The following is a 72,089-nucleotide window of genomic DNA, read 5'->3' as shown; positions in this document are numbered from 1 at the left end:
CTGGAAATTCAGGTTGCATAGTTATAGTTGGGTCTTGTACAACAAAACCAATTCTCCAAAAGATTGGACTTCTTTCAATACAGAAAATATACTGGAAAGTCTGGGATAATGTTTGCTTTGACACAATGTCATCTAACCTCCCTGCAAACAAATCAGAATGAATGGAAGGATGTCTGGATGTGCCCTGAGTCTAACAGGACTCAGACAAAGACTTGTGCACCCAGTCCTCTAAAGAGAATGCAATCCCCTCCAGAGCTGGCAGAACACCACCTCCTTGGGCAGATGAACCACTGTCCAACAGGCTTCAAATGAGTTTCAATTTATTGACCCTCATCCAGTCCTTTACTGCATACCCATACACTGGACTGGCACTTCTTCTGCTTCATCTGGAAAAGACAGAGTTGGGTGTCATCAGCCTATATTGATGACATTCAGCTCCATATCCTCTTATGATCTTAGTAGCTTTGTGCAAATAGTGAAGAACATGTGGGACAGAATAGATCCCTGAGGGATCCCATAACATAAATGCCACGGGCAGAAGTACAGTCTCCCAATATCCACCTGGCATTGTCCTTCAAATGGGAGTGGAACCACCAAAAAATGGTGTCTCCAATCTCCAATCCAGAGTGCACATCCAGAGGAAATCCCATGGTGAATGGTATCAAATGCTGCTGTGAGCTCCAGTAGAGTCAACAAATTTGCACTTCCCTTGTCTCTTTTCAGTACAGGATATCTATCACAGTGACCAAGACAGTTTCTGTTCCAAATCTGGACTGGTAACCAGAGTGAAATGTACCTAGGTTGGGTTTCCTTTGGTTGAAAGAATACTGGAGAGTTGTGGTTTATAAAACTGCTGTTTTATTTACAAATATACAAGCACAGCATAACGGAGATTAAAAACACTCCTTCAGTCCAGCAAGTAACTTGCATCAGGTTCTCAAAGACAGCAAATGCTTTGGCTTCAGATAATTCAGCACTTTAAATTCAAACTAGGAAGGAGCAGAACTGCCCAAAAAATGCAGTCAAATATCATTAAGAAACTATTTTTTTTATCTAACCTCTATCAGATGACACTTAAGAGTCTAAAGTTGATACAAAATTCTAATGATAGACCCCTATTCGCAGCAACCCAGGCAGCCCAAACTCATAACACCAATATCACTTTTAACGTTTGCTGCTTACATGCGTAGTAACTTAGGGCAGAATCTAGTGGAAAGTTCTCCAACTCAAGTCCTACTGAAATGAAGGGGATTATGTTTGTTGTATTTTGATGGCAAAGAATATATCAGAACGTTTGGCTGTAAGTGTAAGGAGTAGAATAGTGGCATTTCCAAAACATCTGGAAGCTGAGGGACACGTTTCTGATTTAAAAAAGACTCATAGCTGAAAAAAGTTTTCCTTTTTTTCTCTTTCAAAGGTGCCCACTCTCAAGTTTCAGCATGAATCTCTGGTCTGGATCTGCTTCCTGACTGGACGAATACCAGCCCTAGAGAGGTGACTCATCCAGGAATTCCACAGACAGCCTCCTTTGATGGGAGGGAGTCCTGCTGCATCTCTGAATGAAGAGTAATTGAATTATCCAATCACACATGCCATGCAGAGATGTAACAGAAGCAAATGCCCCTAATGGGGGCTGAGTGAAATGCCTGAGCTGTGAGTCATGCAGAGGTTTAGCAGACAACTTCCTTCACTCTGGATAGGTATTTTGGGTTTATAGTGGTCTTAATACTTTAACAAATTTATATTCTTATGGCACAGTAGCAATTTTTGCATAGCAGCACATAGTTTGGGAATACCTGGTCTAAAAAAGAATGACTGACAGTACTTGATAACAAGAGAAACTCTATGTGTGTGTTTTATTATTTGGGCTGAAACATTTAATTGACAGGTAGGGTTATGATCCATTGGAGGTATCTCTTTGACAGGTTACAGTGGGAGGGGTTGGTCTGGATGATATCTGTGGGTACCCTCCAAGCATGTAATCCCGTATCTGGAAGTTGGAAGAAACCTATTGTATTGATCAAACCAGTTCCTTTCATAAGTTAATAGTTCTGGCCAAGCCAGTATCTTTGTGAGTTAATGGGCCTATTGATTGGCAATCTACATGTCAAAGTCTTGGCCAAGGGAAGATGTGTTGCTATAGGAATGAGGGTAGCACCCCCCTCACCTGATTGGGTCAGGAGGTAGATTTTGGGTTAGTCTGAGGTGGAACTGGAAGCTGGGAAGACACAGAGAGGCTTGCTCACTGCTGAATCCAAAGCTATGGCTTTAGGGAAGCCTCTCCTAGAAACCTAATGGGGAAGCAAGATCTGTTGGGGTATTAATGATGAGAATCCATCTGACACTTATATATGTGCAAATAAAACCATACATCCTAAAGACACCACAGTCTCAGCTGACCTTCATTCCGGGGAAAATAAATTGTTTTTACACAGATGCACATTTATGCAGGTATAACTAATACAGTAATTGTATTAGTTTTAGCCAATCACTCTACTAATCTCTTTAACAGGATTACTTACATCCTTAATTATTTTTCTACTAATTATTATTTTCATTTTCAGTCATGAAACGTAAAGCAGTTCTTCTTATTATTTTATTAAATTTATATCCCGTGCTTCCTTCCAGAAGGAGCCCATGGTGGCAAACAAATCACTAAAAACACTCTAAAACAGCTTAAAAACAAAATACTTTAAAACATCTTATAACAAAACATCTTTAAAAATCTTAAAACAACACATCTTAAAAAATCTTTTAAAAACATCTTTAAAAACATCTTTAAAAACATCTCAAAAGCAGTTCCAGCACAGAAGCAGACTGGGATAAGGTCTCTACTTAAAAGGCTTGATGAAAGAGGAAGGTCTTCAGTAGGTGCTGAAAAGACAACAGAGATGATGCCTGTCTAATATTTAAGGGGAGGGAATTCCAAAGGGTAGGTGCCACAACACTAAAGGTCCACTTCCTGTGTTGTGCAGAAAGAACTTCCTGATAAGATGGTATCTGCAGGAGGCTTTCACATGAATCCAGCCTGGAGGTTACCTCATGAACGAATGAACAACAGTGGTCAGGCTATCCCGATCCAGAAACAGCTGCAACTGTTTTGCCAGCTGAAGCTGGTAAAAGGCATTCTTAGGCACCGAGGTCACCTGGGCTTCTAGCAACAAAGCTGGATCCAGGAGCATCCCCCTCCATTGCCTCCATTGGCTTTACCATGCAAGCATTAGGCAAAATGCTCATTTGCATCACAAATTCCTTTTCCTCTGCCTCTTTTTGTGTATTAAATAATGATGATTGCAAGAGATGCTCAAAGGCAATTTAATGTCCACCATCAAGAGCACCAATCCACGATGGAAGATCCGAGGACACAAGCAGATTTACGTACATGAAGCTGGCTGATGTCAATGCAGACGTTCAATTGGACATACATGTGCATCCACACTGCGGTGCTCCCTTCGACACTTATGTATTTGGCTGGATGAAACTTTTGATGTTAGAGATAATGCAAATCTCTGTCCAGGGTTACCTGTTATGTGCAACGTGAGCTGAATCAGGGCCAAAGTTTCTTAGCAGAGCAAAGAATCCTAATTCTAGATTGCTCCAAATCTCCAAGATCTATCTGTCTGTCTGTCTGTCTGTCTGTCCGTCCGTCCGTCTATCTAACCATCCATCCATGGGAGAACTCCTATGCTTTCTCCTCACAAATCCAGCGGTTTGCCGCAGAGCAAGACATTGAGCTAACAATGTCTAATCCAACCACAGCACAGTCAAAAAGTTTATGTTGGATATTAAATCTGAAAGGAAGAGAGAAGTAAAAATTAGCAACCTCATTACATTTACAACAGACATATATATATATATAATGAGGTAACCATAAAGACTGCCAGCTGCAGAATGGAGAACTACTTTTTACATGGAAGATATCTAAAAGGACTGGAACAGATATTTGTGCAGATGTGAAACTGGGCAAAATTTCAAATTTTCATTTTAGGTGTGGAACGTTATTCAAATGTTCCTATTGAAACTGAACTTTGAGGGATATAACACACACACACACACACACACAATTTTTAAAGTTTTTGTTTATGCATTTAAGGCAATAAAATGAAATACCCATTTGCTCAGTTCAGTCACTTTTATCCATGGTTGTTAAAGTCCCTAGAGCCAAATTTGTCTCCGTAACTCAAAATTACCTTCTGGAGCTTCAAAAGTCTACAGGACCTGTTTGATCAGAATGAGTTAAAAAAAAAAAAGGCAGGAGAATGGCAGGAACAGCTCAAAGGAAAATGCTTGACCACACAGCACAGGGCTACAGAACATGTGGTGGAAGAAGGAGAAAAAGGCAACAGGGTAGACAAAAGCATTGTGCGCATTATGTGAGTTCTCTGAGCCAAACACACCTCATGACTCTTGTATTGTGGTCTGCCCAGAGGGTGATACCCCTGATACCATTACCTCCCTGATTTGGCAATCCCAGGCAAGCAGTAATGGCAGGAGGCTCATTGACTTTATGGTGGGCAAACTTGGATGTCTAATGAAGTGCACTCAGCTGGAGATATTTAAGGAGAAGTTGGAGGGCCACCTCCTCAGGGGGCAGGGGTGGGGACCCTTTTTCAATCAGAGGAGCACACTTCCTTGTGAACAGCCAACTGGGGGCTGCATGCCAGGGGTGGGTGGGGGCAGGAGCAAAAGTGGGTAGAGCAAGGGATATGATTCATGCCTTTGTTCAGCAGGTTACATGCCGGACATGCCAACACCAAAGGTTTTTTACACATGCATCCACGCACCCTCTGCTTCTCAGCTCAGGCAAGCAAGAGGCATTATCACAGTCCAAAGACACACTCGAGCCAGGAAAAGCACTCGAGGAGGGTGCAGAGCAGGGCTTATGAGGGGTGTAGCCTGTGGAGAGGAGGCATGGTCTGGGGTACTCCTGAGGACCAGACAGAGGCTTCTAGGGCCATATTCAGCTCCCTGACCTGAGGGTCCCTACCTCTGCTGCTGTTGCACCCTGAACTCCAGTTCCTGTACCTGAGCAGCTGAATGCAATGACTCCAAAGGTCCCCTCTGGCTCAATGATCTGCACCCATGTGTAGACAGTGTAGCTGATGCATGTGCACAGCTGATACGGGGTCACATTGTCAGCGTCAGCTGCTGCTGAGTGCCTCTCTGCATCTGCTTCCTTTCATATTCCCCTGTACAGGCCTTACTGAGCCAAGGGAGGCAGGGCGGGTGATGGCAGAGCAAGAAGGGAATGGGGAATGTGAGGTTACTCTTTCATGTGACTTCTTCATGGTCCCACTTAGATGCCAGAATTTTGGAAATTCAGTCAAAAGCTGGTGACTCTAATAGTACATCCTGTAGTACCTGCACACTCTTGTGCTGGCACAAAAATGGTTACCCCCTGTATGGATGTGGGCAGTGGCCCATTGCAGCTGCACTGGGCATGATATCAGTTGCAGGAATTGGATGTGTTCAGTAGATGTCCCAAACGTCTCTCCCAAATGTCTGTGCAGATATACTGCTGCTACGATTACTAGTCCTGAGAATGACCACGATCCTTTCTCCGTTGTGTACCGCTCCAAACTTGTGGAAGTGATCCCCGGAGGCATCCTGCTGAGCACCCACCAACTCAACCCACCCTGTCAGGAGGACTCTGTTGGGTGTGCTGCAACTGTGCTGCACATGAATGAATGAACAAATAAATAAAAGTAATCCTTACAACATCTATGTAAGGAGGGTGATGTTCTTGATGGGAAGAGGGGGCTGAGCGAAAGCAGCTTGCTCCTCCATCACTTTGTGAAAATAATAAATGACCAGAATGATAATTAACATACAAGTCAGGTTCAAACTTTGTGTTGTCAATCCATCTCCATGATCCTTTGGGATCTCTCTGGGTCAAGCCAATGAAATATTCAGCAGATTTTGTCATGTTCAATAGGAACATCTGCATAGGATGCATTTGAAGAAGACAAAAAGAGAAACACAATGAAATCCAAGAGCTCTGCTATGGACATGCAATGCAGCTGCAGTACGTCTGTCTACTCAGAAGTAAGGCCCATTGAATTCAGTGAAATTTACTCCCGAGTAAATGTGTCTAGGACTGTAGCCCTAAGGCTCCTCTGCCATATTAGTGACTTTTCAACAGGGCAAACAAGGATATCATAGCAACTGATAGCATACTTGCACTTAGGCTGCTTAGCTGACCAGTATTAATAAGAAAGTAGAGAACAACGTTGGGATAAGCAAGCAGCGCTGGTTCCAGTCATGCCGGGGCCCTTGGGCATCAGCTTGCCCTGGGCCCCGGCATGTGTGTGGGTTCGTGTGCACAGCCCCCCCACACCCCTACCTACCTGTCTCCTGTCTTTTACTATTGCCATTAACCAAGATGGCGACTGCAGTTTCCCTAAGGGGATGAAGCCTCCACTGCCATCTTTGTTGATGACACACATGCATGCTACGCGCGCGCATCTCTGCCATCAACTAAGATGGCGGCAGGGGCTTCAATACTTTAGGGAAACTGTGGCTGCCATCTTCATTAAGGGCAATACTAAAAGGCAAGAGACAGGTAAGTAAGGGGCATGGGGGGGCCTGCGGATCGCTGCGGATCGCAGAAGGGGAGCGGAGGGGCCGCTGAGGGCCCCCCTGTTACTCTGTAGCTCCAGGGGCCCTTGGGCTAGTGCCCCACATGGCCGCCCTTTAGAACTGGCCCTGTAAGCAAGCTTGCATGCTTTTAATAGGGAGATGTCCCTTCTAGCCAGAATTTGGAGACACCTCTATGCCTGTTTACTGTGATGTAACTTCCTATTAATAGGTGTTATTTCCCTTCTTCTCTTCCTCTTCTTTGTTGAGATGTTGTTCTCTTATTAGCATAATTCTCCATTAAGCCACAGGAGAGAGAAGCCTCTACAGGCTTCCTGGCAGACGATCCCAATCATGGACTAAATCTACTACCTACTTCTATCTTTTCTCTGCAAGCTAGAGCCTATGTTTCCTGAACATATGAAAGGTTGTGAATAAAATCCTTAATACTTTTTACCAAAGAAGACTGTCTCTGTGGTTTTTATTCAGCTAGTCTGTATGAGGGGAAGGTGGGCTGGTTAATTCTCATTCTTTATATATATATATATATATATATATTTGGGAATATACATAGAAAAAGTGTTAATTCTCATTCTGCTTTGCAAAATATATACTCTGCTAAGAAACAGAACTACTGAACTGTTTCTATTTAATTTTAAACCAAATGGAACACTCTTGTCATAAGCCCATTTCTTTTAGTACCATTTTCCAACTAAAAGTCCAGGAGCGGTTGGTGAGGATAGAGGGGCAGCACTGCACACCTGACCTCCTGGAAGCAGTGTCGCTGCTGCTTATTGGGAAGCAGATGGGGAGAGCTGATGCACTGGCTCAGTGCCAACCTCCTGCAATCTCCCCCATCCCCTCTGTTATTGTATTCCCCCCTCATGCTAATCAGTCATGTTCATGAGAGAATCAGGGATTTATCAAAGCAGGAGTTAGCTAGGCATACTTTCCTCGCTTGAATAAGTAGGGGTGCAGCAAATTTTTGTGCATAAAATGTTTAAGGGGGACTTTAGAGAGGAAGTTGCACAGATTTTCCCTGGCTTTCCTTTTTTTTGGCAGTCTGTTCAGCAGTGCTTTGTTTGTACCATAAACCTCATGATAAGCACATCAGAGATATGAAGAACCTGAAAGTTATGAGCAAGTCAGTCAAGCAAACAGTGCCTCATAGCCTTGCTACTCAGGCAAGACAGTTCTAACAGTTGACCACATGGAAATCTGACATTGCTTCTAGACAACCTGTTCATTGAGCAGGAGTGGCTGGTGAGGAGGTGAATAGCGTGCACCTGGCCTCCTGGCCAGTGGAATTGTTGCCTCTTACCAGGAGGGAGAGGAGCCAACAAACAGGGAGATCAGTGCCCTGGAGGTGCATTGGTGGGGGCACTGGATTGGCCGCAGCAATGTGTCTGCAGTGCAGTACTGGCCTCCCGCAGCAGTGACTTCTCCTCACAGACGTCTCTTGTTACTGAGCATTCATCCTGATTCGTGGGGTAGGGGAATGGGTTTGTTGTATAAGAGTGCCAGATCAACTGTAACTGCACAGCCTGAAAAGAAAGAGGACTTTTTGCAGTAAGGGAAGGGATGGGAAAATGCCCTGGAAAGTATGGGATAACAATTGCTCGATGCAACGTTGTATAACCTCCTCGCAAACAAATCAGAATGAATGCTCAGTAAACAGCTGTTATATTGCCTTCCCGCAATCTTTGCATGAACAAATGAGGATGACTGCTCATTAAACAGGCCCTCTGGAAGCGGCCATCTTCAACACGCAATTTAGTGCAAATCTTATTTTAATATTTGCCAGATATTCACCAGATATTGGATATCTGTGATTGACATTTGATGATATTTTATCTCAGTATTTTATTTTTGACAGTTGACCTGCATGGTATTTCAAATCTGATTGGTTTAGGATTAGTATCTGAAAGCATTTGATGATTGGCAGGTTGTTCTGTCTGAAGCCTGCCTAAATCAAAACCATTGAGAGATGCCAACATCTAAAGCACTCAAACTGCGAGATAAGATTTCACATTCAAAACACACATTTCAAATTTTACATTCAAAGTCTGAATGTACAAAGCCACAAAATTAAATGCTAAGGGCACGTCCTCCATTCAGGATCAGGACCCTAGTGAAGGGAGGGTAAGAAGGATTTTAACCCTTTGCCTTCCATTATGGTCCCATTCTGGACCTGCTCTTTCCTTAACCCCCCCCCCAACTATTCATGCAATTGCCAGTTATGCAAGTGGTATCATGTCTTGTCTGGCCCTGAAAAGCTAGCAGCGGTACACTGCTATGTGAAAGCAGGCAAATAATGGAAATAGTGGTTTATTTTTCAGAGTATGGAGCTTATTTTTTGTTTGTTTTGCAAACCACTCTTGTCTCCTCACCAGTTCTGTCTTGCTGTTGACAACTGCGAGATGGGAATTTGACTGAGCACAGTCCTTCTTGCTCTCATCCCATGTTTTTTCCAGGGCAGAAAAGAAGTAGCATTTGCCATCATAAGGTACCCATCTTGTGGAGCAGACTGTGGGAGAAACTGGAGGCAATTGGATTTAACACACACAGAGCAGAAATTCCCATGTCTCCCAGTGCTGCTTTTCCCATGTCCCCCACTGCTGTTTTTATAGCAGACTTACCTGTTATTCCTTTGCTGGGGACTTCTTGGAACAAGATCTGTGAAACTGAATTCAAAAGACCTTTAAGAATCTGTGAGCTTCACGCACTTATTATCTAACTGCGAGTAGGACAAAAATGTTTCAAAGAGGTACATTTCAAACTTCAGGGAACTCTATCCACATAGGCCACAGAGCCCTTACATGTTACAGAGGATAATGGGGCATGTTTTAGGATGAACACTCAGGTCACTGCTGGCCATATCTACTGGTCTTCACCATTGCCCCACATGAAATGAAACGGTTCTGTAGAATCAACAGACTATACAAGAAGGTCAGTAATGACAGACAAACTGTCTTTTAGGGACTCTTGAGCTGTGTACACATCAGGGGATTAATGTGCACATGAATCAGGTCCTCACACAGGACTAATTTTTCCATGTGCACTTTTCTACTTTTTGGTCCACACATGACTACTTTCAACTGAAATCCATCTCAATTTTCCTCCTCATTTTAATGTATTACCTGCCCTTCACTTTGAGGGCTCAGAGCAGGTTACAACAATTTAAAACACATCCTTAAAAACAATGTAAAACAATTTACATTCAGTAGTGTGTGGTGCTTGATGTGATGTATTTGGGATGTGTGCTGTTGCCCCCTCCCCTCAATTACTACTTCCCCTCCTCCTGGATGTTCTGGAAACCTGAGGCCCACTGGGGGCATGCACAGGTATTTGCTTACCTGTGTGCCTGCAGCTTTTTTTTAAAAAAAATGTGTTCATGGAATAATGCAGTAACAAACTTTCATCAAAGCCAACATGTCAAGCATGTTTCACATGGGCCAAAGCTGACACTGAAAATCAGAGCAAAGGAAAATCCAAGGGGTGGAGTCCAACTATAGCCCATAATACAAAGTTCTAATATTTAACTCTCCATGGGTCATGCTACTATACTGGCTAGTTTTTTTCAGGATCACTTAAGTAGTCTGGGCTCCTGCTGGGAGGAAGGGCGGGATGTAAATCAAATAATAAATAAATAATTGTCAGGTGATTGTGATCATGAAAAATCTACCCTCAGTCAGGAAAAGTCTTGAGCGAGCAGCCTTTTTTTTGGGGGGGGGGGGCTCTTCCAGATGAGGCTTTTATTGTGCGCTCGCCCTACCTTATTTACTGAATTTTTCAGAGGGTCCTATTCTTAAGTTGCTCCTCTTCTTAAAACGAGCTGTCGTTCTTTAAATAGAGGCTGTCATTGTTTGTCATGTCACAAATGAAAAAGAACTGAATTTCCCCAAAATACCTGGGGGGGACGTTAACCCCATTTGCCCCACCCTGGCTACAGGGCTGTTACCTGAAGCATCATTCCCCCTCCCTTACACACATATTGGCCTATGTGTTAAGTCTAAGATCTTCTTCAGAGGCCTTTCTCACAGTGCTCCTGCCTTCTGAGGTTTGGGGGCTGCTGGCAACCATTTACGGCATGCTGCCCCCCAGGGAGTTTTGCTCAACACCTAACCTTGTGTCCGTCTAGCACTGTGTAGATGTGTTTTCTTTTCTCACTCTTACATTTAAAATATTAGTTAAATTGTTACAGCTCACGTCAGACTGTGTGTACTATCAGTAATGTAGTGGGAAATTCAGAAGTGCAGGGTCCTTTCATGATAGTCACAGCCACACACTCTCTCCCTTTTTTTTTCTTTTGCTGCTGGGCTGAGAATGAGATCCTTGCTAATGCCTTCTCCCACAACAACCGATGTCCCTAGGAGCCAATCAGCATGAAAGGGGAGAGTGTTAGCTACTGAAAAGAGTCTTCTCAGTGGTTGACTCGCCTCCTTTCACTCTGGCTCCAAACAGCAGAAAAGGACAAGGAGGCAAGTTAGACAACTCCTGTCAGTGGCTAGCATATTCCCCTTTCATGTTGAGTGTTTCGTAGGACACTGGAGATAGAGGGACCCTGCTCCCAAAAGAGTAAAGGGTCTAAGAGCCCCTGAGACCTTGGATGATTACACCCCTGTATACTATATACTATATATTTAAAGCACATGACATACCACAAAGAATCCTGGGAACTGTAGCTTACCGCTCACAGACCTACAGTTCCCAGCACCCTTAAGAAATGACAGTTCTCAGGATTCTTTGGAGGAAGTCACTTGCTTTAAATGTGCTTTTAAATATAGCCTCAATTGCTGCTGCTGTGTTTTAGTATGTTCCTGTTGTTTTTATTCATTAGTTATTTTACCATTCTAGTTTTGAATTGTTTTATTGAAGTGATTGGAAGCTTGCTCTGGGAGCATTTTTTAAAAAAAATATTTTTTACTGATGATTGTTGTTGTTATGTGCCTTCAAGTCAATTACAACTTATGGTGACCCTATGAATCAGTGACCTCCAAGAGCATCTGTCATGAACCACCCTGTTCAGATCTTATAAGTTCAGGTCTGTGGCTTCCTTGATGGAATCAATCCATTGCTTGTTTGGCCTTCCTCTTTTTCTACTCCCTGCTGTTTTTCCCAGCATTATTATCTTTTCCAGTGAATCATGTCTTCTCATGATGTGTCCAAAGTATGATAACCTCAATTTCATCATTTTAGCTTCTAGTGACAGTTCTGGTTTAATTTGTTCTAACACCCAATTATTTGTCTTTTTCGCAGTCCATGGTATGCGCAAAGCTCTCCTCCAACACCACATTTCAAATTAGTTGATTTTTCTCTTATCCACTTTTTTCACTGTCCAACTTTCACATCCATACATAGAGATCGGGAATACCATGGTCTGAATGATCCTGACTTTGGTGTTCAGTGATACATCTTTGCATTTGAGGACCTTTTCTAGTTCTCTCATAGCTACCCTCCTCAGTCCTAGCCTTCTTCTGATTTCTTTTTTTTTTTTTTTTTTCAATAATTTTTATTCAGATTTTCATAAAACATACAAGACAAAATCATAAAACATTCAAAGACAAAAAACAAAATCAAAAATAGTTAAACAAAAAGAAAAAAAGAAAAAAAAAACAAAAATAAAAAATAAAGAGTAAAATATTGACTTCCCATTTGTCAAAGATCAAATCAGTTATAAGTCTATAATATATAACAATCCTGTCTCTTAAGTCATATTATAAAATCACTTTCCTCCAGTAGTTATCTTACTTAATCATCAAATCTCATAAACATTACTTTATTCTTTCCACAAAAAGTCAAAGAGAGGTTTCAATTCTTTAAGAAATATATCTATCAATTTTTTTTTCCAGATAAGCATATCGATTAATCCATCTCATTACTAATTATGATAATCTTATTGTCATAACCATAGTCAAAATAAACATTTCAATTAATCCATCACATCAGAATCTGTTAGGTTCAATAATTTCAGTAGCCATTGTTCTATTATCTCTATTAGTTCCATTTTCCATCTTCCATCTTCAGTAGTCTTGTTAAGTCCAGTAATTTCAATATCCAATCTTCCATTATCAGTATTCCATAATAATCTTGCTGTCAAAGCCATAGTCATATAGTAAGAGTCTGATGGGGATTACCTCTATCCCAAATATTTTCTTGCCATCCATTCTGAATAGGTTGCTGAAATACTGCTGTAAAATCATATCTCTGTTCTTTTTTTCAAAATACACTGGGTCATCTCTTAAAAGTTTTTCCATTGTCACATGGCTGCAGTTAATTCCATAGATTTTCTCTATATTGGGCTCCATCACATCATTCCAGTCCAGAAGATTATCCATGCCATTGATAACTTTATCTCTAGAATCTTCATTCATTTCTTCAGAGATAACATTGAGTTCCAAACAATAGATTTTATTTCTAAAGTCCATAGACTCCAAATCTTGTTCCTGTTCCACGTTGGTTCCAATCTCCGGGATCTCCTCTCTCACAGGGACCCCTATTCCAGTCTCCAGGGTCACCTCTCTCACAGGGACCCCTGTTCCAATCTCCGGGGTCTCCTCTCTCACAGGGACCCCTTCCAGGGTCACCTCTCTCACAGGGACCCTTATATCTTTAATCTCCTGCTTCATTTTACTCAATTCAATTTTCATTATCTCAATCTCATCCATTATTTTCTGAAACATAGTTATTTCCAGATTTTCAGCCACTTTCTTAATTGCCATTTTAAAAGAAAAATATAGGAAAACCACTTCTTATTTCAGCAACAATTGGGTTAATACTCCAAACTTGGTGACATCACAGTATAAACAGAGCAGACAGCCTTATCTCTCCAATAGTTAAGTAAACAAAATGCAGTTCCCAGGATCGAAACAATTAATGGCAATCGTCAAGAAACAGATTCGTCAAAATAAAATAGACCAAAAAGAGAGTAGTCTCAAAACAGTATAATATTTTTCAAAATAAAAATCTGGAATAGAAATCCCTCTTCTGTGTATATCTTTAGAATGCAAATCCAGGACAGCTTTTTGCAACAAAAACAGAGATAAGCTATTAATTAGTGCGTAGCAGAGAGAAGTTATGGCTCCCCAGTGAGATGTCAAAAACTGATCAATCTGGCAAATCTCTTTTAAACAGCAACAATTTAAGTCAAGTAAAAGAAAAATATAGAAAGAAGGGTGCTTGCCTGTTAGTGCGTTCTCTCTTAGAAGATAAGGTGAACGTTCGCTTTATCAGATAGAGCTTGCTGTTAAAAATCCGTCCCACCTTCGTCGGCTGGACCTCGTCCCATAAATTAATGAGATCTGGTCGTCCCAACAAAAATAGGCTTTGAGGTTAATCTCTTCGTTTCTCCCTACCCGGGAGAAGTTTAATCAGTCAAAAAAAAAAGAAAAAACTGACTGATATATCTGAATAAGCTTCTTTTGAGGCAGGAGCCCGTCTCAAAAGCAGGCACAGGCTAAGTCACCCTTCCCGGAAGTCCCCTTCTTCTGATTTCTTGACCATTGTTTCCATTTTGGTTAATGACTGTGCCGAGGTATTGATAATCCTTGACAAGTTCAATGTCCTCATTGTCAACTGTAAAGTTACACAAATCTTCTATTGTCATTACTTTAGTCTTTTTGACGTTCAACTGTAGTCCTGCTTTTGCGCTTTCCTCTTTAACTTTCATCAGTATTTGTTTCAAATCATTAGTGGTTTCTGCTAGTAGTATGGTATCATCTGCATATCTTAAATTATTGATATTTCTCCCTCCAATTTGCACACCTCCTTCATCTTGGTCCAATCCCGCTTTCCGTATGATATGTTCTGCGTACAGATTAAACAAATAGGGTGATAAAATACACCCCTGTCTCACACCCTTTCCAATTAGGAACCATCAGTTTCTCCATATTCTGTCCTTACAATAGCCTCTTGTCCAGAGTATAGGTTGCGCAGCAGGACAATCAGATGCTGTGGCACCCCCATTTCTTTTAAAGCATTCCATAGTTTTTCATGATCTACACAGTCAAAGGCTTTGCTGTAATCTATAAAGCACAGGGTGATTTTCTTCTGAAATTCGTTGGTCTGTTCCATTATCCAACGTCTGTTTGCCATATGATCTCTGGTGCCTCTTCCCGTTCTAAATCCAGCTTGGACGTCTGGCATTTCTCACTCCATATATGGTAAGAGCCTTTGTTGTAGAATCTTGAGTATTACTTTACTTGCATGGGATATGAAGGCAATAGGTCAATAATTCCTGCCCACTGACACCACTTCATGAGACACCGTTGAATTCTCACATATCTGCAACAGCCTGTCCTGTGGTTGCTTTGGAAACATCTGACATTTGCTTGTGGCTTTTGACATCATCAGTGTATTCAACAAACTTTATTGCAACGTATAGCCATAGGCCTTGTGCACAAATATTTACAGACATTGTTGAATTCATATCATAATAGGGATCATAAAAGTATATGCCGATGTAGAGGAGTCTTTGACAAAGGCCTGTCTCAATTTTTGCGCGGCCAACGCAAAGTTAGCGACTGCAAGGGTCACTGATTTAAAATTATCGGATAAAAGCATGCAGGCCTTCTCTCTATCAGAGCAGGGCGCTAAAAAATCTAAAAAAAAAGTCATTTTTTTTTTCCTGGGTTCATCGTAGAGTGGGCAATAAAAAAGGTAATGAACTAACTCCTCTATTGCTTTGCAGCCATATATGCATTGGCATTGAGCAGCTGGAGTGCCCCTATAACGGCCTTCCAAATAGGCTGTAGGCATGGTTTGGAAGCGCAGGGCTGTGAAAGCTCTTCTAATGATGGCTTTATCGACTACATGAAGATAATCAGACAAAAAATGATTAAGTTTAAAATAGGGATACCAGGGTGAAAACGGAGCTGTCACTATGGTCATCCGGTCTTGGCTTCCATCACTATGAAAAATCCAGTTCCGGAGGGCGGCTCTGCTTAGCTCTATCAGTTTGGCCTGAGATAGATCATATTTTGAGAATAATGCCTGGCACTCAGTTGCCCATCCACCGGACTGCATTTGATCATGCCAGCACTGTTTGACCAGGGCTGCATCATTCATATTATAGATTCTAAGCCAGTAACGTATACAGGTTAGATCAGTGCGTGCAGTCATTGAGGGTAGACCTAACTCTGCTCTAAGATGGGCGGACGGGGTCCCTGTTGGGAGGCCTAACATTTGTCTCATAAATGCATTTTGCGTGGGCTCTAAGATGCCCTCCTAGAATGCCCTCCCTTGTCCTTAACATGGCTGCAACCGTATCTACTCAGAAGTAAGTCCTATTTAGTTCAGATCTTGTAAGTTCAGGTCTGTGGCTTCCTTTATGGAATCAATCCATCTCTTGTTTGGCCTTCCTCTTTTTGTACTCCCTTCTGTTTTTCCCAGCATTATTGTCTTTTCTAGTGAATCGTGTCTTCTCATTATGTGTCCAAAGTATGATAACCTCAGTTTCATCATTTTAGCTTCTAGTGATAGTTCTGGTTTAATTTGTTCGGACACCCAATTATTTGTCTGTTTTGCCTAGAATGTCCTCCCTTGTCCTTAACATGGCTGCAACCGTATCTACTCAGAAGTAAGTCCTATTGAGTTCTATGGGGCTTAGTTCCTTAATAAGCATGTTTACAGTTGCTGCCTTCAGGGGCATCTATCTGTGCTCCCATCTAACATCTCTGCAACACTAAACTCCTTTCTTCCAATAATGGCCAAGTCTGAGGGCACGTAAACCCTTCTTGCCAGAAGCAAGTAAACTAGAAGGCATCAGAACTGCACCTCCCAAGAAATGTCCCTAATGTCCTAGTAAGAGTTCTACCTAGAAGTTGAAGGGTTACGCTGACCCTTTGGTATGTGTTGCTGTGGTTGGTATGGTATTGCATTTAGGGAAGCATCACTGTCTTTTTTCATTTTCTGTTTGCATTTCATGTACCTTTGACCCTCCTCCCTTACATCCATAGAAGCAACAACAGTGGTTCCATGTGGTCAACTAAACCCCTAAAACCCATTGATGATGTGCCTTGTTGATTGCATGAGGGTTTGTTTTTTGCCCACTAATGGTAAAAGAGAATTCACATATTTGAAAGTGTGGCTGCAGTTGTTGTTCCCAAGCTGCTGCCTGTGAAGGTAGACCAAACCATGGGTGTTTTTTCTCTGTCAATTATTACTCACTGGAATTGGATTGGCTGTCCAAGTGAGTTTATAGCACCCCACAGAGTAGACAGAAAGGGTAGAGAATCTTCTTTCTCTTACACATTTCTCAGACCTCTTTCTGAAGTGAAGGGTCAAATCTGTAAAGAAGTTTGGAGCAGCCACATTAAAAGATAAGGGCAGGGCATTCCAGGCAGGGGGTTGTCAACCCTGCTTGGATATGGATGTCTTTGCAGAGGATCCCTAGTCAAGCATTACTAACAGCACAATCCAAACTATCTACTCAGAAGTAAGTCCTGTTGAGTTCTATGGGGCTTAGTTCCTTAATAAGCATGTTTATAATTGCTGCCTTCAGGAGCATCCATCTGTGCTCCCATCTAACATCTCTGCAACACTAGGCTCCTTTCTTCCAATAATGGCCTGGCCTGAGGGCACGTAAACCCTTCTTGCCAGAAGCAAGGAAGCTAGATTAAATGTTCCCTAAAGGTGTTGAACTGTGACTTGGGAGACCAGGGTTCAAATCCCCACACAGCCATGAAGCTCACTGGGTGACCTTGGGCCAGTCACTGCCTCTCAGACTCAGAGGAAGGCAATAGTAAACCACCTCTGTCTGAATACTGCTTACCATGAAGACCCTATCTGGGATCAACTTGAAGGCAGTCCATTTCCATTTTGCATCACCCTAAGCTTGTGAGAAAGAATGACCTTATTTTACACCCTATTTTAGGTAAGATTTCTATTTTAATCTCCAGAGAATTTTTTTTGAATGGCATGCTCCAAGCAACTGGGGTTGATACAATGTATCATGCTTAATGATATCACTAGGGCCCGCCCTGTGATGTCACTAGGGCCCGCCCCGTGACATCACTAGGGCCCACCCCATGGCGTCACTAGGGCCCACCCCCATTTTCTCAGGTTTTTGGATGGCTCCGACCTGGCAACCCTAGTTAGGGCTGTAATCCTAGGTCTGAGCTGGTCAATTAAAGATTCATAAGCACTGAGGCTAATTAAAGGGTTTGTTATTATTAGCTGGCGTAAATCTGAGAATGACTTTATTTCTAATAGGCAGTGAGCCTTTGTTCCTATCGCTGTTGACCATTTCAGGCGTTTGTACCTATGTAAGGGGTTGACATCATCAGTGTTTCAAGAAGCAGGACATTTGCAATCATGGCTTCGTTGAGCAACGTGGGCCAAAGACAGTAATAGCTCTGTACTCTTGAGAAAACAGCTTCCTGCCCACTCTTCATTTGCTGTGTCTCCACACAAGGCCGGAGAACAGGGAAAGCTCAGGATATTTTTCTGCCTGAGGCAATGGACAAGGTGCCCACCCCCCACTCTAATTTTATTTAAAATATTTCTATCCCGCCCTTCTACCCTACAACAGGGCACTCAGGGCGGCTACAATAACATTGCACACATATATAATAAAATACACAATAAAACATTAAGAATTACAGTCAATTAAATGTATAAAATACTATTAAAAATTCCATGTGCAGAAGCTGGCTAGGCTGGCAGCTGTATCTTAGTTCAGTGCTGGCAATGAGACAATGTCCTCCACCACAACCAAAGGCAGCAGGCTGGATTAGGGGGCTCAGGGCCAAGTCCAAAAAACTAAAGCAGGGCCAGGCCCAAGATCTATCTTCTTAACACTTGGGCACCGCTCACCACCACCTCTGCACCCAGAGGAAGCTGCCTCATTCTGTCACATGGTAAGGCTGCCTCTGCGTGAGAATGTGGTTTTCTCTTCAGAGAATAAGAGAAGCGGCCCTCTGCAGAGAGTCAAAGGAAGTTAAAACGGAAGAACATGAGAGATAATGGGTTTCCTTTCCTCAGAAAATCCTGTCATTTCTTTACACAATCTGATGGCTGAAAACAGGTTCTGTTTTTTTTTTTCTGGGACAGAAAGAGCTTGTCATCATTCCTCATGTGACACTGATTCCTATTTACTACTTTCCAAACCGTTTCTGCAGAATTCTGTATTGTTTCAAAACCCTGCTTGATCACAGACGGCCACAGGACAAAACAAATATGTACAACTCCGGGAGATGATGTTTCTTTAACCCCATCAGGACTGGCCCAAGGTTTGTTTACTGGTTAGCTGAGTTAAGTCCCCATAACAGAAACATATTACATGATCAAGAGTTGAAGAGAATATTGTCTCATTTTAATTTTTAGGGTAGAAACACACTCACTGTTCTGCCAGTTCCAGTGTGTCTCCACTTCTCTCTTCTGAAAAAGGGGGCACACGATGCTAGTCAAACCTCGCCCCTTTTTATTGTAGAACCTGGTGGGAGCAGCTTGACTGTGTGGGTTTTTAAAAATTTCCTTCAAAGAGATTTCGCAGCTGATTGGCAGATCAGCCCATTCCCTTTCCAGGCGTAACTAATGGAAACGCTTTGGGTAGGCAACTAGCGTGTTCTCAACCTTAGTTGGACTTTGCTCTGCTGTAAGACTCTGATTCTGGGACTTCCCTTGTTAACTCTCAGCTGCTGTGCTTGTGTGCCACCTGAAGTTGATTGTCATATCCCAGCTGAGGAAGAAAGAGGGTGACAGTCCAATACAGGCAGCTTTTGGGGCAGCAAGTTTGTCCAGCGACTATGGTATAGTATTTAAGTTGTGCCTGACAAGGGCATGAAACGGCCCTCATCCTGCAGCCCTCAGCCAAGGGTGAACAGTCAGAATGTGAAATGGAGGTGACACTTCCTCTTCCTGATAACTAAGGAATGTCTAGAGCTGCCTGAAGGAGACCACAGATGTGCAGCATTAGTGCCTTGGATGGCTGCATTTGGGGTGGATATGGGGGGGGAAAGCATTTTGGAGGGGGTCTTGTGAGGGATCTGGAATGGAGTCTTGGATCCTCTGTTCTGCTAAAGACAGCTAGAGGAACAGCGTCTGGACTATAACTGTTCTTGTTGTTCTTGTATAATAGTGTTGTTATTGTTTCCTTGTTATTGTATCCAATATGTAATTTTATTATTGCACTTTATATTTTATATTGTATTCAATATTTTATATTGTTATATATTTGTTGTTCATTGTAACCGGCTTTGAGTATTTTTGGAATAGAAAAGCAGGGTATAAATATTTAATCTAATCTAATCAACCTTAGTTTGAGGAATTTAAAAATTGAATTGCTATGCCCCTCATTGGTTTCTTGGGCATCATCACTAACATAGATCAGAATCTCATTTTTTTCTACAAGCATTACTGAAGAGTGGACAAATCTAGAAGTCCAAATGGTGGCTCTCTCTCCACAACACGACACTAGAATGTTTTCCCCAAGGGACAACCAACAACTTGAGGAGAGAAAGTCTTCATGAGAAAAAAAATCACATGCGGGGAAAAGAGGTTAAGCCGTCCTTGATATTGGGTAATATTACAGTTTCTTATTTATTTATTAAATTTATGTCCCGCCTTTCCTTCCAGATGGAGCCCAATGTAGGGATACCCAATGTGATGCCCTCCAGATACTCCCATCAGCCTCTGCCAAGATAGCCAATGGTCAGGGATGCTGGGAGTTGCAGTCCAACAGCATCTGGAGGGCACCATGTTGGCTGTTACAGCTGAATCCTATGATTCTGATTTTGATTTGTAACATTGTTTTCAAATTGCAAGCGCTTTACGCTTATTGTCTTTAATCTGCTCAATTTTATTTTAAAAAATCCTTAATAAAGGTTTGCAGTCATTAAAAAGCCAGCACACTCTTTGTAAACTGCGCTCAGGTAAGTAAAGGCAGAAAAATGGAAATAGATTGCCTTCAAGTCGATTCTGACTTATGGCGACAGTATGAATAGGGTTTTCATGGTAAGCAGTATTTAGAGGTGGTTTACCTTACTTTCCTCTCAGGATGAGAGGCAGTGACTGGCCCAAGGTCACCCAGTGAACTTCATGGCTGTGTGGGGATTCAAACCCTGGTCTCCCAGGTCGTAGTCCAACACTCTAACCAGTATGGCACACTGGCAGAAGACTATACTAAAAATTCATATCCAGCATGATACTCACAATATAGAAGGAACAGCGAAGAGCCTATTAGCTTAATAACTAAGAGAACCACAAGTGGAACGACGCAATCCCACTTCATACTGCTCGGCAGGCTAGCCAGAGGAGATTTAGGATGAAAGCTCTCTGAATGGCATGTACGTTGAAATCTTCAGGCTTATCTCCATGTCCGGGTTACATCTGAAATATAAAAATTGGAGTGCAACAGAGGAGTGGACAGTGTGCACTGAAATGAGATGAATATACTTCCTCTAAAGAAGTCAATTATTCACCACAATGCAAATGATAACTATTGACTATTGTTTGCCCTAAAAGGATTAAATAGTCTTTGTCTGTGATAAAGGATTTAATAACTTCAACAAAAATAAAGCAGCAAAGTTAACTGGCTGCTCTACAGAGATAAAAACACCAAGATCCTGCCTGCAAATTTACAATGTAATAAGAAGATGAAAAAAGGAAATGAAGGTGAGAAATTTGGGGAAGGAGACCAATTTGCAGCCTATACCTCTGCACATGCTCACTCAGAAGTAATTTAAATTCAATGGGACTTACTCTCAGAGAAGTGCTTGGGATTGCAGCCTTAGTAAATAAAATGATAAAACATAATGGATGAGAGAAAAGTGAGGGTGCTTTTATGAGACCATTTCATGCTGTTCATGCCTGCAAGCTTTTCACAGCATTATCCTCATCAAAACGGCACCCCATGTAATTTTCCCATTTAATCCAGATTTACTGTTTCCATGGAAAATCTGATAAAAGTATAAAAACCCTGAGGAAATGGTGTGCGAAATCCATATTCAACTGCGGGGCGCAGGAAGGGAATGTGGGATGGTACTTTGCTGAGGATGATGTGTGGATGCTGCAGAAAGACTGCAGGTAATTGTTTCACTTTCCCATGCATTTGAATTGCATTCATTACATTTCCTCATTCATATTTATTTTACCATTGATTTCAATTGAAAACCCAGCCAGTCTACTGCTGCTGCCTGTAACTTCCATATTTTCCATCCAGAGTACATATTTTCAGGCTTTCTACAACTCCTGTCAGTGACAAATCTGTTATATCTAGACAGATTGGAAAAAAGCTCCCCATTTTATGGACCTCATTTTATATCTCTCAATTTCACTGCTGCCACCCCTTCCCCCATCTTGCCACTTGGTAATAAGAAAGTGTTGTGTGATCACTTGGAATAAAAACTGGCCATGATGGCAGTCATCTCCCATTCCATGGAACGAGAGGAGATTTAATGTGCAAGACGGCTGGGCTGGCCCTTTCTTGAGGAGGAATGAGGCAACTGCCTCAAGTGGCAGGGTCCCAAGATTGCCTGCCTCGCCGCCACCTACTACTGCCACCCACCTGGTGAGACACCTGGTACTGTGTAGGTCTCCCCAGAGCACTCGTCCCTTCCCCATGCTTCACTCTGAGGAAAAAGAGTGAAGCATTCTGGGCAAGGCAGTCTGGGGAATGCTGCATTGCCTCCGCTTTGACATGGTAGCGAGAAATTCTTTTTAAAAAGTAGTTCTGAGTACGTTTTAGGGAAAATTTCCACCTGTGGCAAAGCAGTGGTGGCACAGACACTATTCCATGCCACCCTGTCTAGAATGCCTTGATCTGAGGAAGGACACCCCCCCTCTTCAGACAGGAAGTGGGGAGATCACTTCCATGGCCGCTGCATTAGCAGAGGCAGAATGGTTTTAAAGACAGGGAGGAGGAATGGGGGTAGTGGTGGGACTGCTCACATCAGGCAGCACACTGCCTTGTGCCAGGCCTGCAAGACGCGAGCTGCCCACACCAACACATTTCCCACACACTGGCGTTCCATGAGCAGAAGTAATCCCTGCTGGGAGGAAAACAACTTGGGAGGAGCTGTTCTGGGAAGAAAATCACAGCTGGAGGGGGGGGTAAAGGTCCGTCTCTCTCCTCCCTCTGTGCTGCACTGTAAATTTCTCTCCCTCTCCCCCCGTCACACTTTTTAGGAATTTGGCAGGACTAAACTTTTCTGGATGCACTCTCAGGAGTAAAAAAGCATACAGGTGCAGTCCAGTCTACACATGCCTAGTGAGAACTGTCCTGCTGAATTCAATGGATCTTACTCCAAGGATCGCACCCTTAGCTTCTCAAGGTATAATTGCAAGCGTGTGCATAATATGACTTATGACCACTCTCTCCAACCTGGTGCCTTCCCAGATGTTTTGCACTGCAACTCACATCGGACCCCTTGGCCATGCTGGGGCAGAAAGAAAAGAAGCTTACCCAGAGAGAAAATATGACTTTCCTTCAGTTTTCTTCCCTTGCCGTTTCTGGAGAGGTGGCTGTGCCTAATGGGGCTTAGTTACACCATTTCCGGCCTCTTGGCTTTCACAGAAATCTTGCTTTCACTTGGAGAATTATGAATTTTTAACTTTTTCCACAGCCCGCGATGACGAATTTGTGGGATGGTTATTCTCAGCAGTCGTTCCTTCATAATGCATGTCCCAACCTTCCCCTTTTACAAACCACGACTTCTGTTGTGCAACTACGTGTGTGTGTGTTGGCAGGGGAAGTACAGTGCTGTGGTGTGCTATGAATGACCTTTGCTCCACTGAGTTAGGGCCAGGAAAACTGAGAAAGATGAATTCAGAATCCAGTGTATAGGATCTAGAATGGTCCAAATGGGAAATAAGGTTAGAGGAAAAATATTTAAAATTGGAATAGTGAAGTCTGAGCCTCACAAGGAAATAAACAGAAGGTAAAATTTTATTTATTTATTTATTCCCTCCCCTTCCTCCCTTTACTTAAAAATAAAAATGGGGTAAAACCCTATAAAAATGGCATTTGTTCAAAACTGTTTATGAGCCAAACTTCCAGACCCCAAAAGGCAAGCTCAGAGTAAATGGCCTCGAGCAGCTTCAAAAACTGAAGGAGGAAATTGCTCAAAGCAAGAATTCTCTTCTCCTCAAGAAGAAAAGGCAAAAAATGCAAACTGGGCTCCAAAGGCCTCAGAAGGAACAAAACTCTGTTAGGAAAACTAGGAGCTAATCAAAAATAAAATTAAGCAAAGAAGATGAAGAAGTGAGTTGCAACACCAAAGTGCAGTCTCATTTTGACCCCTTTACATCTCTAAATTTTCCTGTTTTCTGATTTGTTGTTTTCTCTCACTCCACCCTTTCTTACTAAGACTGTGAGCACACTAGTTGCCTACAGCAAAGCGTTTCCATTGACCATGCCTGGAGGGGGAACGGGTTGATCTGCTGATCAGTTGCAAAATCACTTTGAAGCTGAATTTAAAAAAATGCACTCAAGCTGCTCCCACCAGCATTTACAGTAAAAAGGGGTGGGGGTTGACTAGTATCGTGTGCCCCCATATTTAGAAAAGGGAGGTGGAGACGCACTGGAACTGGCACAACAATAGGTGTGTCTCTACCCTAAAATTTTGTTCTGTCTTGGCAGTGCTTTTTAGGGAAGTTACTCACCCTGGTATGGAATACCATCATCTTTTTTTACTGCCTATGGCAGCCATTATGTGCTGGCACTGCGGCACTTTTATGAAGATATGAGTACCAGCACCTAACTTTTTACCAAAAAATACAAACATAAACGATATCAGTGGCAAACTGCTGTAAAACTGGACTTATTTTATTTTAATGATTTTGGGGATTATATTCCCAAACCTTATCTGAGTACAAGGGGTCTTCTTCATTCTGATGCATGATCTTCACTAAAGTCTTGCCAGCCTTCTGATCTTATGCTGCAGCCCAAGGTAGTGATAATGGATAATCGGATTTGCCATTGGATTATCCATTATTTCTGATATTTCCTATCTTTGCGGAGAGGACTTAGAAGTTACAAGTGTCTGCAGCCGTTTTCCTAATGTTTTAAAAAATCCACTTTGAAATCGATAGTGTGAGTGTTAATGTTTATTGATCTTAACTTTCTATGTCAGCTCATGAAATGCGTATTCCCTTTCACTTATGTCAATGAGTGTATTGGGCAGGCAGAGGGGGCTGTTGCAATCTGTTAAATGACACTTCTCTCCCCATGGTGGAAGCTCTTCAGGCCAGTAACATGGGCAAAGCCATCAGTAAAGCATCAGAAAAATTGGCTGACAAGGTTGGAAATCTAATGCTTCGCGTCTACGGAGATGCCAAAAAGCTCACCTTGAGTGGACACTCCTTTCCTGCATATGTCGTTATGAGCCAGTTTTCCCAGGCCTTCTCTTTCAACTCACCAATACCTCTGAATGATGTTCGTATTGATCTTCAATATGTAAGTCCAAATGGTCACTATGATTTCCTCGAGTGCATCATAAAGGGTGACAAAGAGCATTTCTGGAAAAAGTAGAAATCTAATAAATAAAATAAAAATAAATCTTTTAAAAAACGCTTTAAAAACATCTTGAAAAGCAATTCCAGCACTGACGCAAACTGGGATAAGGTCTCTACTTAAAAGGCTTGTTGAAAGAGGAAGGTTTTCAGTAGGCGCTGAAAAGATAACACAGATGGTGCCTGTCTAATAATTAAGGGGTAGGAATTCCAAAGGGTAGGTGCCACAACACTAAAGGTCTGCTTCCTATGTTGTGCAGAACAGACCTCCTGCTAAAATGGTATCTGCCGGAGGCCCTCACCTGCAGAGCGCAGTGATTGACTGGGTAAGATGATCTTGCAGATATCCTGGTCCTAAGCAGTATAGGGCTTTATACACCAAAACCAGAACCTTGAACTCAGCCTGGTAGCTAATGGGCAACCAGTGCAATTCTTTCAGCAGCAGGGTGACATGTCGGCAATACCCTGCCCCAGTGAGCAGTTGCACCGCAGCATTTTGCACCAGCTGTAGTTTACAATATAAAAACATACAATTTACAACAATTATAAAAACATACAACAATGTAAAAATTCAAAATTAAAATAAGTTAGAACAGTTTCTAATCAGAAGGAATCTAAAAATGTAAAAATATTAAAATATTAAAATCAGTTAAAACAATTTACAGTCTTTTAAAGGAACCCAAAAGAACTACAGAAAAACTTGTGAAATTTTTTAGTGGGTACAGTGTTCCACATCCTTAAGTTGCCACCAAATGTTACTTAAAGGAAATTTAGAGATGAAATTGGAAGTTCTTTCTTAGGTAAAAACCCTTAGGGATTTAAAGCATCCCACATTTGTGAGGGTAAACATGCACTGGGGGGGGGAAGCAGCATAGAGGGGGTGAGTTGCAGCTACAAAATAGTGGAGAGGGAAAGGGTTAAACACCCTCTCTGCTCTGGCTGCTTTGCCACTGAAAATCACCTTATCATCCTGAAGGTGCTTTTACCTAGAATTCATAGCTGTAGGACCTGTCAAATGCAAAATTGCTTACCAGTGGTGGGAGTCACACACAGTTGAATCAACAGGACAGAGCCCAGATATGATTGGTTCCACATTACTCATTTCCTCTGGAATTGACATCATTTGCCCACACGGTTATTATGGAGAATCCAGACAATGCTCTGCCACATTGTTGTATTTTACTATTTCCCCTGTTGTCCTCCTGTCTTTTTAAAGGACTGGTTTGTGGCAATTGTTTTGACACTGGAATGTTTAGTGCTTTCCTATAATCAACTGGAAGGGGAATTACAGAGGTGGATCCATTTGGGACTTAAAATAAGACTATATTCCCAGTATATATCTGGCAGCACCCATGCTCATCCTCATCACAAGATCCCATTATGTGAGCACTCAGAATTAAAGCCTGTTCAGCTTCTCCTTGCACCTATCCCTTTCATTATTTACTTCTTGCATTTATCCCACCTTTACTCCAAGGAGCTCAAACTGGCATATATAGCTCTTCCCATTTTATTCTCACAACAATCATGTGAGGCTGAGAGACTATAACTGGCTCAAGATCATCTGGTGAGCTTGATGGGCCAGTGGAGATTTGAACTTGAGTTTCCCTGCTCCAAGTCTGCTATTCTAACCACTGTGCCATACTGGGTCTTAGTAGTTTCATTCTTTCCTTTTTCTTTTAAAGTGGCTTCTTAGCTTATCCCTGTTCACCCAAGGTTGCCAAGACATATGTGAATTGGTCCTCAATAAGTTCTCTGTGGAGCAGGAGATGGGGTGCTTTAATTGTTGGATTCTTCATTACAGCCAGAACAATTATTCATTATATTATTATATTTTATTAATGAATACAAGTTTGCAATTTTACAAGTGTGATCATAATAAAATAAAATAAAATGTACCAATAAGCAAAGTATCTGCCTTTGACCTTTAGATGGCAGTGCAACATAGACTATTACTATCCTTGCCTGTTTGAACTAGATGTAAAAATCTTGATATCAAAAGCAGCAATCAGAGGCCGTTCCTGTGTAATGTTGTGGTTTTGATTATCAATATGTAGAACCCCAAAACCATACAATTACACATGGACACTATTAAATAATACTAATACTAATAATACATAACGATAATAACACAAAATAGTCCGTACATGCAAGATAAAAATTGCAGAGTTAAAAGCATAACAATCATCAGTAGTAATAATAAATAGCAACAACCCTAGATATCATCAGACAACATCAGCAACCATAAAACAGCAGCATTATATGGGCCATGATAACCCATCCCATCCCATCAAATGCTGAGGAAAAGAGGAAGATATTAACCTGGCACCAAAAAAGCTTTATAGCTGATGCCATGTGGGCCTCACTGGGGAAAGCATTCCAAAACCAGGCTGCCCTTATCACTTCTGTCATGCTTTTGCGACTCATTCACACCTCTCTTATCCTGCTGCCCTCCTCTGCTTTCTGCCTTGGTGTTTCCTGTGTTGTCACCCTTCAAACTTTGGGCACATGAAAGAGGACCTCAGACGCTGAATGTGAGGTCTGGGTAGGTTCACATTGGGAGAGAAGAACATGGTACATGGGGGCAACCATCTGTTTTATTATACTATTCCCCAGGAAGGGGCTGCACAGTATGACATACTGCAACTTCCTAGAAGCATTTTAAAATGGATTTCTAAATGTGCATCCACAGAGCTGCTCTAGGAAGCTTAAGATGTTTAAAAGGTTAAAAGAAGATTCAATCCTTTGACTACCTCATAAGTACTTTTTCTTTTTAGTAAAAGTGGGTGGATTTGTTTTAGCATTTCTCTTAAATGGGATGAACCAGAGCCAGTTTGGGAGGCAAATGAAACCTGCTCAGGACAGTTATATAGTGATCTGTCCATCCTTAGCAGAAACATATAAGCAGTCAGCGCAATTGCGACCAATCTGGTATTATATGGTCAGATAGTTCCCATCAGGTCTGGCCACTGCATTCTGCACAAGCTGTAGTTTTCAAACTGACATCAAAGGCAGCCCAATGTATAGAACATTGCAGTAACTTAACCTAGAGGTTACCCCACTGTAGATCACTGAAGCCAAGTTGTCTCTCTCCAGATAGGGACACAGCTGGGCCACAGGCTAAAGCTGGTAGAAGGCAATCCATGCCACGGATGTCACCTGTGCCTCAAATCATAGTAATAGTTTCAGGAGAAGCCCAAGTTATGGACCTGCTCCCTCAAGGGGAGTGTGACTCCATTTAGAACAGGCTGAGCACTACTCATCTGGTCAAAGGAACTATCCACGAACAGCATTTTGATCTTACTCTGATTGAACTTCAGTTTATTGGTCCTCATCCTGTCCATGACTGTGACCAGGTACAAGTTCAGCTCAACTACTATCTCACCTGCAGCCAAAAGAGAAATAGAGCTGCTTATCAGCACACTGGTGGCGACAAAATTGCTAATGACCAGCAGTTTCATGTAGACATTCAATAGCATGGGGAACAACCTGTATAGAACCCCATTTTGGAGAATCCACAGGCTGAGCAATATATCTAAAGTACCACCTTCTGGAGCCATCCATCTAAGTATGAGTGGAATTCAGACAGTTGCCCCAGCAAGATACTATGGTTGATGGTATCTAAAGCTGCTGAGAGATCAAGAAGAATCAACAGGGTTACACTCTCCTGTTCCTCTGCCAACAAAGGCCACTATGCTGGGTGAACAAGTCAGTTCCTGTCTCAAACTGGGCTTGAATCCCAGCTGAAACGAATCCAGAAAATCAGTTCAATCCAAGAGTGTGTCATGAGCTCTACAAGGCACTCTTGGCAGGACAGGTCGAAGGAGGAGGTCTTGGATCCAGGGGAGGGGCCCAGTAGTCTGGGCATGAGAGACAAGGATGTTGGGCAGGGATCTAATGGGCTAGTCCAAGACAATCCCTTCCCCGAGGTGTCAAATGGTGTTGAGAAAGAGGCTGAGCCACCAGTCTGTTCCCTCCCCCCTTACCCCACTGCTGAGACATCCCCAGCACAGGAGGGAGCGGTGGAGGTGGAACCAGGAGATGAGTTGGCCAAGGCATCTCCATCTCCATTGCCACGGATGCGCTGCAGGCTATGCCAGTGTGAACAGACGGAGCCGGTTAGGCAAGCCACCTGCGGGAATGCCCACTTGCTTGCCCAGCCCCAACCTGAGAGGCAAGACCTGTGCAAGTAATCATGCCTGCCTTATACTTCATAAGGGGGATTGAGGGGGCGTGTCAAGTGTTGCGACATCTTTGCTTGTGTAGCTGTGCCTAGCAGTGCCTTGCTGTGATCTGAATGTTGTGTGATTTGTAACTTGATCTATATTCCAGTTCTGTGCTAAGCTATGGATTAAAACCACTGTCAATAACTGAGCTGAGAGTCTCAAGTTTGTATCTGGTGGTGGGACGGAGTGCCTGTATCGCATCAGCAACCACTTGCTCAAGCGCTTTGCTCAGGAAGGGGATATTTGCCTTTGGTCTAAAGTTGTTAAGATCTTCCAGGTTCTAGGCTAGGACTAGTATTTATCCAACCTATCCTGTCAACACAACAATTACTGCCGCTGCATGTGCCCCATGCCCTCCACAAATCTGCTCTGGAGGATTGGGGGGGGGAACCCAGAACAGATATGGGAGGAGGAGAGGAGGGTTGTGCTATCAGCAATCATTGCGCTGATGGGCCCTGACTTAACACCACTGGTAATTATTGCGCTGATAGGACCCTGACTTAATGCTACATTGTTGGACACAACCCTGGTTTCTTCAAGAAGTGGTCTTTTTTTAAAACACATTTTATGTCTTCTTTGCCATACAAATATCAGAACAGTATAAAACAATTCATAACACACAACCAAAGAAAGAAAAAGAGAGCATTTTTCACATTGTTGCATATAAAGAATTCAATTTTGTGTTAATTGCCCTTGTTTAATAATTGTTCTTTCCACTTTGAGTTTTCCTGTATAGTCTTTTTATAGTGGTCCATGTACACACAGACACTCACTCACTCACATAACCCCATATGCAATAAGACTTGATCAAGATGCTCAAAATTTTTCTACCGCATTTCTTAAATTCTTTCATTTTTCCTTTTTAAAAAAAAAAAATCAAATTCTTAAGTGTATAAATCAAAAACTTCGTAACAATTTAAATGCCTGTTACAATGTACTGACATATAACTTATACAATCAAAACATATATACATAAATAAACTGAAAAAGGAGGAATAAAATAAAATAAAATAAAAATGTTTTAAAATTATAATAATAAAAATAAGAAATCAATAAATAAAAAAGGTGGAGAAGAGAGTTACTGAGATTAATGTAAGCTTTAAAAAGCATACCATTTAATACACGGAACGCCATAGAGATCTAGAAATTTACTAGTGGTAGATGGATTTAGTGCAATAAACTGCATAGACTACCCGAAGACTTATTGCCAACTCTTTTAGGCAGCCCAGAACAACCCGCTCACATAAAGATGCATTGATCATCTCCCTAGCCCAGCCTTTCCCAACTAGTGGGCCACCAGATGTTGTTGGACCACAATTCCCATCTTTTCTGACCATTGGCAATGCTGGCTGAGGCTGATGGGAGTTGTGGTCCAACAACATCTGGTGGCCCACTAGTTGGGAAAGGCTGCCCTAGCCCAACCGGCTATCTCTTCCTTGCTAATTTTTACAAGCAAAGAGGGTGAGGACACACAAGTGATTGCATGAACTTGACCAAGCATCTTGTCCACATCCTTGGGCCGCATCAGCTGAATCTAATTCAAGAAGGCTAGACAGAACTGAACTCCAGATGCCTTACTAGATTCCCCTGCTATAATGCTGGAGACCAAGTCCCGAAGGATGCAAACAATGTTATCCTCAAAACGCCTTGCATGTATGTCACAGCAGGCTTTGGATGGTTTTACCACCTCCCCCGGGCTAGCAAGTGGGCTCTGAACTTCCCCACAAAAGCCCCACGGACAGCATGCAGAGGATGCAACAGAGACAGAAAGAAAGATTTCTTTGCCACCTTCACCATCACAAAGTAGACTTAAATGGCAGCACATACTAGTGGTCGATAGCATCCACGGGGAGTTTCCCCCCACCTGTGCTCAAGCCATCTCCCAGCCTGATTTATCACTCTCCAGACTGGGATATACCATGGAGTTGTCTGAGCATTGCTAAGCAGGAGTAGGAGCCCAGGGGCAATTATGTCAACCATCTGGGTCATCTCTGTATTCCACAGGTTGACCAGGGCTCCCAACCCTACACGTGCACATCCCTGCCATCAACCAAGGTGACGGGAGGGGAATCAGTCCCTTAGGGAAAACTTGGCTGCCCTCTTGGTTGATGACAGGCTTGTGCCCACTGCGCAACTAGCATGTACGTCAAGGGAGAGGTAGGTGGAGTATGCAGGTAGGCGGTGTGGGCCTGTACGGCAGCAGGGGGGGGTTCTGGGAGCTCCCTCTTGTGATCTGTGGCAGGGTGGGATCCGACACTGCTGCAGATCGCGGAAGGGAGCACCAACCACCCACCCTAAGGAGGGGCCCTTCAGGGGCCCCTTGGGACCCAGGGGCCCATCACTCGCTGCCCTCTGGCACTGGCCCTGAATATTAGGGACAGAAGCAACTCTACTATGATGAAGTAGAATGTAGCATCCATTCTTGTGTGGTCTGACCGACAAGACACAATCCACTGGGAATTTCCCCACACATGTCCCAAAGCAATGGAAAACATTAATCTCCTAAGGTATCATCAACAAATTTATTGTGCTAGACAACTTTTAAAATAAAGCTCCACTGTAAAGTTTCCAATGCATAAACAACAAAAGAAAGATAAATAATGATAGAAGTTGAAATACAGTATAATGATACTAAAAACTTTTACTCAATGCAATAAAAATGCACTCTCCTAAGATTTTTCCATTCCTCTGCATTTTATTATAAACAATCTTCTGTTTTTACTGTCATTTGGTTAACCTTCTGAATAGCTAGATGCAAAAGTGCATTATGGAAACCATTATGGAAAATTGGAAACAGAATCCTTGTGCAGTTTGCATCATCATGGCTCAGCTTGACCTTACCTGGGCAATTAGCAAGGTAAAGGTTGCTCAATGTACTGAAGAACATTTGAGGCAAATTGCAAGGAGGTTAAGTGACTCATGAAGTTGAATGTTGATAACACAAGCACAGGAAAACCTCAGACTTTACTTCCATCTTGTTGGCTTCTTTAAAAAAGGGTATATGTATTGGATTTGAAATTGCTTTTATCTATGTAATGATTTTCAATTGTTTTTATATATGCAATTGTTTTTCTATGTTTTATGATGTTGTGGAATAGCTTTGGGATGCTTCATAGGAAGCAATTCAGAGCCCCTCCAGATGTCCTCTCAATGTGCATTCATCATGATTTGGGCTCATGATGGCATTGGGGAAGTTATACATGATCGCACTTTCAATATCATTTGCTCCTGCAAGGGCAGTTAAGTGGCTTTGACTGCAGCTGATGCATGTCTATAGTTTCCTGCTAAAATCCCATAACCTTTTATACTCCAAAAGTTCCATTTCACTTTCTTTTTTACTCCTGCTTTTAAGGAGCTATACTGTAAGACTGCCTTGGCAATGTGCCAAAGTGTATTAGCTTCTTTGACATAGCCCTTACCGCGGACCTCCTGTTGATGCCAGATACCAATGTTCCGGTAGGATTTTCTGTGGAAATGAGCAATGGTTTAGCATGGCAGTCACAGCTTGAACATAAAAACTTAATAAGTATAAAAATGAAAGTATGGTGTCATGGTGTCATGACTCATAGTGCAACTAACTCACACTTTGGAAAAAAGGGAGGGGAATTGCAGACAGCACGAACATGGACAATGGAATGGGCAGAGTTCAAGTGTGGATGCGATAATGTGAGAATGTTAGAGAAGTGTCGCAGAACAACATATCAAGTGGAATATGTGGACATTCCACTAGAAATCCACTTCAAATGCGTTGTTAATGTGTCAGTAATGTGTTGCCACACCCACCCACAATAAAACAGCCATATGGATGGGTCCTCATAAATGAAATGAATGATTATTTTTCTGCCTGTCTCTGCAAGCATGACATGGTGTTCTCCACTCTGTGGCAGGCTTATAAGCCCCCATGTTTTACACTAGATTCATATTTGTTTGCTCCCTTCTATGAGATTTAACTTCTAGAGTTATCTGCATCTGTGAACCCAGAATAACATCTCTAGCAATTCACACTCACAAAAATGTTAGCAAGGCATCCCACTAATCTTCCCATCTCCCATTTGTAACATGGGTAGAATACTGGCTGGACTACTTACTAGATTCAGGCTTAGGTAGGCCATGCAGCATGACTGGTTGCAAAAGCTAGCACCAAGTGGCAAGGGTACAACCAGCCTGGTTCCATGCAGCAGCCAGAGAAGAACTAGGTGCAGGGAGCTTGTTTTCCCCTCCTGGACAGAAAGATAACGGGGCTCCAACTCCCACTGCAGAACTGAAGGAAAGCATGTTGGAGCCTCAACCATCAGCCAGAGGACAGAGGGCTGCTGGGTAGCATGTGAGGGTTTGGGGGGGGGCTGAATTACTGTGCTCTGCAGGAGAGCATCTCCAGCAGATACAGTAGGGCCCCACTTTTTGGCATTCCGCTAATCCAGCGGCTTTCACTTAGAACAAGGCCCCACTCATATGGCTTCTTCCGCTTTTACGGCTTTTTTCGGGCGTCGGGCACCATTTTATTGACGGAGTTCCGCTTTTCAGCAGGTTTCGCTTTTCGGCTGGGGTCTGGAACATAACCCGCCATATGAGTGGGGCTCTACTGTACTCAGAAGATATGTTCTGTACAATGTAGGAATCAGGCCTTTAATGTGGGGGCACCTACCTTTGGAACTCCTTCCTGTTACATAGCAGACAGATGCCATTTCCATCGTCTTTGCTGTGCTTATTGAAGAACGTATTCACAAACATGTAATGTTGAGTAGTGTATGAGTTTTTAGTTTACTGCTGTTTTGACCGTTTTTAAATGTTTTTTGCTTACTAGTTATTGATAATTTTAATGTTTTCTTTCTTATAAACTGCTTAGAGTTGTTTTTTATTCTTATAGTCAAGCAGTATATAAATTTTGTTAAATAACATAACTTCCTTCTTCAAGAAACCTTTTAAGTGGATATTTTTATCCCAGGCTGCATCTGTGCTGTATCTGAAATCATTTTTATATGTCTTTTTTATTGTTGTTGTTTGTTGATTTTTTTAAAAAAAAATTGTTAATTGCTCTTGAATATTTCATGGGAATCAATTCATAAATGAAATGAAATGAGAATTGCAACCTGTTGCAAGCTGCTTTGACAATTATTTGATTGAAAGGTAGGGTATCAGTCTTCTAAATAAATAACGTTAAATTATGAACTAAGTCCATTGTACACTTCTGAATCAGAAACAGGAGGAGCAAGACAAATGTAGAGTGGCCCAGGCATTCTGCCCTTCTCAGACCTTCTTTGGATGGGCTTGGGTGCCAGACAATTCCTCCAAAGGAGTCAGGAAGCACCACAAAACAATGGGAATGATCTGTAGGGTTCAGTTTCACAACCAGGGGTGTAGTCATCCAGGGTTGTGGGGGGTCATAGACCCCCTACGTTTTGTGGATTGGATCCCAGCAGGGTCTCTATGTACAAGCCAATCAACATTAAAAGGGAGCAAGTTAGCCACTGAGAACAGTCTTCTAATAACATGCTATCTTGTCCTTTCGTGCTGATTGGCGCCAATCAGAATGAAAAGAGATCAGTAGCTAACACACGCCTCCCCTTGCATGCCGATTGGATCCTAGGTTGAGCTTCATGGCAAAGTACCTTGGTTTCCCAAATCCTAGTCCCACACTTGGTTTCATTTCAGAATTCTTAAAATCAAAGTGCATTTTAAACATTTTTTGCAACGTTTAGCCCCCAAAGAGACAGAGTGGAGGGAAGCCTGTGCACACAGCAGTTTTATTCTGGTTCTATAATTCTTCAACTGTAGAAGACATGGTGTGTGCTGGGGTCATTGCTGTGAGGGGATGTGATCTGACCCTGCACTTCTGAATTTGCCACTACACTACTGTTCACAACACTGTTAAAAGTTCATTCTCTGCTCTCCATAGGAAACAGCCAAAGTTTCATTCTTTATGGAAAATTTGAACTAAGGAATTAGAGTGCTAAAAATTAAATCATGAAATGGTTCTGTTTGTTGACTGTCCTGAAATATCAGCAATAGACAATCAAGGTATCTGAAAAGTGACTAAGGCATTATGTTATGTTTCTGTAAGGTATGGATTCCACATGCTTGCCACAGATGCCATTTAGAAAAACAGTAACCAGAGAACTCTGCTCATTTGCATTAATTGACCTCAGATTTTCAGTCAAAGCCTCCTCCCTGATCAAGATACAACCTTTCATATATCTTCCACTGGTACAGAAAATATCTCTATGGGATCTACCATGTCTGGAAACCAGATATTTTACATTACTCCATCCATAAGCTTCTTCTTCACTGTTTCAGGTATTCTTTGTCTCTTGGTCATCATCACCAATGGACTTATTGTTGGTGTGAATCTTGCTGATTGGATGAAAGGCAGAAGTCTGATGCCAAGTGGTAAAATCCTGGTCAGTCTGGGGCTGTCCAATCTTTGCTTCTCCACTGCAATCACTCTGGATTATTTCATCTCACACATCTGGAAGCAGGTCTACAGAACTTTTTACATGGTGCAAAAAATCACGTTAACCCTTGATATTGCCATGAGCTTTTGGTTCACCGCCTGGCTCAGTGTTTTCTACTGCATGAAGATTGTCAACTTTAAGCAATCATTTTTGTTGAAGGTGAAACTAAAATTTTCTAGCCTTGTGCATTGGTTCCTCCTTGGTTCTGTGCTGGCTTCTTTTGGAGCAACGATCCTTGTCCTCTGGGCATTTACAAAAATAACACAAGGAAATCCAACCAAATACCTGAACAATCAAACGATTGTCCCTCCCTCTGACTTTAACCTTACAAACAACTACAAAAAACAAAAAATACTGGTCCATATGACCCTGTATTACAGACTCCTCATCATTATCCTGGGTTGCTCTGTTCCTCTGGTGGTGGTGATTGTCTCTTCTGTTTCAGTTCTCAATTTTCTTTTCAGGCATGCCCAAAATCTGGAACAAAATGCATCCATTTTCCACAATCCTTGCCTGGAGGTTCACCTAAATGCAGCCAAGTCAGTGCTGTCTCTTGTTCTAAGTTACATTTCCTTGTTTGTGTGTGAGATACTAATGAGAACTGAAATCTTTCCCAACTGGACTTATCAGTATTTTCTGTGTCTGACATTTCAACTTTCTACCTTGGTGGCACAAGGTTTCATCCTGATCACAAGTAATCCAAAACTGAAACAATCAGCTGTACAAATTCTTCCCTGTGTGCAATGGTAAACTAACTTGTCAGATGTTCCACAGCAACACAGCAATTTTAGGGTAAAAACAGTTTGTCTGGCATAGAAGTACTTTCACTCTGTTCAGTAATATAACTTTTCCTCTCCAGCACTGATATAAAGGCTTGTTTAAGTTTGTAGCAAAATCTGGCTGTGGATGACGTTGATTGGAGATTACATGTGACATTATCAACCCCCTCACCCTGTTTACTTTTTTTCAATAAGTTTTAAAAAATAATTCTTTTTTTTCAACAGGAGGAATAATGAATGAGTAAATATATATGTGGCACTTGAGAAAATAAAAACTGGGCAACAGCAAGACTAACTGCTTGACCCAGCGTTTGACTTGCTAGAATGTCTAACTGCCATGTAAACTGTGAAGCTGGAAGTAAGGCAAGCTGGTAACACAGGAAAACAACCCACTGTTACTCCTCTTAAACTATAATGCCTGCTTTGATATGGAAAGGACTTCAGTTTCAAGGAATCAAGAACTGCAAACTTGATTGGAAGAATTATACAGGGATGCATTGTTCCTGCAAAAAATTTGTAATATAAACCAAACAGCTCTAAAACTCAAATCTGAAGGTCCTGGAACAAGTTCTTGTTTTCAGAGCTGTATGGAAAGCAAACCCCATACATGGCTGAATTTGCACATTAAAATATGCTGTCTGCTCATGACTTTGAACAAATCACTGCCAATTGTACTGTACATGTGAAAATGACTTTGAATCATATAACACGGCACAGATTTTAGCATGTAAGATGAGCGACCACAGGTTTTCCCCAACATTATTTGCTCTCCAGTTTTAAAATGCTGTTCTGAGAGTGAAAACAGTTACAGTTGGGATAATAAATTCCAAGCAATGAACAGTCCAACTGTAGCTCAGAATGTAAGAATTGTGAGCTGGATCAGATCCATCTAGTCCAGCATTCTGCACCCAATAATAGGAAACCAGATTCTTTTTAAAAGTTCATAAGAAGCGAATAAGGATGGCAGTTATCTTTTCTTGTTTGCCTTCAGCATTATTTAAGCAGACACATGTAAGCCTGTAGGGAAAGAATGTCTTAATTCCAAACTGCATTTTGAAACATTTTGAAACATTTTGAACTCACACCAGTAGAGTTGGGAGAGTTGGATGCTAGTTCGGAAGAACCACAATAAATGTTGAGGGACCCACCTCCTGAAAGACCATCTTCATCCCTATGAGCCTTCTCAGGTGTTAGGATTGACAAAGGTAGTTCCACCACCCTCAGAAGTGTGGGGAATAGCGGCTCAGGAGATGGCATGCTGTATAGCAGCCTCTACATCGTGGAACTCATTCCCCACAGAGCTGTGCCTAGAATCTTCACTGTATCACTTTCCCCAGATGCTCTTTACCCTGACCTTTGACTGTTAATGTATTTTTGTTTTGTGGGATCCATTTCTTTGGTTGAATTTACACTGTTCTGTTCCATTTGGTTTGGTTTTACTTGTTTTATAACTGAAACTCTTTCACCTGTTCTTATAATTGTATATTACACTGTTATAACCTGCCCTGGAACTTTATGGTAATGTGTGGGTAAGAAATCTTATCAATAAATAGTTAATTTCAGGGAATGCATTGTTGAGTTATTGTGAAAGAGGTTTGAGCTAGAACAAATCTTCAAGGCTCTTAATTAGGGCTGCAGGTTGCAATTCCACAGAAGCGCAGAAAAGGCTTAGAAAGTAGTTTAGGTCACAGAATTAAATTTCCTGAGAGCTCAACTTTTTTCCTTTCTTTTTAAGAAGAAAGTTTCAAGCATTTATAGTTGAGAAGACATGCTAGAAAGTATGTGGGCATTGATCCTGTGGAAATCTCAGAAGCTAAAGGAATGGCTGAATATATTTTCCAGTCATTGGGGCTTCAGTGTCCTGCATAGCTTTGGCTAGCAAAACCATAATCAGTTATGCAAGGTGGTAAACCTTGCAGACTAAACTATGCAAAATAGGAGAGTATAAAACCTTGCATGTATAATAGAAGTTGCATAATTTTGCTTTTTTTGGTGCATAATTTTATTTTATCATGGAATGTACACAACTTTACCCTTAAAATTGACATTCTCTATGTCAATTTTTTGTTGTTCATTTTCTGACATTTTGATCTTTGGATTCTCGTTTTATACATATTATTGGTTTTATGGTTTTCTTGTACTGATAAGTGTGCTTTAATAGATTGTTGTGCACTACTTTGGAATTCTTTGGCTTGAAGGGGGAGGCTATACATTTAATATAAATAATAATTCATAGCTAGCTCAGCTGTAATGCTGCAACTATTTGGGTGCAGAAAGGCCTAAGTCAAATAATGACCATATGCAGAATATGGAGTGAACAGAGTCCATCCCATCAAAATGTCAGCAGTCTTATAATATCCAAAATTATTTCCACGTCAGATCACTCTTAATGGCAGCATATTTTATTTTTGTGTTCTGTTGGAATTTCAATACTGCTCAACATATAAAGTATCAGAGTGGTGTATATTTTAAGACTTGAAAGGAAATGCAGAATAAAATGCAGAAAACCAGTAAAGCACCTTCAGTAGGATGGGCAACATGGCTGGGTCACACTACAGGGAAAGCCCTGGAAGCATAAGAAAGCAAGTGTCTAAAGCAGCGTTTCTCAACCGGTGTGCCTCTAGATGTTGTTGGACCACAATCCCCATCTTTCCTGACTATTGGCAATGCTGGCTGAGGCTGATGGGAGTTGTGGTCCAACAGCATCTGGAAGCACACCGGTTGAGAAACACTGGAAAGCATAGCAAAGTAGAAACTTGCTGGCTGTCCAAAGAGGGGGATTCCACAAAGCAGGTGCAGCAGACTTTAAGAGCATGTGTGGCACAGTCAAAAGTGTCTCCTGAAGACCACAGTACATATGGAAAAAGGCAGTCGCCCAGCTAGGCTAGTCCAAAGTTATTTAGGGCTTTATTTATACCATCAGGTTTTAGCATACTGGTAACCATTGCAACATATGGAAGGCACCAGATGGGAGAACCCTGCTCTAAAAACACTAAGAACACAATGCTATATCCTCTTACCTGGGAGGAAAACCTATTGGAAGTGAGTGATCCACAACATGCAGAATATGTTCAGCACAGTCACCTGATGAACATTGCTCATTATTTTACACCACATTCAGCAGCTTGCAGGGCCTGACCAGAGCTTGGAAGATTACTTTTAAAAAGTAATAAATTACAGTTACAGTTACATGGCCCAAAAAAAGTAGTAATTACCGTTACAATTACAATTGCTTTGAAAGTAACTGAATACTTTACTTTCCCTCCAAAGTAATCACTACAATTACATTTCAGTTACTTTAAAAAAACTGCCTACAAGGTGCTGGCCTTGGCTGCTGCACATCTAAGTAGCCTAAAACAACATTAAAAATAAACAAACACATACAGAGGCAGTAGAATAATTATTTTTATTCATAAGATAGCAAATGGTGGTCTGTCCACTGGTAAGGGTGGTGGGGAGGGAGGCTGAGGCGACTACTCAGATCTTTGCACGTCAAACCAAGTGCAACCCCCCCCCCTCAGCCAGCCAGCATAATGTCTCTCACTTAACGACCTCCCGGACCCTGCCCTGCCACCAGCTAAGGGACACTCACTCAAGCAAACATTTTCCCGAGATGCAAAAAAGTTTAAATACTGCAAATGCAGCACAGTAGCCAGAGATGGTGGTGGAGGCCACTTTGTGTGCCAAAACATGTTGTCATCTTTCATCTCCACAGTTCTTTATCTCCATTCTGCTGTTGCCTCCTTCTCCTCCTTTATCCATGTTCTTGACCTCCGGATCCTTTTTCCCTCCACTCCATTCTTCACCACCACTATCTGTTTTTTAAAATAATTGTTTTCTCCACTCCACTCCGTCTCACTGTCTGCCTCCTCCCTCGTTGCCTCCTACCCACCCACAGAGCATGAGGGAAGAGCGACACTGTACAGAAGCCCAGTTTGAGGCACATGATTTTCATCCACAAATCAGAGGAGCAGAAGACTTCCCCCTGCTTCCCCCCCAAGTAATGCCCAAAAGTAATTCTTAAAACGATACAATTACTCCACAAAAGTAGTAAAATTACTCCTAGTTCTATTACAATCAAAATGTAAAGGAATTACCCACTCGTTACTCAAAAAAGTAATGAATTACAAGTAGTCCGTTACTTGTAACTAGTTACTTCCAAGCTCTGGGCCTGACCTTGAGTGGTGATGAGCATTAAAAGCTATAGCCTACATTAAAAATTTACCTGCTTCAAAGAGATCAGCTGAAGCCTCGAACAGTAGGTAATTTTATTTCTATTTATTTTCTTATTATTTATTAATTTATATACTGCTTAATATCAAGATAGGCTTCTTTTATTATTACATTTATGTCCTGCTTTTCCTCCAAGGAGTCCCAGGCAGTGCACATTATTTTTCCCTTCTCCATTTTTTCTTTACAACAATCCTGTTAGGTACTTTATTATTAATAATAACAATAACAATTTTAGTTATTACCCACCCTTCACCTAAGGCCCCAGGGCAATAATTATTTTACAATAATTTAAAATACAACATTAAAACAGTTTAAGACAACTTACCAGCATTAGAATAGGGTGGATCCTAAAAATATACATCTCTTATGTCAAAGGGCAGGATTGGAGGTAGTGACTGGCCCAAGGTCACTTGTGTACTTTATGGCAAAGTGGGGATTTGAGCCCTGGTCTCTAGGTCGCAGTCCAATAGTCTAACCATTACATCACACTGACACTGACGATAAAAAAAAATCTTAAACACAACACCCCAACCTTGCCATGTGGAAGATGTGGCAATGCCTTAGGCAGAGGAACATTTTAAAATCATAAGTGAATGTATTTGGTTAATCTCAATGCTCTGTGAAACTAACAGTTGAAAATATAAAGAAGACAGAAACATTAGCATGATGGAAACGTCAGAAGAAAAAATTGTTTATTTGCATCTCCAGTTTTCATCACTACAAAACAGCTTTAATCAGATTAATGTTTTGATACTGTGCCACAATTGCATTTCCTCTACCAATTTTTTCTTCTTCTAATGACAGTTTATTGGATAGGAAATTATTTTCATGGTGGTGGAATACATACGACAATTTTCATTTCTTGGACAATTAAGAATATTTACAAAGAGATTAGAAAATATGGATTAGATACGCACTGGTAAGAATATTGACTGACAGAAATTATAAATAAAACTGCAAGTGATCTTGGTGAACTTCACTCTTACTAGGAAGATATTAGTTCATGGGGGTAGAATTATTTTTTTCAAATAGAAAATATCAAGACAAATGCTTTTAGTCAAGTACTTTAGCAAATGCTGTGTCATTTAATCTTAGAATGTGATGGATTTTTTAAAAAAAATAAGCAAATAAATTAGAATTGAAAATGATTCCAATGGCAATTTGAAAAAAATTCACTTTCAATCATATACTACAAAATAATGTTAATTAACAACACACACTATTCTTTCATTCCCAATTATCCAAGCAATGTTTGTTGGATTTTCTCAGCATTTCAGTGAGAATCAAAGGTATGTATTTTGAAAACAGAGTAGGATTGCATCTACATCTCAGTGACATTTCCCCAACCTTTCCTGACTTATTCTAGAACCCCAGAGGCTAGGCTAAATGGCTTACTGAGCTACTGAAGGTGCTCAGGCTTTGGCTCTTGTGACCTTGCACTGGGAGGGGGTTCCGTAATGGACGGGGAGGGGGGATTCTCTGTCACCATGAAGAGGGCAGTCTTAGAGGATTTCAGACATTGTAATGTGAGGGTGAAGGAACTCTTGTGTTCCTCTGCTTGTTTCCTGTTGTGATTTTTCTCCCTGGTTTGATTTTTAAAAAACAATTTAAAAAAAAAAGAAGTGGGGGGAGATATTTCTTTTTTTAAAGAAAAGCAAGGGAGAGAGTTACGCATGGTCAGAAATCTCTCTCTCACACACCAGTTTGGGGGCATATTGGGTGAACAGGTAATTTTGGGTTCCAGCTACTTCCTACAAGGTTTGGATTCCAGTTGCTGCCTTTTTGGTTCTATTTTTGGTTCTTCTGCTCCAAAGGCAGTTGGGCTAGGGTTTTGGAGGAGCCAGCAGGATCAGAGGGGGTCATCTGACACTGGATCTCCCTTTACAACATTGGAGCTCTAGTCACATCCACACCATCCATTTCCCCAAAGACTCCTGGGAAATGTAGTTTGTTAAGGGTACTGATGTCACCAAGCTACAATTCTCAGGATTCTCCATGACTGTTTAAAGTAGCTGTAAATGTATGGTGTGGACCTCTCTCTCCAACATCTGAGGACTATGGTACCTGGGACACCTTGCTAGGGACTATAGTATTATAGCCTTATGTAATTTTATTTTCACTGAAGTAGGGAAGGGATCCATTCACTGGTGCCAGTTTCAAAGCACTCAGTCGACCTAACAGGCTGATTTTGATTCAAATTTGTCCTTTGTCCACTAGCCACTGCTTTTACTGAAGCAGGTGTTTTGCCCCTTGTAAAAACTATTGACGTTAATATTGATAATTTTAAATGAAATAGCGATATTTTGAGAGGAAATATCAATAAATGAAAGGAAATATTTAATAAAATATCAATATTTTAGAGGCAATCGAAAGAAAAAGAAAGAAAGAAAGAAAGAAAGAAAGAAAGAAAGAAAGAAAGAAAGAAAGAAAGAAAGAAAGAAAGAAGAGGTCCTTTTCAAAAACTTTTATGCTTCTGTGGGAAATTAGGCGAGCATAAACCTCTGCAGCTTAACTCCCCATACAAGCCATGAGACACAAAAGCTGGAAGGACTCTCATGTTTGTGTGCCAGATACTGAATCCTGGAGTAGGGATGGACAAGAAATTTGATTCACTTCTCCTTTCAAGCCAAATCTATCAAATTCGCACTTCATGAAACAATGTGAGAACTGAAACACATCCATCCTTCGGTTTTTTTTTTAATTTTGCAATGCAGTTTGCCAACCAATCATTACAAAAATGCGTATGTTAGGGAGAAATGTGCATAAAATGATTATATAAGTAAACATAACATACGAAAATGCATTTTATGGCAGGAAATTGCTTGCAAGAATGTGTACATTAGTCAAAACTCTCTACAAAAATCTAATTATTAGGAGAAATTCACACTAAAATGCTGGAGAATTTTCATGAGGATTTTTTTTTAAAAAAAATTACAAATTGCTGCAGAAACGTGGTGGACTGAATTTAAGATAGGAAAAATGAGAAACTGAGAGAACTGGCACTGACAGACTTTCCCATCCCTATCCTGGAGTGCCTCTGCCACTTGTATTCAGCCATGAAAAAGTTGTATGCAAGTATGTGTGTGTGTACACTATGGTTGCACACAGGGGAGGAGATGCTCTAGAATGCAGTGGTTGCCTGCAAGAACTTCAGAGGCCTCCTCCTCCTTTGTTTGTTTGTTGCCCCGTGGTTGATCTGGGGAAATGGAGCTGCTGAGTCACTCTTGAAAGATGGAGGTGTGTGCTGTTCCCGTCAGCAGGATGACATTCAAAGTGATTAAACAAATAAACAGACATGATCAGTCATCTTTACATTCAGGGTGACCTGTTCCGATTTCTCTCCAGCCCTTTCATCCACACAGTATGGAAGGTGTGGCAGGGAATAAATTCCCACCCGGTATGCCTCTGAGACTGAAGAAAAGTAATAGAGTAATAAAAGCCATAAAAGCTTCAGCATGTTAATGACATCCTATAACTGCTCAGTGGTATCTGATGCTCAGAGTCTACTCTGAGAGGAGGCAAGAAGCCAAGTAAAACCCAAAGGAATGAAGAGCAGCGCAGGAAAAGGAAAGATGCCCTTTGTGCTGAGAGCTTTGGAAGTCACCGTTGGTGGAGCTGCCTGATATTTGGCTTGCCCTTCTGGCTGAAGCCCAGGCATAGATGTGGAAATGTCCTTGCAGGGCGGTGGCTCAGCATCAACAATATCTCGAACAAAGCCAGTTTCATTTCTCAGCAGCTCCTGGAGGTAAAGAAAGAAAAATTTAAAGATCTACATCTATTTGTTGCAATACTTGTGGGGCTGGACAACAATCTGAGCTATTGGCAGGCCTGGAACCAGTAGGCCACCAGGTTGGGCACTGGCTGAGGCCCCTGTGGCTGGCTGATGGTTCCTGTGGCTGGGAGGGTGGAGCTCCCACTCTGCAATCCCCATCTGCACTGGGTCATGGGCCGTGACCAGACAGTGGCATGGGTCCCAGTGGGAGCTCCCCTCTCCCAGGTGACATCAACTCCACATGCTGGCACAGTTGTACCACCTCTTGTGTCACCATATCAGCACACACATGCCTACCATTACCCAAGATTGTGGCAGGGGCATCAACACATCCCCCCGCCATCTTGGGAAATGGCAGGCATGTGCACTGATGTGGTAATGCAAGAAGTGGTGCAACTGGGTGTATTTAAGTGTGTGTGTGTGTGTGCACAGGGGGGAGGCGGGGCCCCACAGCAGTCTAGCAGCAGTCTTGTGCCGGCCCTGGCTATCAGGGCCCATCATGTCAAAGCCATGTGCTATTTTTTCTTGATGAAGTTGAGGGAGAATGGGGTCATCATTTGAAAGATCTAAAATGAACTGGTAAAAAAACAACCCCCCGAGACATTTGCACAGTTCTCTTCTCTACCCCCCACAACTCTCCCCTTTTGGGTAAGGTTCTGCAGGCATGGACACACCTGGACAACACTGCATTCTTGGACCTGTGCAGCTGTAGTTTCTCCCCTGGGTATGACACTTATTTACGTGACTTCTCTGATAGATAATAATCTCTTTCAGGATAATAAAATTGTACCTTGGAAAGTGTGAGATATTCCTTGCAACTAAAATGAGGGGAAATCACCAACATGTATTTGTCTGGAGGGCGCTGCAACGCATCCCACCATATTCTTAGGACCAAAGTACATGTAAATTGTTTTAACATGTTGATGTTTGCTGCCCTGGGCTCCTTTGGAAGGAAGGGTGAGATACAAATGTAATCAGTCGGAGATTCCCAACTTTTCCCCCCATGGAGCGCTTGAAAATTGCTGATGGTCTTGGAAGACCATTTAATGATTTTTCTACCTTTTGTAGCAATTGTAATGTGCTATGCTAGTTGTTGTATTATTTTTAAACAATTTTTGTTGATTCTTTTATTTCTTATATTGTATTATAATTTACGTTCCATATAATTCAAATTGTAATGCAATAAAATACAATATAAGAAATAAAAGCAGCAATAAAAATACAATTAAAAATAAATATGAATATTTAATAAGGGCATGTCACAGACCACCTGAATGCAGCTTGAGGACCACTGGTGGTCCACGGGCCACAGTTTGGGAATCCCTGTAATAAAATAAAATAAAATAAGTTCGCAATGTAGCTGTACTTCTAAGTACACGGATGTTATTTTTTTTAACATTAGTGCAATGGGCTTCCCTGTGCACAACAAAGCTTCCTCTTCCTCTCCTGTCCCCTCTAGCCCCCCAAAATCATCTCCAGAGGGTTGGGGGGCCCTCCTGAGCAGATTCTGGAGGGCATGGGGAGGGAGGAGACTGATTTCTCTGTTGGGAATCCCTGTCTCCTATTTGTAATTGACATCCCTGTTGGAAATCACTGATGGCCTGCATGTGCTTGTTTTCTCTGTTTCTGATTTCCCTCCGCATAAGATTGTTAATGCCAAATATGCAAAATGTGCTTACATCAATTGTTTTAATCATGACAATCTGATCTGCCTCCTTGCATGCCTTCTCTGCTGTCTTGATGGTCTCGTTGTCCCATTCTACCAGGTTGATGGCCATCATTCCTTCCATTGCACTGAAGGAGAAATCAAGGAGCAGAGGGATGTCCCAGGGTGTAGAAAGGGTGTGGTAAATGGGAAAAGAAGGAAAGATGAATGCTTCACAGTGGCTGTGGCATCGGAAGCAGACAATGGGTGAAGAGAGGCAGTAGTGTAGTGGCAAATTTAGAAGTGTAGGGTCCCTTCATGATAGTCACACCATGCCCACTCACAGCCATGCCCCCTTCTAAGGTTATACAATAAAAAGAAGCTTTCAGTCTCTGTGATGGATAAGTGAGTTGTTCAGACAACAGGAAGCCCTGGGGACCTATAAAGCTGCTGTTTCCCCTTCCCCTGCACTTGGCTAATGGCTTCTGTCTCCTTGTAATCTCCAACTGCAGAGTGGTAAGCGGCAGTAACGCAGCCAAAAGCTCTGCTCACAGCTGGAGTTCGCTTCCAACGGAAGGAGGAAGTCAAATCTCCGGTAAAAGGGGTCGAGCTCCGCTCAGCCTTCCATCCATCCGTGGTCGGTAAAATGAGTACCCGGCATATGCAGGGGGGTAAAGAAAGGCCGGGGAAGGAACTGGCAATCCCACCCCATATATACGGTCTGCCTAGTAAACGTCGCAAGATGTCACCCTAAGAGTCGGAAATAACTCGCACTACAAGTGCGGGGACGCCTTTACCTTTTATAAAGTTATATTCTGCAGAGTCTACTACACAGTAAGTGTGGGTCGATGTTTAAAAATCCGATGGTATACATGTCTACTCAGAGGTAAGTCTCTGTGTTTAATGGGGCTTACTTCCAGGTAAGTAGGTACAGAATTATAGTCTAGGTGTTCTTGTGAGGAAGGGGCAGAGAAGGGTTCATCGTGACAGGGCCCCTTATGTGCACCAACTTGGGTGTAAGCTCACTTGAATGGAATTGGAATTTAAGCATGTAAACACACAATAATCATTCCAGACTGGATGAGACCTGGAGGTGTCACTAGCGGGAGTGCGGGGGGGGTGTGTGCGGACCTCCGGTGCGCGTTCTCCCAGGGGCATGGATGAGGTGGCTGGGCTTGCGTGCGCGCATGCGCTCGAGCACTCAAGGCCAGCCACCCTGTCCATACCCCTGGGAGGGCGCGTGCTGGAGGGTCACCAAGCCGGAGAAGGCCTGGGAACGCCGCCGTGCCTCCCTCACCCCGCCAACGCTGCTCCTGGTCTCACCCACCCACCCGCCTCCGGGGAGGAGTTGAAGTAGCCTTGCCGGGCAACGGCGCGGGGCAGGGCAGCTCTGGGTGTCACCCCCCTCATGGTGACACCCGGGTGCGGGCCGCACCCTCCGCACCCCGGTACTGACGCCCCTGTGGAGGTGTACTAAGGGGGTGGAGTGGAGAAAAAAAACATGGACAAAACCACACATCTCTCCCCTTATTTTTTTCTCGCTGGATTTGGATTCTGTTAACAAAGAATAGCTCTCTCTCTCTCCTCTCTCTCACACACGCAAGTCCTTGCTGTGTTTGTCCATGCAGGGCAATCCCATTGGTCTATCATATCTGGTCCTGCTTGGGGGTGAGCTCCATTAAACTCAGTGGGACTTACTGCTGAGTAGAAATTAAAAGATTGCACTGCCAGTGATTTTAAGAATGTTTTAAAGGCTAGGAAGAAATTAATTCAAAAGTATGTTGTTGAAAATCAAGAGCTGTGAACTGATGAATGAATGTTGCACCCCAACACTGTAGGAATGATTGCTCCAAGAGAGTAAGGTACTAATCTGAGAAGGTTTCTATTTACTATTTTAGAGTGGAGCCCTCCTCCACCAAAAAAGATCAATCACATGGGAATGTACTTGCACTTTCAGAGTTTTCTGACAATCTTCCTCTGGTTGTTATTGAGATATGCACTTAGCTTGTAGTAAGCCCCACTGAACGCAGTGAGACTTACTTCCAAGTAAGCATGTATAGGAACAGGCTGTAAGGCTGCAATCCAAGGGTCATTTACTTAGAAGTAAGTCCCCACTGAACTCAGTGGGACTTACTACAGAGTAAACATGCATAGGAATGGTACTTCAGAGTAAGCATGCATAGGAATGGGCTGTAAGGCTGCAATCTAAGGTACATTTACTTTGGATACTAGAAGAGAAAAATGTTGATATGCAGCTCAGTCCTACCTACCTCCATTTCCATCTTCCCTCATCTTCTTGCTTCCTCTTCTCCCTTGTCTCTTACAACAGATGTTCTCTAGGAGCCAGTTAGCATGAAAGGGGAGGTGTGTGGTCTTCTTAGTAGCTGACTCACCCCCTTCCACTCTGATTGGCTCCAATCAACATTAAAGGATGAGGAGCCAGGTGAGAAAACTGTTGTCAGTGGCTGATATGCTCATAAGAGATATACGACTCCGGCTGGGTTCCTGCTACCAGAAAAGTAGAGGAACGACATCCCGGAATGACAACACTACTGAAGAGAGGCATACCTTGTAAGGATGAAGACAGCTGTGCTTTCTGAACTATGGTAGATGTGCTTGGAGTATTAAACACACATTCTCAACTCTGCAAAGCAGCAAATGTATTTTCAAACTACTTCTATCACAGTTTAGATCAGTGATGGCTAATCTTTTTTTGGCCCAAGGGCGACCTTCATCCTTGGCAACTCTCTGGGGGCCACATGCTAGCACAGGGTGTGGATACTCTACACTCTTTCTCACATACTCTTGTATGCACACACACACACACACACACATACACACAAGCACACAGTCCCCCCTCCTCTGTGAGGATCAGCTGGCAAAGGGAGTTACCTCCCTTTCTCCATTCATCAAATGATTGATCTGACGTACTGTACTGCCGTCAAGTCGATTCTGACTTATGGCGACCCTATGAATAGGGTTTTCATGAGGCTGAGAGGCAGTGACTGGGCCAAGGTCACCCAGTGAGCTTCATGGCTATGTGGGGATTCAAACCCTGGTCTCCCAGGTCGCAGTCACTTTAACCACTACAAATGCACAGTGGGGAGGAGAGCCTGGCTGGGAGTCCAGAGTCTGTGAGTTCAAATCCCCGCTCGTGTCTCCTGGGTGTCAAGGGCCAGCTAAAGATCACCCTCACAGTGAGTGGCTCAGGGGTTACGTGCCCTGCCACCTGTGCAGCCGTGGGCAAGCTGCATAATCCCAAGGAGCCCAGTTGCCCCCCAGCTGGCAGTTGCGGACAAGGAAGGGGCTGGCTTGTGCAGTTGTGGCAAGCTGAGCAGGCCCTAGCCAGCAGGGGAGGACTAGTCTCAGAGGGAGGTAATGGTAACCCCCCTTTGAATACTGCTTACCGTGAAATCCCTATTCATAGCGTAGCCATAAGTCAGGATTGACTTGAAGGGAGTCCATTGAGCTGATGATTGAGGAGATTTGCATTCTCATCAGGGTCATGGATTCTGCCCACCACAGTGGCACTATGTTTAGTTTTTTCTTTTTGCCACTGCTGCCAAAATGGATGCAATCTTGTGGAAGGGTCAGAAAAATTGCTTGGAGGGCCAGATTAGGCCCCCGAATTGGGCATTAGCCATCACTGCTTCAGAACGTCTGCCTGCTTCCATCCTATGACATTATTCCAGCTCTGTTACCGTATGCATCCTGCCACACCATTCGAGGGCTTTGTCAGAAACACTCACTCTGCTGCCTCTTGACCAAGCTGATGCGCAACATACTGAATGTCTGGGTATCCCATACAGCTGGAGATGTTGTTGCGAGGATAGTAGAAGAGGAATGCCAGGCACATTTCATTCAGGGTACTTGGCCCTCCCTGAATAAAACAATATTAAATTTATTTACAACACAAGAGTATTGATTGCAACACAGCTACCTGCCCCTTCCAGGTATCAGTGCACCCAGAGTAGTGACAGTGTTGTGCAGGTATAATCAGAGCTTGGACAAGTCACTTTTTTGAACTACAGCTCCCATCAGCCCCAGCCAGCATCAAGCTCTGGGTATAATAGTATAGACATGTATGTTACAGTCTTGTATGGAAGATACACATTTTATTATGACTTCCTGCAAAGGCAATTCTTCCTTGGGAATTGTAGTCTGGTATAAGAGCATGGCGAGAAGTGCTGCATTAGGGATCCTTAGCTCCCCCAGAGAGAACTACAATTCCCATGATTCCCTGGGAAAAGGACATGAGTACTATATCAATTTAGGTTTGTAGTGTGGTAATGGCCAGTGTATGACTATGAATGAGTTCTGAGATCTACCCGTGGATAGACAATTCAGCCAGATAAGCGACTAATAAGTCAAATAAATAAATAAATAAATAAAAATATACACAATCTTGACTTTTCAGAAACGTGAAGTCTCATATTCCTAAAACAAAACAAAACAAAAAACTGCTCAAGCTACTCCAGATGCATAAGGATGAGTTTGCCAGCCCACGGAGGCATAATAAAAGCTAACAGACAGACAGGAGGACACACAGGTGACCGGTAGTGAGGGAATTGCAACAACTGCCCTGGGCTCAAAGAGCAGGGCCAAATTAGAGACGATGATCCTGTGTGTGCAAGCATGGAAAAGCACAGGGCGCGGAGATGAGCTTTAAACTGCAAAAGGGGTAAGCAGGCGAGGGGTGCAGCCTTCCTCTGCCCGTAAATAAATAAATAAATAAAAATCAGAGCACTTATGGGGAAAATCTCCACAAGATTCTCCCCATAAGTACTTTTATTTATATTTATTTGGTTTTTTTAAAAAAAAAAATACATTTATAAACTGCTTAACATTTTTAAAAACTTTAAGCGGTGTACAATATAAAAACAATCAATATAAATAAAACAAAAATACAACCTAAGAATAGCAAAGCAATCCTAATGCCAAAATACAATTTAAATAACATCCCAGAAGAATATAAAGATCAAATAAGGAACAGATTTGAGGCTTTAAACTTAGTTGACAGAGAACCAGAAGAACTATGGATTGAAGTCAGAGGCATTATCAGGGAAGAATGTGAAAAGACAATACCTGTAGTTAAAAAGACAGAAAGACCTCAATGGATGACTGAAGAAACTCTTAAAATCATTAAAGAGAGAAGGAAAGCAGAAGCAAAAGAGGATAGAAACACGGTCAGAACTCTAAATGCAACAATACAGTGACTAGTACGCAGGGATAAAGAGAACTATAGTTATTGTTATTGTATAGAAATAGAAGAGGACAATGAAAAGGGAAGAACAAGAGCCCTGTTCCAAAAGATCAGACAAATTAAAGGGAAACTTAAACCAAGAGTAGGGATGTTGAATAATCAACAGGGGAACACACTGACTGACTGAGATAAAATAAAAGGAAGATGGAAGCAATACACTGAAGAACTCTATAAGGATGACAGATTCATTCACGGAGGAACCGTATTATAAAGAATCAGAAATTCTAGAAAGCGAGGTAAAGGCTGCCCTTAAAACACTTGGAAGAAACAAATCACCAGGAACAGATGGAATACCAATAGAATTGCTACAAGCTGCTGAGACTGAATCTGTCCAAATTTTGACAAAAACCTGTCAACAAATATGGAAAAGAAAATAATGGCCCACAGACTGGAAGTGTTTAATATACATCCCAATTCCAGAAAGGGGATCCCAGGGAATGCAGTCATTATCGAACTATTGCTTTACTATCCCATGCAAGTAAAGTAATGCTCAAGATTCTACAACAAAGGCTCTTGCCATATATGGAGTGAAAAGTGCCAGATGTCCAAGCTGGATTTAGAAAGAGAAGAGGTACCAGAGATCATATTGCAAACATACATTGGATAATGGAACGGACCAAGGAACTTCAGAAGAAAATCATCTTGTGCTTTATAGATTACACCAAAGCCTTTGACTGTGTAGATCATGAAAAACTATGGAATGCTTTAAAAGAAATGGGGGTGCCACAGCATCTGATTGTCCTGATGTGCAACCTATACTCTGGACAAGGACAGAATATGGAGAAATACACAGGGGTGTATTTTATCACCCTATTTGTTTAATCTATACACAGAACATATCATACAGAAAGCAGGATTGGACCAAGATGAAGGTGTGAAAATTGGAGGGGGAAATATCAATAATTTAAGATATGCAGATGATACCAGACTACTAGCAGAAACCAGTAATGATTTGAAAAGAATGCTGATGAAAGTTAAAGAGGAAAGCACAAAAGCAGGACTACAGCTGAATGTCAAAAAGACTAAAGTAATGACAACAGAAGATTTATGTAACTTTTAAGTTGACAATGAGGACATTGAACTTGTCAAGGATTATCAATACCTTGGCACACTGATTTACCAAAATGGAGACAGTAGTCAAGAAATCAGAAGAAGGCTAGGACTGGGGAGGGCAGCTATGAGAGAACTAGAAAAGGTCCTCAAATGCAAAGTCAGGATCATTCAGACCATGGTATTTCCGATCTCTATGTATGGATGTGAAAGTTGGACAGTGAAAAAAGTGGATAAGAGAAAATCAACTAATTTGAAATGTGGTGTTGGAGGAGAGCTTTGCACATACCATGGACTGTAAAAAAGAAAATAATTGGGTGTTAGAACAAATTAAACCAGAACTATCACTAGAAGCTAAAATGATGAAACTGAGGTTATCATACTTTGGACACATCATGAGAAGACATGATTCACTAGAAAAGACCATAATGCTGGGAAAAACAGAAGGGAGTAGAAAAAGAGGAAGGCCAAACAAGAGATGGATTGATTCCATCAAGGAAGCCACAGACCTGAACTTACAAGATCTGAACTAGGTGGTTCACAACAGATGCTCTTGGAGGTCACTGATTCTTAGGGTCACCATAAGTCATAGGCAACGTGAAGGCACATAACAACAACAACAACCCTGCCCAATAATGGCATAGGAAAATCTTGTGGTGGTCCTGCAAGCTATTACTAAGGTATTTGTGTATTATGGGAATAATTTGATTTTTTCCCAAAAGGTGTCTCCCCACCACCACCTTTCCCCTAATGCTTAGATGGCTTTTGGTCCAAGACTTACAAAGGTCAGCTCTGTCCGATATTTAGTTTGATAGTGACATTCCACCAGGAACTCATCCCCCTGTAAAACAAAGCAGACCACAAAGTCAAACCTAGAGAAGTAGAGGGTCGCAGCAGAAAATGGCTTATCATCACCAAACCATGGCCCAAAGGGAAACCCCAGAATAACATACAGGTTTGAAAACGACCTCCTTCTTCATGCCTCTTGTCTCCTGGAGATTGAAATCATACTGATTGTCTTCACAAATGATTGTCACCTGCTCTCCATTCCTGGAGCGGAGACAAAGAAACAGGAGAGGCAGACAAATTTATCAGACTGCAGAGCTGAGAGAAAACTGTAAGTGGGATAGAAATTGCAACCACTATCTGATCTAAGGACTTCCTGACAAATATTTCTGAGAGTTAATATTACTATTGCCAAAATGAAACAACTGTTGGTTCTGTTTCAATCTTCAATACTGATCAATGAACTGAGTTTTGTGTTTGCATTCCCCACCCTCACATACATGGACTCCATCAGTACACAGAGCTTCACTTGTCTTGGTACAAGTGGGCTGTCTCCTATTGACAAATGGGCATGATCCATGCTACACTTAGTGTAAATTCATGGACTGACAGCATCAGATCTAGTTTGGTTCACAGACAGTAGCGTATGCCACCCAAGGCATACCTTATACTCTGTTGTATGCCTCAAATGGGTTTAATCTTTCTGATGAATGCCTTTCCTAGGGAGAACCTGACGTGAAATAAGATTGCTGCTAGGAATTTGAACTGTCATATGAAATAACTGGATAAAGATTGCTACTAAGGATGGGATGGGGGGACTTCGATTCAGTTCACATTTAAAGATGAATCTATCAAATTTGCCTTTCCAAAACAATGAGAACTGAAACATAGCCATCCCTTGAAATTTGCGCTTACTCAAATTTTGCAATGCATTTCTCCAACCAAACAATATTTGCAAGAATGCGTAATTAGGGGGAAATGTGCATAAAAATGAATATATTGTAGAAAATAACATACAAAAATGCTTTACATTAGGTGAAATTGCTTGCAAAATGTGCACATTTGTCCAAACTGCATACAAAAGTGTTTATTAGGAGAAATTCACACTAAAATGTTGAACAATTTTTATGAGGATTTTTATTTATTTATTTATTATATTTCTATACTGCCCAATAGCCGAAGCTCTCTGGGCGGTTTACAGCATAAAAACATCCAGTATACAATTAAAAACATATATCAAACACATTGAAACAATATAACAAAATAACTAAACATAGTTAAACACATGGACACGACAGACACAATCCTAAAATGTTAAGTATAAAAACGTATTAAATCAGTTAAAATATGAAGCTGTTTAAGATGTTAATGTTAAAAACAAAATTCACAAATTGCTGCAAAAATGCAGCGAACTGAATTTAAGATTAGAAAAGTGAGAAACAGAGAACTGTAACTGACAGATCCTTCCATCCCTATTTGTTACCTAATTACATTCGACTGTACTATCTTGATTTTAAAATAACCTAACCAGAAATCAAACCTAAATTATAGATTATAATGCAGACCTGTTCAACTTGACACTGGCCAGACCAAATGCAGCCTGCCAACTATGTCTTAGGATGACTAGGGATGTCAGAGGAATCTGTTGAAATCAAACCAATTTCCTTTTGCTTGCCCATTCCACAGACTCTTGCTACAAAGAAAGACTATCCCTAGGCCATTTCCCCTCCCCAGGACACGCCCCTCACTGGCTCTGCTCCGCACCTTCCTTGAGTGCTTTTCCCTGGTGGAATATGGCCTTGTTATATGAGAATGCCTCTCGCTTGCCTGGATGGAGAGATGTTTGTGCATCTAGAAACCTCCGAGTTTTGTATGGCTGCAATGTAGCCTGCTATACAAAGGTAAGAGTCACCTCCATTGCTCCACCCACTTTTGCCTCTGGCCTTGCCCATCACCGGCATGTGGCCCCTGGAAGGTTCTCCACAAGGGAATGTGGCCTTCAGGATGAAAAAAGATTCCCCACCATAAGCGCTCTTCAGACAATGTAACTGTTTTGGATGAACGTGTGTGTGTATAGGGTACCTATGTACGTTCAGTTGAATCATGTCTGCTGGGAGTAAGTAAGGCTCGCTCGCTGTGATCCAGATTATACAGTGGGAGTCTTTCGTGTATGTAAGATGGCAACGGGGCCTGCTGCTGATCCCTCTCCCCACTTTACATGCATTCGCTACTGCACTCAACTTATGTTATCCGAAAAGTGCTATGGAGCTGTCCTAATCAAGTAGAAAAAGGGAGATGGAGTCCGATTGTAAAAGCAGAAGGAGCAAGTGACTGGAGGATGCTGAACTCTTCTGCCCATGGCTGATCCCTCCCCAGCTACTCACCCCAAGTACTTTTCTCCACAGCTAAGCTCCAATACTGGAAGTGGCCTAGGTGGAGAGAAAAACTGCAGCAGAGCCAGGGATGGGAGGTGGGAAACAGGCTCTGTACTAACCCTTTCACTTTTAAAACCAGATACCTACCCCACTATTCCTATGCAGATCTAGAGCTGTCATATCTAGTGAGGCCCACGTATACATTGACTTTTCTTACCGGTATTGGACGCCTCTCACTCCCAATCCGGCCAAGTGTGTATGCAGCAAGTAGCCAAACACGTGCATATCAGGCACTGGAGTCCCATTCATCTGCAATCCAAAATGGGAGAAAAAGGCCCGTCAGTGGCTTTTGGGTCAGACTGGCGGTCTCCCATGGCTGCCTTCTGTTGAGAGAAGGTTCACATGTCTCCTGCGGAATGAGCGGTTTGACCTTAATACTGACCTACCCACTGCAGGGTTTTTATAAGGATCACAACAAGATTATGTATGTGAAATGGTAGTCTGAATATGCCAAAGTGCAGTATAAATGCTCAGTGTTATTATTGAAGGGGGTGTGTGTGTGAGAGAGAGAGAGAGGGCGAAAGAGCGAGAGCTGGGGAATACTGCAGAGCTTACCTCATCAAACAGACTGGTATTGCAGACACCATAGGACATGAAGGACTCAGCTCCAGGGGGGATGAAATGGATAGGAAAGGTAAAGAGTCCTGTTTGTAGCACCCCCATGTCGTAAGGACGCAGCTCCGGGGTATAGTAGAGACGTATCCCTGAGTTGTCAATTAAGTCTTAGAAAAGAAAAATATCAGCTGAGCAGCTGGTTCTGCAAAATTTCCTATACAAGTGAGATAGTCAAAGGCTACGTCACCCCTTGAGTGAAACATTAGGGGGCTTCCAGTAATTAAGATGATATTCATCAACTTGTATGTTAAATATATTTCTGAGGGCCAAGCTGCACATTATGTTAGCTATGTAGCTGGGCCTTTTAAGTGTTGAGTTTTTACACTAATTGCCAGTGTGGGGGCTTTAACCCTTTACTGCTAGGATCCTGATCTGGAATGGGGTGGGGGTGTATGCCTACAATTTCCATTAAAAAACCCTTCACATTCACTTCAATTATCTGGATTAGGACCATAGCAGGAGGGCAGATGGGTTGCAGCCCTCCCATCTCCCATGCTAGGGTCCCATTCTGTATGGGGGGCACACTGGCAATTTGTGGGTGTATGTGTTGGGGGGCAACTCTTCACTTGAAGACACAACTGTGTAGCTAATATTATGTGCTTTTGGGCCCTATTGGATGCTAGAGACAAGAACAACTAGCAGGCAAAGGTCATTGCCACTTTCATGTCATGCTTGCAGCCTTCCACAGGCAACTGGCTGGTAAACCATGCTGGACTAAATGGACTCTTAGTCTGGTCAAGAAAGATTGCTCTTATGTTTTTACTGAAGTGAGACATGATGGGACATTGGAAAGAGTTGCTGGCCAGCTATCTTGCCACTATCCTGAACAAACATCTTGACAACTCATTCCCTTGCCCTGCTAAGCTCTTCATAGTGATGAATTATACAGCCAAGAGTGGCTGTATACTATAGCCAGCATGGATTTTTCGCATTCCGCAATGTTAAATTGAAAATACCCCCCATGCCATTCTGGTGCTTCCCATAAGCTCATTCAAAACAAAACCTTACAAAACTTATAGTCCTGAACTCAGAAAAGCTTGTTAAACAACCCTATAAATTTTCATGGCGATACACAAAACAGTTAGAGAGAATCGAGAGTTCAAAGTGTAAAAAGAGAAAGAGAAAAACTGGACCACTATTGGACTTTTTTCTGTCAGAGTATTCATAATTTGTTGAAATTAATGAAAAATCAGCCATGTTCACAGAGTACCTGTAATCCTATTACTGGCCTTGCCTCATACTCTGACTTTCATCTTCTGCAGTTTAAAAGTTAAAAAAAAATGCCTTGCTGATTTTTAATTAATTTAAGAACTTTTACATGGAACTCAATGATAATGTCAGGCATGCTCAGGAAGAATCAACTGTCAGTGTTCTAAAAGCCAGATTCACAGCTGCTGGGCTTGCCTAATAAGAAGGACCTACGCCAGACATTTATTTCACTTGAGACAGTCATGGCTTCCCCCAAAGAATCCTGGGAAGTGTAGTTCATGAAGAGGGCTGAGAGGAGACTCTTATTTCCCTGACGGAGCTCAAGTGGCCAGAGTAGTTTAACAGTCAGCCACTCTGACTGAAGCTCTGTGAGGGGAACAGGGCATCTCCTAGAAACTCTCAGCACCCTTCACTAACTAAACTTCCTAGAATTCTTTGGGAGAAGCAATGACCGTCTAAAGTGAAATCAAGCTCCAGTGTGGATGTGGCCAGGGACAGCTTTGGTTTAAATTTGGGTGGGAGACTACATGTGCCTGCTGTAGAATAAAAAGGTGGGGGAAACACTGAAAAGCAACAATACTGTTCACAATGTTTTCCTTTTGTAAAGGAAAGGGGCTTCCCCTCTGCCCAGTGCCCACCCACCCAATCTCCTCCCCTTCCCGCCCTCCTCCTCCCCCTCCCCTCCCCTCAGTCAGTTTCACCTATCTTAAAAGATTGCACAGAAATAAATCCCATTGAACTCAAAAAGTATGCGCATGATCAAACCCACCCTCCCTTCTCCTCCCTCCCTCTTACCACTCCCCTTTTCCTCCCCTTCCTATCTCCTTCTTGTAGGGCAGTACAATATCTCAGAAAGGAGGTCAGGTCTCATGCTCCCCTGGTACATTCACTATAGCTGCCCAATTTCCCTGCATTTTAAAGTTTGATAGAAATATCTGTGGGCCATAGATATGTTCTTAAACCGCAAGGTTTTTTTTGCCTATTAGTGGATATTTACCAAAGGTTTTAAAATTGAATATAATTTTTTAGAGAAGGCCTGTTTAGATAACTCTCACAGGTGCTCAGTGAATGTATGAGAGGGGAGTGTGTTTACTCATGCTGGCCACAGCCCCTGAAACCAACATCTCCTGTTGCCCATGTCTCCTAGTGCTGAATCACAGCTGCACTAAAATCCTCCTGGATTTCTCCATTGACACTTCCACTCTAATAAGATGGGGGGGGGAATACTTCCAAACCTAGAGGCTGGCCCTCCCCTGTCTATTGCTCATTTTAAGTCTATGGCTGCGACACACCTTCACTGGCTCCTCCTGCCTCTGCATACCAGCAGGAATTAAGGAACTCTGTGACTTATAGTTCTTCAGAGAGCATGAGGAGGCAGATACCCCTCAAACAACTTATAGAGCCTCTGCACAAGTTCTCTCCCCCACACCCGGGATATATATAGATACATTTCATAAACATCCTCAAGCATGATCTACAATTTAGTCTCAATTTTTCTCCTCCTAGTAATGGTCTTGTAGCCTAATCTAGACTCCTCTAGTCCCCTGTTTCCTCTACCCCAAGTTTCCCTATTCCTTGCCCCTCCTCAACCCTTTACCTTTCCTTATCCACTTCATGCATATTTTTACTCACCTGGAATTAAATTAAAATTGCTGTAGTGGATTTCTAACCGGACCCACTGGGCATCCAATGGTGTCCCTATGGAAATTCCAGTTTCATCTGGGAACATGTAGGACTAGTTTGCGGGAGGGAGAGAAGAAAGATGGCCAAAGCAAAACTGATCACTAGACTGTTATGTTACCTGTTATCTTGGCTTTGAGCTGGATGTTGCACAGAAGTCAATTACATTAAAAATTCAGTGAGGTGGCAATCCTATACCCATTTAACCTGCGAGCAAATCTCATTTAACTCAACTGAATTGAGTAGACATTGCACAGGCTTTCATGGCAAGGAAGCAAAGACTCTGGCAGGGATTGATAAGACACCTTTGTCAAGCTCCCTTCCAGTTCATTGGAACATACTCAGCAGAATTTAGTGGTGAATTTTGTGCACTTGATGACTGAAGAGAGCCCAGTAGCACATAAAGAATGGCATGGAATTTGGGTTTAAAAGCATCAGGTCTAAGGATGGGGGATAAATTAGATGCAGTTTGCATTTAAAGCCAAATTCGCGCTTTCTGAAACAATACGAAAACCAAAACAAAGCCATCCTTTGAAATTCACACATCCGAATTTTGCAATTCAGTTCTGCAACCAAACAATGTTTACAAATATGCATATATTAGGGGAAAGTGTGCACAAAATTAATCTATTGGGAAAATAACATACAAAACTGCATTATATTAGGGTAAATTGTTTGCAAAATGTTTACATTAGTCAAAACTGCATACAAAAATGTATTTAATAGGAGAACAAACTAAAGTTCTGAACATTTTTCATGAGATTCTTTTTTAAAAAAATAAAAAATTGCAAATTGCTTGCAGAAAGGTGGAGAACCGTATTCAAGATTAGAAAATGAGAAGCAAAGAGAACTGAAACTGAGAGATCATTCCATCCGTACATCAGGTCCTAGGGAAATGAATTCCTCCCTCAGCCCCAGAAACAAGCTTAAAAGATGATATAAAAAAAGGAGAGACTATATCAGAGATAACATTTCAGACTTCGGTGTAGTACTTTGATTGCAGACAGGAAGCAGTTCACCTGGCCTGAAAAATCCCACATACTCACCCCTCCTCCGACAGCCCAGCCCACAACTATCTGGGAGCACAGGGCAAAATCGGGATCACCTCCATAGCAGTCACTGACACCACTAGGCAGCACACTTGCATTGCCGCATCCATACACCAGGATGTGGTGTACTATGGTTTCATTCCGGGGCGTGATCATGGCCTCAAACTATGGACACAAAAAGACACAATGGAAACCCTTGCTGAATTTCCACCTTAATCTTTCCCCATGTTTCCTAGGAACAGCAGCCAGCAGAGAATGTGCAAAGGAGCGTGCATGTTTAGAACACAGTAGTGTGCTCTGAGCAGAATTGCTCCTTAAGGGGAACTCCAAAATGCAGGGCAAAGGGCTGTAGTTCAGTGACAGAGCACATTTGAATGCGGAAGATCCTAGATTAAATCTTTGGCATTTCCAGGTAGGGCTGGGAAAGTTCCCTGTCGGACACCCTGGAGAGCCACAGCCGTTTTTTAAAATGCACAATGCACTGGAACATGAACTTCTGGTGCACTGCATTTGGGTACGATAAAGATAGCAGTTGTACCACAAGGGCTCCCCCTGCTCCCCAGATGTCCATGTAGCAGGGCCCAGGATGGTAACTGCCATTGCTATGGGCCCAAAAAACTCTGAAGCTGGCCCTGAAGTCCACCTTGTGAGTTCATGACAGAGGGAAGATTAAAAACAGGGCCATTCCTGATTCACAGCCTACACAAGGATGATTATTAAAATAATCACAAGCTAATGCCAGCAAGGCAAATTATGCTGTATTGTGTACAGGATACTCGATTCACAATTGGATGGCATCATTAAGTCATTCCCCAGCAGGCTCTGCAAATTATCAAATATGTACCACTTTCTGTCCTAAACCATGTCTCAAACTGCCTACTTGAATTTTCCCCTTTCATGATTAAGGTGAGCTCCCAAGTTATAGAAGCGTACTACACCACGCCTTGCAGGCAGCATAATGCCAGCAGGCAGACCTTGTTTAAGACTCTAAAACAGAGATTCTCAAACTGTGGCCCACGGACCACTGGTGTTCCATGATTTCTGTGTAGGTGGTCTGTAGAAAAGTTGAAGAACAGTTGATTATATCTGTTTGGTTTATTATTTTTCTGATGATGGAAATCGAGGCCATTTTGATCAGGGGCGGGTGAATGAATAGGCTAATAAGGATTTGGCTTAGGGCCTGCAATTTTCATATTATGGCAATAGTGCAGTTAACTAATTTCTCCCCAAGTGTTTACCAGATAAAGGGGCCCTTTTCAGTGGCTTGTCCTAGAGCCTGTGATTCTCATAATACAGCAACTGGTTTTGAAACAGATCCCTGAAGAAAAATTATTATTAAAATATGAATTATTTATGTGTTTTTGATTTATTGAACAACAACAAAAAGTTTATTAAGTGGTCCACTGAGATTTCCAGCAATTTGCAAGTGATTCATGAAAAAAAAAGGGTACCACTGCTCTAAGAGGCAGGGGTGGGAGAGTGGGTGAATGTTTGTTTGAAGCCCCCATTCTTTCTTGCTGCACCTTGGGCTACAGCCATTCCTCCCCCAAGCTGGATGAAGTGTACCATTTGCCTGTGTTTATGTGCCCCCTCCAGCGAGGGCCATTGTCCGCACTGTTCCCCCTGAAAAAGGGCCTACACCAAGGCCTTGAGATGCAACCCTCCCTGCTTCCTTTCCATAATTACCTTGTAGATGTGATGTTTTTGCTTGACAATGGGCAGTGGGAGGAAAGTGCAGGCGTAAGTGGTGTCATCCACTGGGATGGGGAACTGGAAAAAAAAGCCAAAGCACACACTAAGCATCATGGGTTTGCCAATTCCTGGCTTCAAAGCAAGCTTTTATACCCTTGACTGTAGAGAGAGCTATTAAGCAGGAGAGAAGCTTTCATGCATATGGTTTCTCTTATTAGGACAGTTTCAATGACAGGAGAAGCCGTATTCACTGGATCTTCTTCCTGCTTTATAAAAAGCAGGCTGGCTTTTTACGAGGTAAAATTAAGCCATTTGCCCCAGGCAGCAGACTGGAGGTGCAACCAAAGGAGTGGCAGACTGTGGACAGCTTGGTATTGTTCTGTTTAAAGAAATGTGGGTACCACCATGCTGGACAGGGCGACAGTAATACTGGGCCACACATAGATAATTTTTTTTTGCATAATCATAACTCCCAGGTAGGTAGAAACATAACTGTATCCATTTTTTTTTAAAAAAAAGAACCTCAGGATTGAAGGGTGCTTGTGTGTTGTTGTAATACCGCCATTGGATCCTGATAATGAGAGCTTAATCATGAGGATACTTGATTTCCTTTGAGCAGATAACTGTACTCTTGAACCCACTGCACTGGCAACAGGATGGATTAATGCTCACCTTCCTTTTTGTGAACAGTGGATAGAAATCTTTCCACCCACTAGAGTTGTTCTCTGTAGCCAGACATTGTGTTGTATCCAGTGTCAGAGATACGCAGAGTACACCTATTGCATACAATGGACATGACTAACTTGTCCATTGATTTCAGTGGATCTGCTTAGAGTGAGACTAATGACTAATGTTAGATACAGCCCAAACCTGAGCTACACTGTAGTTCAGTGGAACATCCTAAGCAACTGTTCTACTATAAACTCAAGAGGTTTTGTAACTCACATTAAGGTTAAAAATATCACATTGCCATGAGTGATTTGGGGAAATTGCTAAAAGAACTTACCAGTTCGAACTTTCTCATGGTTCTTTAATGCTATAAAAGCTCTAGGGGAGGATGAATGGGTAACCCTCTTACATATAGATCAATATACATTTCCCTTGATTTAAGCAAAAGGAAACAGTGTGAAAAACAATAACTGCTGAAGAAGGTAATCTGAATAGTGGAGGAAGAAGAGGTTTTGTTGTGCATGATCTACTATTCCTCTGAAATGGTCAAAATGAGCTTAATGTTATGGAAGAAACCAATGTCAATATATTCATTTGAAACACAATTTAATATTTTAAAAATGATTTGCAATTTTGTATTTTTACCTAGAGTAGTAATAACGTATACACTGAAAAATAAAAAGTGAATAACATGATCACTAGTTTGAATAAATGAAGCGTATCTAATAGGAAATACTGAGTCTTTTGATATGCTGAATGGAAACATCCAGCAAGATTCATCAGCTTTGTTACCTAGGTAGTAGGTACTCACATCGTTCAGTTTCAGGTCATACACATGATAGACACTGGGTGAGTGCAATTCATCTTCATTTGAAAACACCATCATGAAAAGAGATTTGTGGATTATTTTTCCTTTGAAGAAGTCAATTGTGTCATCTGTACCATAGCCAGTAATCAGTCGTAGGGTGTCACTCTGTGCAGAGAGAAGTTGAAAGGGGAAAAAAACTTCCTTGTGTTATCACACCCACAAGTATGGCTAAACTGGCAACTAAAAAGAAGATAAAACCCTCTCATTTTTCACATTTTGGGTTTCTAGTAGCCAATCAGAGAATGCATATGTCTCTATTAATTCTGTAGCTCACCAGATAAAATGTATTCATTAGCTGTGCCCCTCCAACACATCTTATATTTTTGTTTTATTTCTAGCTAGGAAACAAGATGCCAGCCCAGATTCAGACTATGATGCTAGTCAAAGATATTTAAGCTGCAATTCTATACAGTAGAGTAGAGTAGAGCAGAGTATACATTTGCTTTTGTTTTTAAGTTGCTTGGAGACTTTGGGTAACAAGCAACTAATAAATTTAATAAATAATACTAATACTAATACCAATAATATACACTAACCCAGGGAATCAGTCCCAATGAACTCTATTGGGCTTATTTCTGAGTGGACATGTAGAGGATTGCACCGTTCAAAGTTAATCCCTGTCAGAATCTCAATATAAGGGAGTATGTTGGTGGCTGGCCATATTTTGGGGTGGAAGCTCCTGAACCAAGCCTTCCAGGCTTCAAGCTTTCATGCAAACTGACACACAAGGGACTGTCTAGGCTGGCAGGAAGATGCCTTGGTGATATGAATGGAGGGTTGGCTGAAGCAGTGAACCGTTGCAGAAAGAGGAACCAAGGAAAGAAAATTATAGCCCCAAATGGATCATATCTATATACCCTGGTAGAATCCCAAATACATTTATCTTCCCAAATAGAGAGCAAGTGCTTGAATGATATGAGAACTACACTCTATTCAGCAAGTGTCAGTGCATGCCTCTTTGAAAGTATATGTTGTAGGGATGCTTTTTTGCTTAAACAGAAATATGAACCTTTTCACTTTGGAGAATGTTGTTCCTTACAGAGAACCACCCAGCCTAGAAACTTCATATTACAAATTCTGAGTGTAACTTATGATAACTGAAATTGTGGTACTTCCAGACTAGTAGATCCTAGCACTACCCAGTCATTGCTCTTCTCTTGTAAGTTACATGCAGAATTGCAATTGACTTCCCATGCTTCAGGAGGTACGGTGATTTTGTGTGTGCACATCCTGCTATGTTCCATCCACACTTGTGGGTGTGACATAGCCGTGTGGGCAGGGAAAAGACAGTTCACCTGAGCATGCCATTTTAAGACCGTTTTTGGATCAATTTTAAAATCATTGTAAGAAAAATGTGCTAAAGCACTTCTTAAATTTAACACTATTGTGCAATTACTTCCACACTGGTACAAAATAATAATAAGAAAAATAACCACAGTGATAAAACAGCACTGACCAAAAGACAGTGTGTGTTTTTAACTTAATTTTTAAAAATGTGTGCTGTAACACTTTTTATAAGTACTATTGCATTACTATTTTAGCATTTTTCTTTAAAAAGATATAGATGAAAAAGTAAATTAAATGCTTGATTAAAAAATACAGAGCTAAAATGGTGCCCTCTAGAAAGTAACAGCAAAGTTGCACAAATAATAAGTAATTTATTTCGGTCGTTGACCAGCAGAAGAAGTTGCATGAAGTATGCATGTATGTGATAGTTCATTTGCCTGATAGGTCACCACAAACAAAAGATAAGCCAGACAATAAATGAGCAGTTAACAATAATTAAAAGCATGTAAAAAGTGCTTTAAAAGCCCGAGTGACTAAAAAGGCTTTTGCCTGGTACCGAAAAGGAAGCAATGTTGGTGCCAGGCAAGCCTTCCAGGGTAGGGCATCCCACAATTAGGGCATCACAGCTGAAAATGCCTTCACTTTAGTTGCCACCTGCTTCACTTCTAGAGATGAGTAAAACTCTCTGTTTCGGGGTTTTTTACTTTCTAATTTTTCAAATCTTAAGTTCAGTCTACAACTTTGCCTAATTTGCACAGGTTTTGGAGAAATTTACCCTAATATAGTGCATTATTGTACAGCATTTTCAGTAATATATTAAATTTTAAGCACTTTTATATGCATTTCTATACACATCTTATTTGGTTGGAGAAATGCACCGCAAAATTCAGAGAAGTGAGAATTTCCAAGGATAGCTGCACTTTGGTTCTTGGTTTGGCCCTGGTTGGTGGCGTCACTGCTGGGTGCTGCCCAGTTGGCGCTAACCTGGGTTAGGCCTTCTTGGGGGCAGTTTCTCATTTGTGGGATGCTCTTCCTGGTGAAGTACATACATTCCCCTCATTATGAACATTTCGGAAGAATTTCGGAACATTCCTGGCCACCCAGGTTTTTGAAGGTGGAAAGATATTGTTACTGGCGACCTTGAAATTATTAGCTGTGATTGTTTTAAGATGTTTTACTAATTTATAGATGTTTGGTTTTTTTTAAAAAACACCATTTGTTTCACTACTTTATTTTTGCCATCCTGAGCACCTTTGGGAGGAAGGGTGGGATAGAAGTGGAATAATAAACAAACAAACAATTAAAATTATGCCAGGGTTGGGAGGGTGGGTGCCAATCCGTTGGAGGTTTTAAGAGCAAGCATCAGCACTTTACATTGGATTTGGTTATGCACTGGCTAGCAAAGCTCTTTTAAAACTGGCAAGGTTTGATGCAAACAAATGTTCCCAGTTAAAATTCTAGTGACTGTATTCTGCACTAACTGCAGTTTCCAAACTGTCTTCAAATGCAGCTCCGCATGTGTATATAGTGACTCCTTTTAATTTTTGTTCTGGCAGCCAAAATCTTATTAGAACTAACTATTATCCCTTTCGCTTTGTGTAGGCTTTTAGAGGTTTTAGTGTTAGTTTTTATTGCATTTTTATTGCAACGCATAAAATATTTTTTAAATGTTATTTTGTATTATGTTCTGATTGTGAGTGGTTTGGGAGCAAATGTTTGGCTAAATGCAAAAATAAAGATATAATAAAGCAAGCCAGCCCTTTAAAGTCCCATTGATTTCAGGAGGAGAGCAAAGTACATGCGCCAGTCTCTCACATTACTGCAAGTGAGATTTTTAAAAAGTGCTTGGCCACAGTCCACACTCAAGCCCACTGAACTCTCTCTTGAACCATGATCCTTAATTTCGGCTGGATGTTGCTGCTTTGATTACCGTGATGTCCAGATCATGCTTGTCACATGTCCGGAAATGTCTCCTGAATGTCATGGTGGTGGATGTATCATCCTGGGTCAATGACAGCAACTCGTAGTCTTGGCTTTCATCCTCCAAGATGGTTTCCTCATTCACACCATGCCAGTCCTGAGTGAAACAGGGAGAACAAACTCATATAAACCCAGGAAGTCAAAAAAGCTAATGTACTCTGGTGGATTTCAACTAGGGTCACTTCGATTCAAATTCGTAGTCAGCAACAGATTTCTTGGGTAGCTTTGGCTCATTAACTACCTCTAAGTTAAATTCAACTCACTTTCTTGTAACTGGGTCATTTTTCCGCTGGTCAGTGGGCAGATGTGTTCTTAAGGCAAAAATCAGTTGCAGCTTAGGACTGTGGAAAACTGTCCTGAAAATTTTTCCTAGTTCTTGGAATCTTTTTTTCGTCCCCTTGATATTCCTCAGATGATTTACAGTCTAACAGGAAGCTCCACATCCACCTCAGTTTTTTGTTCAAGGCAACATTTATTGGGATACCTAGAAGTATTGCTAAACCTCTGAACATTTTAAGAATTTCTAAGCAGTATACAAAAGATACACATCAGCATAAACAATGGTAAAATCAGAGATAAAAGCAGGAATCCAGGGATGCAGGATTCAGTTTATGGATCAGGAAAGATATCTCTTTACAAGACATCTGAAGCATGTAATCGCTTCATGCATTGCAAAGGGGCAATGAGAAAATTAAGTGATATATTGCATAGATTAGAATGGTGTAGCACTGGAAAAGAGATCCCTGTCAAAATTAGCATTTCCATTGGGTACCTTTTTTGGGTAAAACTTCAGCTGCCTCCAAACTCCTAGGTTCTTAACATTTACAAAGCTTCCCGTATTGTAATTACATTGTACAAATCTTGTGTTGCAGCAATATCAGGAATACTATGTACACTTATGGTCACCCCATCCCAAAAAAGGCTATAACAAGAGCTGGGAAAAGTGCAGAAAAGGGCAACCCAAGAAAAATTTACAACATCTGGGTTTGGTAAGTTTAGAGAAAAGATGACTAAGGGCAGGCTATAGGAGGCAGGGTTATAAAACTATTCATGATGTGGAGAAAGAGAAGCTCCCAGAATTTGGGGTCATCCAATGAAACTGATTGGCAGTAGGTTCAGGGCAGACAAAAGCAGGTATTTATTTATTTGAGGTATTGGTAATTCACCTTATACATCCAAGCCATAAATGTTGAAAATAAACCAATAAATCAGGGACGGAGAATCTCAGGCATCAAATGTGGCCCTCTGGGCACTCTATCTGGCCCTCAAGACTGTCCCTAGGGTACATTTCTTCCCATTCCACACCTTCTCTTCCCTGGCCATCCCTCGCTAGCCCTGCTTTGCATACTCTCTGAATGCTTCTGCCTCACTGAAATGTGTCCTTAACTTTGATTAGGCTTCTTCTTGCCTGGATGGAGATTAAAGAGAGATGTGTGAGCGTGTGTAGAAACTAGCCTACTCTACAACAGTATAATTCACATCCATTCCTCTGCCCGCTTTTGCCTCTGCCCAACCTGTCAGGGCATGTGATCCCCAGAAAGTTGCCAGAACGGAATGTGGCCCTTGAGCTGAAACAAGTGTCCCATCTAGGGTTGTCAGGTTCAGTCCCTGAGACTGATCCTGTATCTTTAGGAGAGGAGAAAGTCAGCCAAGTGCAGGTGTTCTTGCAACCCTGTAATGGGAAAAACCACAAGGTGGAATTCTCCCTCCCCCCTGCACAACTTTTAAAGATACAAAAGACCTCTTGGTTGCCAGGCCCGGCCTCCCAGAGGTCTTTTGTATCTTTAAAAGTTATGCAGGGGGGAGGGAGATTCCACCTTGTGGTTTTTCCCATTACAGGGTTGCAAGAACACCTGCACTTGGCTGACTTTCTTTCCTCCTAAAGATACAGGATCAGTCTCAGGGATTGAACCTGGCAACTCTAGTCCCATCCCTGAAATAAATAATGGAAATGGCTGCCACAAGAAGTGGTGATGGCCCTTAGCTCTGGCGGTTTAAAAAGAGGTGTAGGCCCTGTTGTCAAATAACTCTTGCTGGGGAGGGTTATTGCCTTCAACTCCTGGTTGGAGCTTTCTTGACATCAAAGAAATCTAGCTGGCCACTGTGCAAAACAGGGTGCTATACTAGCTAGACCTCCCCTCCCCCCAATCCAGCAGGACTGTTACCGGGTTCTTAAAACACTGAACAAATGCTTTAAAAGGCTGAACAGAAAACCCACCCTTTAAAATCAGGTATTTTTTCGAGAAGGAGGATTGGATTCAGGATGCTAATTCTGACACAGAATAAGGGACAGGAAGGGAAGCAGTCTCAGCAGTTTCTACTGAGTATGTCCAGATGATCTGAGAATGCTCAGACGGAACAGGTTATAAACTCTGTCAAGATGAATTTTCCGGTACTATACTAGCTCCTTATCTTAAATACAGTGAAGAAGTGTGACCCCAGCTATAAACTGAATTGATGTTCAATGCACAATATTAGGGAGTGAACACAAGCAACAGAGACTGCAATACTTCTGGATGCATGTCCCATTGGGCATGCAAAATGATCACCTCTAGATTCTTTGTAATTTGAATTGAAATGAAAATATCCCCCCTCCCCACCCCAGTACATGCAGGGACAATCTCCTTACGAAGAGGAAGAGAGAGTTCATAGTTTCAGCTTACTGAGAAATAGATGTTGCCGTCAGGAAGGACTCCACCGATCACAAAGTCTGCCCCAGTTATCTCTCCGTGATTGGTGAAGCCAAAAGCCACCCATCCAGTCGACTGGGCTTGGAGGTCAAAAGTCATTAGGCTACTTTCTTCATCATGGTCCCACCGTAGATAGATCTGGTGTGTGGGGTCGAGGAACACAGAGAAACGCAGTGGAGGAATTGTGGAGTGGCTGGAGCAAAGGCATAAGACAGAAAAGAGAAACAGCAGGCTTTTCATACACGGACGGCTCATCATCTTAGGAGCAAAGTGCCCCCCTCTCTCAGTGAGATTTTCCTAAGCTACCTAGCTACCTTGTGGTGTGGAGACCCAGTTTATATGAAAGGCTGGTACTGGCTGGGACCAATGCCAGAAAGGAGGGGCAGTGATTTTTATTCTGCATATCAGATTTAATAGGCAGGATAAATATGTCATTTTACATAATATAATGGCATCCTTCCCAAAAGGTTTTTGCTGCTGCTCTCCCCCCCCCCCAGGTGGGAGGGTTCTCCTTGCAGATGTGCTGCAAAATGTATAATAGCATCTTCCGAAAGTCTGTGAGGTAAAGCTCTACTGAATGTAAAGGTAAGAGGCCGGTCTATAACAATGATAACAATGTTCCTTATTGACAACAAAGAATCTAATGGTATCTTAAGTTTTTGTGACCTCTTCATCAGATGCATGAAGTGAATATTAAGAGGAATATATGTTGAACAGTTAATGTGCATAATCACCAGTCATTGTGCTCATTCTTCAGGCCTCATGGAAAATGTGCACATAATCTATTCATGAAGAGGGAAGTGAGTACATTTCCTGGTGCATGTAAACAATCCCCAACAAGCCTTGGGGAATGTGCATATATCAACTGAATGTTGTACCTTCTCTGGCCATTCTGCATAATCCCCAATAGGCTTTGGGGAATGTGCATATCTGGACAGAAGTTTGCACATTCTCTGCTGAGCCATTATTATGGATGTGCTAGAATTCCACTAAATTCAGATTTGATATTGAGTTATCCATTAATTCACTTATTCTCTATCACTGCAGATTGGATTTTTATGAAGTGATTTTTCGCGGCTATTTTTGAAAATGTAAAAAAATCCAACTCTAAAATATTAACAATAATTTTACCAATATTTATTTCATTTATCAACATTTCCTTTAAAACATCAATATTAATATCAACATTTTTTGTGAGGGGACAAAAATGGATTGGTAAAAGCAGCGACTAGTGGACAAGGAACGAATTTGAATCAATACCGTCTTGTTAGGTTGACAGAATGCTTTCGAACCAGCACTGGCCAATGGATCCCTAGTCATTATGTATAATCTCCTTGGGAAATATGCATACTTTTGACAGAATTTTGTACATTCTCCAACCATTATGCATAATCTGTAACAGGTTTTGGGGATTATTATTATTTATTAATTTTCTATCCCGCCCTTCTTCCCAGATGAAGCCCAGACTGCATTTTGTACAGTCTCTAGGCAATATGCACATTCTCGGGGTAGTCTCCAGTAAACTATAATTTTGTCCTTCATGTGTGCAATAAGGGTAGTCTCAAGAAAGCAGCAATATATGAAATAATTTTGTATATTATTTAATTTTTTTTTTCTGCAAGTGATGTCGAGGAATTTCACTTATAGCCAGCAACTGTGTAGATTGATCCAAAGGTATTGCACATACATATTAACACAATGTATTTTTATGCAGCGGTGCCGTCTATAAATGAGCCTGGCTCTAAACAGTCACAGACTGGAAAGTTAAGCTGGTCTCTGGGATCATAGAAAACAAAGCTCAAATGCAGTTCTCTCAATGGGCTTTCAGTGGGCCTCTACTTTTAAAGGTTACAGGACAAGAAGTAGGCTATGTTGCCTCAGAGGAATCAGTCTGGTTAGGAACAAACACAGACTGAGGAGGAAGAGGAGCACACCAGGTATCAAAGGGAAGTAATTATCACTGAAAAGCAAGGAATGCAGTGATTTTTATGTCTCACTCTCCAAGAATATATAAGTTCAGTTCCTAGTAAGCAGCAGCGTCACTAGCGGGAGTGCGGGGGGTGTGGCTCTGGGTGTCACCCCCCTCATGGTGTCACCCGGGTGCAATCCGCACCCCCCGCACCCTGGTAGTGACGCCCCTGCTAGTAAGCACCAAACAACACACTACTTTATTGAACAGCAAGCAACCAGCACTGACTGACAAAATGAAAGTAACCAAGAACAGTCATAGCGTGTTCTCTTTTTGTGTTCATCCCAAAATAACAATGACTTCCAATTTAACCCTCTCATTGCCACATTACTATAGTGATTTTATCTAGTTGCTGCTGTCTTTTAAGGCTCCAGCTCTGCATCTAGGCCTAGGTTGCCACTCTGAGATTTTTCCAGAACAAAAACCAAAATAGCCAAGAGGTGGAGAGTAGAAGGCATCTGGCTAGACCAAATGCAAAATTTCAGAAATCAACAACAATGATAAATGTGAATAAGGAAATGTTTATGAGAAACTAAACAAGCTGATTGTTGCCACCACTCACCATATGCTCAGAGGCATGTTACTAAATTCTTCCAAACTACAGAGGAAGTGGATTGGACTGTGAAAGACCAACCTGAATTGTGTTTGCATTTTGATGAATTTGTAGGGCAGTACAATATCTCAGAGAGGGGGTCAGGTCTCCTGCTCCCCTGGTGC

At 41.9% G+C, this 72,089-nt stretch overlaps 3 protein-coding genes across 4 annotated transcripts; 1 reads left to right on the top strand and 2 right to left on the bottom strand.

Moving 5' to 3' along the window:
- Window positions 1-859: 859 nt before the first annotated feature.
- On the bottom strand, window positions 860-23,238 carry LOC133388765 (C-type lectin domain family 5 member A-like). 2 transcript variants are annotated; one of them, XM_061635073.1, is made up of 6 exons: window positions 22,979-23,238; window positions 20,728-20,904; window positions 9,216-9,260; window positions 8,967-9,103; window positions 5,832-5,941; window positions 860-3,791 (listed from the first exon to the last, which is right to left on the bottom strand). In XM_061635073.1, exons 2-6 carry the CDS (start codon window positions 20,804-20,806, stop codon window positions 3,683-3,685), a joined length of 480 nt encoding a protein of 159 aa, XP_061491057.1. In that variant the 5' UTR covers window positions 20,807-20,904; window positions 22,979-23,238; the 3' UTR covers window positions 860-3,682. The 2 variants fall into 2 exon arrangements, with proteins under 2 accessions (XP_061491057.1, XP_061491047.1); XM_061635063.1 differs by having other exon boundaries at window positions 8,967-9,115; window positions 22,979-23,236.
- A 12,244-nt stretch (window positions 23,239-35,482) lies between these two features.
- LOC133376890 (taste receptor type 2 member 40-like) lies at window positions 35,483-36,451 on the top strand. The gene has a single exon (XM_061609812.1). It carries the CDS (start codon window positions 35,483-35,485, stop codon window positions 36,449-36,451), a length of 969 nt encoding a protein of 322 aa, XP_061465796.1.
- Window positions 36,452-44,209: 7,758 nt separating this feature from the next.
- Window positions 44,210-70,301, bottom strand: LOC133376886 (putative DBH-like monooxygenase protein 2). The gene is made up of 14 exons (XM_061609798.1): window positions 70,282-70,301; window positions 69,377-69,596; window positions 66,664-66,810; window positions 63,390-63,551; window positions 61,904-61,987; window positions 60,215-60,382; window positions 59,121-59,223; window positions 56,220-56,386; window positions 55,822-55,913; window positions 53,397-53,493; window positions 53,225-53,284; window positions 49,880-50,010; window positions 46,165-46,279; window positions 44,210-44,452 (listed from the first exon to the last, which is right to left on the bottom strand). The coding sequence occupies exons 1-14, from the start codon at window positions 70,299-70,301 to the stop codon at window positions 44,210-44,212; spliced, it is 1,809 nt and encodes a 602-aa protein (XP_061465782.1).
- Window positions 70,302-72,089: the final 1,788 nt, after the last annotated feature.

This window comes from Rhineura floridana, chromosome 1, assembly GCF_030035675.1.
Source record: "Rhineura floridana isolate rRhiFlo1 chromosome 1, rRhiFlo1.hap2, whole genome shotgun sequence".
Classification (NCBI taxonomy): Eukaryota; Metazoa; Chordata; class Lepidosauria; order Squamata; family Rhineuridae; genus Rhineura; species Rhineura floridana.
The sequence above is the reverse complement of the archived record's forward strand: the minus strand, read 5'-3'. Positions and strand labels throughout refer to the sequence as shown.

Excerpts from the sequence above, each read along its gene's own strand:
- LOC133388765 (XM_061635063.1), bottom strand. The coding sequence starts at position 20,806 with ATGAAGTGGGATTGCGTCGTTCCACTTGTGGTTCTCTTAGTTATTAAG. Across the intron at positions 5,942-8,966 it reads TCAACAGCAAGACAGAACTG|ATGTTCCTATTGAACATGAC; the intron begins GTGAGGAGACAA and ends CATCCTATGCAG. Across the intron at positions 3,792-5,831 it reads ACAAAGTTTGAACCTGACTT|ATTTAATATCCAACATAAAC; the intron begins GTATGTTAATTA and ends TCTTCCTTTCAG.
- LOC133376890 (XM_061609812.1), top strand. The coding sequence starts at position 35,483 with ATGTCTGGAAACCAGATATTTTACATTACTCCATCCATAAGCTTCTTC.
- LOC133376886 (XM_061609798.1), bottom strand. The coding sequence starts at position 70,301 with ATGCAGAATGGCCAGAGAAG. Across the intron at positions 63,552-66,663 it reads AGCATGATCTGGACATCACG|AGTGACACCCTACGACTGAT; the intron begins GTAATCAAAGCA and ends CTCTCTGCACAG. Across the intron at positions 46,280-49,879 it reads CTTGGTCAAGAGGCAGCAGA|TGCAATGGAAGGAATGATGG; the intron begins GTGAGTGTTTCT and ends TTTCTCCTTCAG.